General features: G+C 51.7%; 3 protein-coding genes and 1 long non-coding RNA gene across 4 annotated transcripts; 3 read left to right on the top strand and 1 right to left on the bottom strand.

Moving 5' to 3' along the window:
• Positions 1–1,334: 1,334 nt before the first annotated feature.
• BATF2 (basic leucine zipper ATF-like transcription factor 2) lies at positions 1,335–8,712 on the top strand. Its single transcript, XM_030570041.1, has 3 exons — positions 1,335–1,603; positions 3,634–3,735; positions 7,496–8,712. Exons 1-3 carry the CDS (start codon positions 1,496–1,498, stop codon positions 7,688–7,690), a joined length of 405 nt encoding a protein of 134 aa, XP_030425901.1. The 5' UTR covers positions 1,335–1,495; the 3' UTR covers positions 7,691–8,712.
• A 1,694-nt stretch (positions 8,713–10,406) lies between these two features.
• LOC115655177 lies at positions 10,407–27,980 on the top strand. The gene is made up of 3 exons (XR_004001344.1): positions 10,407–10,591; positions 27,549–27,553; positions 27,971–27,980. It is a non-coding gene; the product is annotated as an uncharacterized LOC115655177 (long non-coding RNA).
• An 888-nt stretch (positions 27,981–28,868) lies between these two features.
• GPHA2 (glycoprotein hormone subunit alpha 2) lies at positions 28,869–30,544 on the top strand. Its single transcript, XM_030570479.1, has 4 exons — positions 28,869–28,874; positions 28,985–29,096; positions 29,620–29,804; positions 30,443–30,544. Exons 1-4 carry the CDS (start codon positions 28,869–28,871, stop codon positions 30,542–30,544), a joined length of 405 nt encoding a protein of 134 aa, XP_030426339.1.
• A 4,104-nt stretch (positions 30,545–34,648) lies between these two features.
• Positions 34,649–55,454, bottom strand: PPP2R5B (protein phosphatase 2 regulatory subunit B'beta). The gene is made up of 13 exons (XM_030568413.1): positions 53,032–55,454; positions 46,257–46,453; positions 45,772–45,873; positions 45,323–45,415; positions 44,546–44,676; positions 43,687–43,746; positions 43,186–43,294; positions 40,112–40,165; positions 39,978–40,028; positions 39,483–39,602; positions 38,949–39,076; positions 38,451–38,552; positions 34,649–37,907 (listed from the first exon to the last, which is right to left on the bottom strand). Exons 1-13 carry the CDS (start codon positions 53,228–53,230, stop codon positions 37,760–37,762), a joined length of 1,494 nt encoding a protein of 497 aa, XP_030424273.1. The 5' UTR covers positions 53,231–55,454; the 3' UTR covers positions 34,649–37,759.
• Positions 55,455–59,216: the final 3,762 nt, after the last annotated feature.

Genomic DNA, 59,216 nt, shown 5'->3' with positions numbered 1-59,216 from the left:
AGCATCTGCTAAAATCTTGGACTCCTTCGTGGAGTGCTGGCCGCTGTCTAGTGCCGTTGCCAGGGAGTTCTGATTCCCAGTCCCCACTGCCATGAGTGGTGGGTGAAATTTCCCCTGGGGGAGGCTAGCTCCTTGCCCTGCCTCTTCCACCCATGACCACCCCCATACTCCACCCCAGCTCTGCTCCACCACCTCCCCCTTCCTGCTCATCCCCCCACCACATTCCTCCTCCATTTGGCCCCCACCACCAGCCACTCCCTGCGTCCCTCCTCTCATCCACACACCCCCTTTCCCTGAAGCCTCTGCTGCTTGCACTCTGCACATCCCTCCTCTCCTCCCCCCATGTGGACCCTCCCAACCCTCACCATATCCCTCCTTGCTTCCACCCCTCTCCCCTGCAAGGCCTCCCTGCCCAGCACTTGCTGTTGAGCAGAGGCGGGCCCACCACAGCCCACGCTTAGCCTCCCTGGCCTATTATACCCACTGCCTATGCCCACTGTTGTAACCACTGAACTGTCCCTCCCCCCACCACATACACCAGAACCAGCAAAGGAACCCAGGCGTCCTGCCTCCCAGACCTGTGTGTAATCAACTAGACCTCACTGTCACTTTTTACTGCTAAATAGTAACAATATATCTTGAAGGGAAAGTGTCTGCCATGGGACAGATCCTTTCTGGTGCAAATCCCACATAAGCCTTGGGCTTAGTGCAAATCAGTGCAGATCCTTCCATCTGAGGATATGCCCCAGAAGGATATTTAAAGCTCGAGGACTTGTCTTCTTTAGGGAAAAAGGTGGGGATTTTAGCAGGCCTATGCTCTCCTGTGGGAAAATTCTAGTGTGGACAAGGCAGGGGGAGTTTTCTTGCATGCATGCACACACACACACACACACACTCTCTCTCTCTCTCTAGCAGGGTGCAGTGTAATATCTATCTCGACTGGATAAACGCATATGAAAACTCCAAGCCACCTGGTCTGTGCTGGGATTTCACCCTGCCTTCCTTACCACAGGATATGAACCCTCCCTGCTTCTCCCCTAGCATGGCCCTGAGACCTGGGACTGGCTGCCAGGCCAGCAGGGTGGTGAGGAAGTTCTGAACAGACCTGGGGACAGGGGCAGGAATAAGGAACCAACTCCCTGCAGAAAAGTGAAAGCACTTAGGGAACTGGCCAGGGGACACAGCGTGCTCTGTCTCCAGCTAGATGGGAGGAAGTTCTTGGGCTTGCCCACAAAGCAGGAAATTCCAAACACGTGTCTTCCAGCTGAGCCAGACTTTTCTGAGCAAAGGGCTGGTTTAGGATAAATCGAAACTGAGCTGTGTTTATAAAGTCACGAATGGACTGAGTTCTTAGGAGATGACTGGCAGCCTGTGAGGGAGAGCTTGGCCAGGCCAGCAAAGCACAGCTTCTGTCGGGATGGTCCCAAGCTGCTAAGTGCTCCTCGGCCAGAGTACACACTTTTCCTTGGGGTCTGTCACTTCAAGAGCTGATCCCATGTATGTCTATAGCATGGAGCAGTTTGGGACTAACCCTCTGTCCCAGAGCAGCACTAGCTGCCTCTCTGAAGACTCGCAGGATGGGAATATACTAATGGTAGGAGCGGTAAGTACAGAGACAGCTGTATGAGAGAGAGATTGTGTGAGTGTGTGACAGAGAGAACTGTGTGAGTGTGACAGAACTCTCTGTGTGTGTGTGACATTGTGTATGTGAGACACAGAGAATGCTGTGTGTGTGTGACAGCATGTGTGTGGCAGAGAACTCTCTGTGGCTGTGATTGTGTATGTGGGACAGTATGTGTGAGAGAAGCGTGTGTGTGAGAGAGAGAGACGTGTGTGTGTGAGAGAGAGAACTGTGTGTATGACTGCATGTGTGAGAGAACTGCATGTGTGTGAGAAAGTGTGTGACAGAAAGAACTGTGCTTTTGTGTGTGACAGACTTGTATATATATGTAAGTGTATGTGTGACACTGTGTGAGACACAGAGCTGTGTTGTGTGACTGTGTGTGTGTGTGTAAGAGAGACAGAGAGATCTGTTTCAGATTTGTGTGTGTGACAGAAAGAACTGTGTGTGTGAGTGAGATCTGTATGTTTGAGTGACAGAGAATTGTTTGTGAGAGAGACAGAGAGACCGGTGTGAGACAAAGACCTGTGTGCTTGTGTGTGTGTGGAAGAAAACTGTGTGTGACAATGTCTGTGTTTGAGTGTGTGTGTGTGTGTGAGAGAGAGAGAGAGAACTGTGCATGTGTGCAAGAGCATATATGAGAAAGTATGACAGAAAGAACTGTGCTTGTGTGTGTGACAGAGAGACATATGTATATGTATGTGTGACAGTGTGTGTGATAGAGAACTGCGTGTTGTGTGACTGTGTGTATGAGACAGAGATCTCTGTGTGTGTATGAGACCTGTATGTGTGTTTGAGTGTGTGAGACAGAGAATTGTGTGTCAATGTGTGTGTGAGAGAGACAACAGTGTGAGACAGAGACCTGTAGTGTGAAAGAAAATAGTATGTGTGTGTTTGATGTGTGTGTCTGTGTGTGTGTGAGAGAGAGAACTGCATATGTGCAAGAGTGTGTGAGAGAAAGTGTTTGTGTGACAGAGACAACTATATGGGTAGGAGTGTGGTGTTTTTGTGTGTCACAGAGAGAGATTGTGTGTGTCTGAACATTTGACAGATATTTTGTGTGTGTGTAAGAGTTTGTGTGTGTGTGTCTGCCTGTGTGAAAGGGAGATTGTGTGACTGTGTATATGACAAAGACTGTGTCTGTGCCAGATTGTGTGTGTGAAAAGATGTGGAGAGACAGGCAGAGGGTCAGCTGTAGTTGTCCGTCACCCTAGAATAATCCTTTCATGCCCAGCATTGACTCCAGATTCCCCTCAGGAGTTGGGATCACAGTAGGGCTCTGAGACCTGCTGGGAGACTGACTGCCAGCCTGGGTGGGACTCTCCACAGTGCCTAGAACACCTAGGAGCCCCAACTCACAGACAGTCACTGGGCTTGTGCTCCTAAATCCCCTGGGGGCTTTCAAAAGCCACAGCCCTTGTGTGCATGAAGGAGTGTGCCCATGGCTGCCACAAGGCATAGGGGGACAGGGTCAGTCCTGATCAGATTCACCATTGAGCCATGACTGGTGTAGGTTCAAAACAGCCAGTTGCAATACCCATAGTCCTGTGTTTTCTATTGCCCCAGAACCCCAGTGCTTTGTTGTTGGCTTGGGTTCACTTGGGATGATAAAGAGAAGAGAAGAGACTCCCAAAAGTCCTGATCGCCCTCCATGGCTCTAACCACTAGACTCTACTCCCCTCCCTGAACCAAGAATAGAACCCAGGACCCCTGACACAGTCTCCTGTTCTAACCCACGGGATCCCACAATCCTGGAGTGCAAAGCCCTCTGTTTCCAGCCCCAGCACAGGCACAGTGTGGGTAGCAGCAGGGCAAACATCCTCCCTTCTCCTCTTACTCTTCCTGCTGATTGGCTTCATTTCACCCCACTGCTAGGAGGGGAGAAGGGGGGGTCAGCCCCAAGGACTCACCCAGCCCTCGGCTTCACTGCTAGTGCCCTCTGTGCTGGGGAGCCCCCTCAGCTGAAGCCCAGCCAACTCATCTCATGCCTCACTGGTTGATTTGTCTCCCAGAATTCTTTGGAAGAAAAGAAGCTGAAAAGGCGTCAAAAGAATCGTGCAGCTGCTCAGAGGAGCCGACAGAAGCACACAGAGAAGGCGGACGAGCTCCATCAGGTCAGTGGAGGGGGGCTAAGAGTGACAAGACAGGATGAAATATAGGGGTGCTGATGCGGGACCCCACAAAGGGAAGGCTCCCCTGTTAGCAACTTAACAAGAACTGATGGTGGGAGTCAAGGAGGTCACAGGTGTGAGGACCACTGCCCTCTGGTGGAGGTGATCAAAACTGCGTAACTACATGTGTCCTAAGGCCTATACTTCTACTGGTGAGCAGGGATTCTCCATCAGCACAAGTGGCAAGGCCCTGAGGTGGGATTCCTTAGTGAGACATGCTGGAACCACAGCCTTGGAGGAGGGAAGGTCTCTCTTTCTAGCCCCAGAGCAAACGCTGGCTCTTTAAGACCCAAGCATGGGATGATAGGGTGAGGTGCCATCCCGACTGTCCGGAGCCAAGGTTGGGAGACAGGACGAGGAGCTTGCATCTTGCAGCACCAGAAAGTTGGGGTTTTGTGAACCAAAAATAGCCACATGCATTAAGTGTGGCCCCTGGACCCCTCTCAGTTTGCTGGCATGGTGCCTACTGTGTAGTCAGTGCAGGCCCATGATCACAGCAGGAGACTGGGAGTCACAGAATATCAGGGTTAGAAGGGACCTCAGGAGGTCATCTAGTCCAACCCCCTGCTCAAAGCAGGAACAATCCCCAGATTTTTACCCCAGTTCCCCAAATGGCCCCCTCAAGGATTGAACTCACAATCCTGGGTTTAGCAGGCCAATGCTCAAACCACTGAGCTATCCCTCCCCCTGAGTCAGGACTCCTGGGTTCTGTTCTTTGCTCTGGGAGGCGAATGCGCTTTAGTGACTAGAGCCAAGGGAACACTGGGACTCATGCCCCCTGGGCTGAACTGCCACCTTCATGGAAGTGATTCTGAGCCCTCTCCCTGCTCTAGCCCATTAGACCTCCCCATCCTCTTCCAGAGCTGGGCTAAAATCCAGGAATCCTGGCTCTCAGTCCTGCGTGTTAGTCCTTACGTCACTGTATGCTCATTCCGTACATTATCTGTATTACGGCAGCATCCATAGACTGTAACCCCCCTTATGCCAGGTGCTGCACAGACACCCAGTGAGAGACGGTCTTTGCCCTGAAGAGCTGACAGTTTAGATAGACAAAGGGTGGGAGGGGAAAGAGGCGTAAAGTGGGGAAAGGACTTACACAGACTCACCCAGCAGGTCAGTGGCAGAGCTGGGATCAAGTTAGGAATAAGCTGCTCTGGTTTGTGCTATGCAGGAGGTCAGACTAAATCATGATGGTCCCTTGTGGCCTTAAAGTCTATGAACTCAGGTGACCTGACTCCCAGACCATGCATACCCATTAGACTCCCACTGTCTCTCACTAGTCTGTTCCATTGCATTTGTGAGCTGCAGAATGTCTAGCCCTCCGTTCTCTATTACATCCCCATAGCAAGGTACACAGGGGGCCTTCCAAACCATTCCCTTTGCATGCAGTTGGTTGGGGAGACGCTGTGTCTAGCAAGGACACAAGGCTATGCCCAGCTGATCTATCACAGGGAAAGTGATAGCAAAGCGCTCAGTGATCTGGACTCTGGTAGGGAGCCAGTGAGAGACAGGAGACCTTGCACAGAGCAGGAACATAGGATGTGCCAGGCTGGCCCAGTAGCCTGTCTCTGACAGTGCCCAGCAGCAGATGCGTCAGAGGAAGGTGTAAGATTCCCATAAAAGCAGATATGCACTACTCCGGCCCCCACACTAGGCCTCATCCTGGTCTCTACTAGTCAGAGCTTTGCAGAAGCCCAAAGTTTAATAGCCCTTCCACAATTTTTACCAACATTAACTCCAGCTATTCCTGTTCTCCATACCTGCCTCCACACTACTTTTTCTGAGCCTTGCTAATCTCTTGGCACCAGTGCCTTGCTGTGGCAGAGAGTGCCGCGGGCTAAATGCTATGTTGTATGAGTGAGATTCTCCTTTGATTAGTTGTGAATTTCCCCTCTTTCAATTTCTTTGAACAGCCCCTTGTTCTCATGGTATGAGACAAGGAGAACAGAAGCTCTGATCTCCCTTCTCTAGGCCAGTCAGTATTTTAGAGACTTCAATCATTTCCCCCCTCCTTTGTCTCCTTGAAATCCATCCCAGTTTTTTCAGAGAGTGTTTCCAGACCTGTGACCCCCCTGCTTATTCTGCAATACCCTTTTGGAGATGGAGTGACCAGCAGTACACACAGAATCTAGCTCAGATACCTGTCTGCACCTGATTACCCTAGTCACTGAGCATCACACTGGCCTTAGTGCATTTTTATTCTCCACGCTCTGGTGAGGCAGGGCAGTGCTATTACCCTCATTGCATAGATGGGGAAAGTGAGGCACATAGAGACTAAGGGACTTGCCTAAGGCCATAGAGGAAATCTGTGGCAGTGCAGAGAATTGAACCTAGGTCTCCCGACTGACTCTGACCACTAGGCCCACCTTCCTTTGCTATCTAGTATTCCAGAAGAGGCTGCACCACTGATGTACAGAATGGCACTAGAACATTTTCCTTATTATTCTTCATCCCAGGGCCTTTTTGGCCCCTCATCAACCCCCACACCTCACCTTCAATGCGATCAAGGTGCCTAAAAATCCTCAAGCACCATCCATGCGAGGGGAAGACTGTGGATTTAAAGGCAGTGCTGAAGGCAATGCTAATGCAGCCGCGGGGCATACTGTGATGAATGTGCAGGCACAGCAGCGTCCCCTGCTGAATAGAATCAGAACTGTTCAGCCAGGTGTCCTAGATCCAGCACAGCCAAGAGCAGATGGAGGGCAGGGGAAATCAGGGCTCTAACTTTGCACCAGCATGATTATGTTATTGGCCATGGATTATCTACAATTCCTAGGGCTGAATTCATTTCCCTCTACATGTCCCTATAGAAGCAGATGTGGGGGTAACTAGGGGCAGAATTTGTCTCATGAGAGGCAGTGACCAGTCTATTAACCCAGCACCCACGTCCTGCTGTATGGGCATTGATGTGAAAGCACCAGCAGAGCCTGTGCCCCTCTGTTTGGAGTCAGCAGCATAGCCATTGTTGCTGTTTGCTATTCTGTGACTGTGCCTGCCACCACATCAACCACTAGGGGGCACTGGTGTTCTGCACAGAAATGGCTAAAAATAATAGAGCTGATCTTCCTAACCATTAAGGCGATTAGGCCAGAGAGGTCACAGATTCCATGACTTTCAGAGACCTCTGTGACATTTTCCATTTCAGCCCTGAGGGGATGGGCTGGAGCTGTCAGCCAGCAGGGGCCCTGGAGCTCTGAGCTGCATAGGGACCCAGAGCTCTGATCCCAGAGCTCTCAGCTGTGGTAGGGGGTCCCTGGAGCTCCCAGCCGCCACAGGCGGCTCCCTGCACTCCAAGCCACGGCAGTGGTGCATGCTGGACCCCTCCACCCTTCTGCAGAAGGGGTCAGGCTCTCTTCCCCAGGCGGCTTGGGCTTCAGACCTCCCCCCATCAGCCCTATTTTATTACAGTTATTTTTAGTACCAGTCAGGGACAGATCACAGGCTTTTGTGAATTTTTGTTTATTGCCTGTGACCTGTCCCTGACTGGTACTAAAAATAACAGTGACAAAATCTTAATCTTACTAATAATCAAGTAGTAAGAATGAGAACAGAACCCAGGAGTCCTGACTCCCAGGACCCCTCCACCTCTAACCCATTAGACTCTGCTCCCTCACCCTACTGAACCTGGCCCCCTATAGATCCATTCTGCAAGGTGGCCTGAATTTTAGTTTAACCCTTTCTTTCTGTGCTCCCTTCACCCCAGCAACACGAGCAGCTGGAGCAGAATAACACAGCCCTGAAGAAGGAGATCGAGGCCCTGAAGGAGGAGGTGAAGTACTGGAATCAAATGCTCAAGGACCACGAATCCACCTGCCCAGACATGCTGACTCCCTCCTTGCCAACACAGACCCCCATTCTGCACTGGCTGGCACAGGGGCAGGACCGGGGGATACAGTGACCCTGGCTACTCCTTGGGAGTCCTAAGCTAAGGAGGGCTGATAAACTGTGAGAGAAGAGCTGCTGCAGTGGGTCAGACCCATGGACCCGTCCAGCCGGGTATCTCTCCCTCCCTGCTGCCCTGGCTCAGGCCCACAGTCCATGTAGTTCCATCTTTGACATTAGCCAGAAGCAGATGCTTGAAAGGACAGCACCAAATGTAATCTGGGAGATGGGCTGGTGAGTGGATGCAGCTTTGCTTCCTTCCAGGCAGTAGATCTCTCCACAACAATCAAACCGTCTTCCTCAGGTCATGGTTAGAGGGGGAATTCCTAACCAATCCATGAGGTAACCCAGAATGGGATCATGCACAGACAGAACCCAGCACAATATGGGGAGGAGAAGACCCTGTCGGATGCTGTCTAACACTAAAGCCAAAACAGACCGGTGACAATGTGAGGAGACTAATAAAATTCACACTGCCAACACCTGACCTTGCTCTATCCAGCCTGGTCTCCCCACCCTGCTATGCTGACCTGGGGACACCAATCAGCTAGGATTCCCTAGCGTTAGGCCCTATCCATTGAGTCCTCAGTGCAGCCCTGGTGCATTATGGTGTCCAGGCTTTTTCCCTAGCCTGAAGTACAAGGTGAATTTCACCCTAAGGAGCCATTACCAAGCTGCTGTCTGGGCAACAGTTTGTACTGAAATGGACTGTTATTTTCCTGGGTTCTTTGCTAACTGGGTGCCATGTTTAATGAGACAATGGTGAACTTCTGACATTTCTGTGTAACAGAGACACTGTGTTTCTGCAGGAGAGTCTATTGGCTTGGAGTTTCTGTCTGCACAGGTGTGAACCTTTAATTAAACTGGGCTTATTCTCTTGTATGAGGGAGTGCAGTTTTTGAGGCAGAGGCTCACTTATTAGATTGGTATATTACGAGCCAGGCCCCCATTATGGTGTACACATTAGCCATATAATCAGATTCCAGGAATGTCACTCTCACAGTAAGGCCAGAAGGGACCACACTGACTATCTAGTCTGACCTCTGGCACAGTGCAGGCCACAGAACCTCCCCCACCCACTCCTGTGGTAGACCCATAACCTCTGGCTGAGTTACTGAAATTCTCAAATCATGATTTAAAGACTTCAAGGTACAGAGACTCCACCCTTGACACTAGCTTAAACCTGCCTGTGAGAGATGCCCTGGACTGCAGAGTAAGGCAAAACCTCCCCAGACTCTCTGAAGACTATGATAGCTGTATAATGTGTGTGAAACAATGGAAACAGCTACAAGCAGGGTTAAGGGCTCTTTTTGTTCAGCATGGCACCAGGTTGAGTGAGTCATGATGGGCTCTGCCATGTGGTACCATCCAGATTTTAACAAGTGTCCCCTTGTGATGCTGTGGAGACAGGGCCCTGCACCCCCCGCTTCCTGCAATTCACCATGACTCTCAGCCAGCCAACAAAACAGAAGGTTTATTAGACGACAGGAACACAGTCTAAAACAGAGCTTGTAGGTACAGAAAACAGGACCCCTCAGTCATGTCCATCTTGTGGGGTGGGGAGCCAAGACCCAGGTTCTGGGCCCCCCCCTCTACCCAGCCAGCTCCAAATTGAAACTCCCTCCAGCCCCTTCTCTGGCCTTTGTCTTTTTCCCTGGGCAAGGAGGCCACTTGTTTTCTTTGTTCTCCAACACCTTCAGTTGGCACCTTGCAGGGGAGAGGCCCAGGCCATCAGTTGCCAGGAGACAGGGTGTTGGCCATTCTCTGTGAAGATGGCATCACACTGGCTCTCTAGGGCTCTGCAACAATCACACACCCTTATCCCACCACCTAGATACTTAAGAAATACATAGGGGAAACTTGGGCTTCCACACAGTATTCAGAAAACATTAAGAACATTCCCACTTCATCACAGATGCACAGCTACAATAAGGCACGTATCTATGCCATGGCAGGAGTCCTAGACCGTTGGTCGAGTTACTTCTGAGATCACCATCCTTACTCTACAGCTCTGCTGCATCAACAATTTTCACTGGTTGTATGAGTGAGACTGTACAGATGCTGGATTACTTGGTTCAGCTACCACAGTTCTTCAAAACTACCCCCACCGCAACCCCACTCACACAGCCCCAGCACATATGCTTCACTCACCACTGACACACCAAGACAAGCAGGGCCAGTGCAAGGATATTAGGTGAAACTTCCACCTTGCCCCCCACCCGCCCCCCCCAGCTGCATCAACTGAAAATGAAAAAAATGAAATTTTATTCCTATCAGTTCTTTTTGTTGTTCATTATTAAAAGTAAAGGATAGAGAATACATGTCACTTACTATGAGTCACTATTTGAATTTCATCAACTGTTTGATGTAAAGATTGATTAAAAGATCAAGATGACTTTTCCTTAAAATTAAGCAATGTTGATTGTAATTGGAAATACACCCTTTTTAGTCATGTATACTTCCTTCCTTCATATCAAAATTACTGTATTTTATTCTACCTTTAGAATATCCAATTGTTATTCATAACATTTATAAAATTAGAATGGCGGATATTCCGTCATACAACCGACAAAATCAACATGACAAATTTCAACAACCTACACACGCATATTGGCACCTGATAAACATACACACTCAAATACTTAACATACACACACAATTGGCACAAAGTATTAGCGAAATGATGCAGCAGCAGTTGCCAGAGTCTTAGATCTGAAACAACTCAACAACAACAATAGTTAGCCTCGGTTGACAACCTCCGAAAACTAGTAAACTTAGCATTATAAACAGCCTGTCAGAACGGGGAATGGCTGCACGTAACGAGAAAATCAACATAATTGCCACTTTGTACGGTAGTGAAGCAGTACGCTTGTGCCTGCAACGCAGAGCTGGCGAAGGCTATAGCTGTAACGTACGAGTTTCCCCTATGTATTTCTAAGTATGTAGGTGGTGGGATAAGGGTGTGTGATTGTACGTACGAGAGAAGAACAACAAGTTAAAATGCAAGTTCAACAACATTTCTCTTTTCTTTATTCATTCGTTTTCCAGCAATAGTGTCAAAAAATTTTGGGGGGCACCACTTTTTGCCACCCCCAAATCTTAGCGCCCTCAGCCATTGCCTAGTTATTACACCGGCCCTGAAGACAAGCCTTCCAGGACTGCCGCTGTGAAACCTAGAACGTCTGTTGAGTCAGAACACAGCAAAGCAGCTCCAAGCCTGGCTGAGAGTGTTTTTTGCTTAGCATATCACCAGGTTCAATCATCCCTTGGCCGTGGGAGAACTGGATGGGATGCTGGAACCCAAAGGTTCTGTGGCAGTTGAAGTGTGGCAGCTGATCAGAGAAGATGGGGAAGACAAATGGGGTTGTGCATCCAGCCAGGGGGCAGCTCCGTACGTAAACTTTGGAGAACATGTACAAACAGCAACATTGCTCGCTACCCCACAGTGGATAGAAACCAAGGGCTCCCAAAATACTACCTTCCTACATGGCTTTACTGCTGCTGCTCTCTATTCCCTGTTCACAAATACATGCCACTTTGTGCTGCGTTAGCATGTCTGCTGCTGCAATGTTCAGTGAACTAGTAGACAGGCATACTGGGGAAAGCCTGCCAGCCACAGGTAGTGAAATAATCTGATTCCAAGCCCTACAGAACTGGGCACAGTCCCATGTTACTGATATAGGGTGGCACCATTACCCAGGCCACGCTAAGCTTTGCTCACGCACACAATGCCACAAAAGAAAGCTACTCTCACTAGCCACAGAGAGGCTAAAGAAAGGAGAACACTAAGGAAAAATGCCACAGGTACAACAGCATGGGCTTATAGCTACTAGTTAGTACCACGGTAGCATGTAGGGCCAAAAACAAGATCAGGGCCCAACTAGGGTGTGTACATTAGTTGGGCTCAGATAGAGATCGGAGCCCCATTATGGTGTGTGCATGATTAGTATTAAGATAATACCTAGGAGCCCCAGCCTAGATCAGGACCCATGGTAATACGTGCATTAGTAGCAGTACAGGTTTCAGAGTGGTAGCCCTGTTAGTCTGTCTCAGCAAAAAGAACCAGGAGTACTTGTGGCACCAGAGACTAATTCCACTAATTACAGTAACATCTATCGAGCCCAATCTGCTTCAGAAGATAAACTCACCTCTACTAATGGGGGTCAGGTGGTCATCGTCCCTGAGGGCAGGTTATCCTCTAAATGAAGGGCTCCTTGCATCTTCCTGGGAAGCAGCTAATGCTGGCCAGTGTCAGAGATAAGATGCTAGGCTAGATGGGGCAACAGGTCTGTACCTCCTGCAGTGTGTCCAGCACCAGCTAAAAAACATATCCAGGAGTGCCCTGCCTGGATGGAGCTTCCCAAGGGAAATTAACTAGAGCTAGTTAGGATCCAGAATCCCCCTTCTGAAGAAGATTCTGACATTGCAAATGTTTCATTCTGAATCTAAAAGCTGAATTTTGAAAGTTTCCTGAGAAACAAAAAGATTCCAACACATGTTGAATCATTTTGTTTCAAGAAGGCAAAACTGGGTCATTTCAATAAGTGTTTAGTCGAAACTTTTATATAATAGTAAAATTCACTTTACTACTGGTTATAATTCTATATGTTCTATTTAATATTTTAACATAAAGTCTAAAGAAAATGAATCAAAAGAAGTAAAAATAAAACACTTATGACACTGATGGAAATTTCTCACTTTGTTTCAGTGTTAAAACAAAACTTTCTGGTTTTGACAATTTTTCTTCAAAAACAGAAAACTGTTTGGTTGAAAATTTTTCAACCAGCTCCAAAAGTTACCCTCACATACTGAAATACCAAGGGGAAAGTCTCACACAGCCCACTAGCTTCTATCAATACCAACTCCTTTGTGCCTGAAATGCTGCCTTTTGTTTCATCCACTACCTTCAAACCACCCTAGGATGAGATCTCTGCCAACCCTATACCCCTCCCATACTTACCTGCTGCTGGGAGACTGTAAACCACAGAAAGCCATCATTGTACCCTGTCCATTCACTGCCCGGATTTGATTTCAATTTCTGCTTCCCGTGCGGCCAGTTTGCTTAAACAGAAAGAAATTTCCACCCAATATTTGCTGAGTCTCTGTGGGGCTGAGGTCTCCCTAGGTTCTTAGCTGGCCTGGTGGATTTATCCTAGTAGGGGATCACTGAGATTTGGGACCATACATCCTGAAAGGCAAGTAAAGTTAAATGGATGAAACTAGGTGTAACAGAGAGGCCTATTGGTGGTTCATTACTCTGTCAGCAACTGGGTCAGGGCTGACATACACACTACACCCAGCACGAAGTTGTTATGTTGTAGACCCAAAAGGTGGCATGTAATATATAACTGGAACACTAATAGCCCCTGTAACCATCCTTCCTGTCAGGGTCAGGGTGTCCCCTTTTGGTGGCATCAGGGAGTTGGTATGTGCAGCTGCCAGATAGAATGGCTGATGGACAATCACCCAGATACCAGTTCAGGTCTCCAGAATGGACTCATCAGCTGGTAGCCCCCCACCCCAACCTCCTGGCTAGGGTGCACAGCAGAGTCTAGAGCTCTGGTCCTGTGGGTGACCCTTCCACCAGGCTCTCCCCAGGGTCTTCCATCTCCTGGGGCCATGGGTTGCCTTTTCTTCCCTGCTGCCAGCAACAGGCTCAGCTGTGGGCTCTGCTCCCTGGGAGGGACATATGCCTTCTTCCCTGATCCAGCCATAACTGAGCGAGTGCAGGGCCCTATTCTTATCATTTCTGTCCACTCCCACACTTCCTGCAAGGGAGGTGGGCATGGCAAGGTTGGCAACACCCACCAGAAAGCATTAACTCCCTCTGTGCTGGAGGGAACCCACTTTGCCTCACTACACTCCCTGATCATTAATATTATTGTGTGATGTATGTACAAGTGGGTACAAGGAGTTATGGATATGTGCTAGAATTATGTTCTTAAAATGTGTTTGGCAAGCACGGCATAAGCCCAGTCTGCCTTGGACAATGGGATGTGTATTTGCTTGTCTGACAAGCCTGGTCATCAGGCAGAGACAGTGAAGATGTATTTACATAAGTGGTAAACAAAGCCGTCAAGCTAACAGGAGAAGGAGGTACCAACTCATCTCTCATCAGCAGGGGAGGAATCAGAATGAAGTCTTCCCCAGAGTGCACGGCATCTCTTCCGAGCAGGAGGAAAGGAACTTTATCTGAGAATACATTTCAACGGTTTACTGGGCTGTAAAGACAAGGGGTCTGAACCTCAAGTGCTAAGCAATTGAATCAACTAATTATTATAAAATTACTGTATTATAAAAGTGTATTGAGTACGTTGGATTGAAATTTACTCACTTAGCAGATGGGTTTAACAAATATTTATTAAGGCAAAACACCCGGCAAGCAGTGACCAATTACACATAAGTGGGAAGCTTATCAGGACAATCTTATTACAGTTGCCATTAGCACCTAACAATACAGCTTCAACCTCCCTTTGTTACACAAACTTATTTATAACTTGGTTATTTTTTATACATTTGTATTAGTTAATTTTGATATTAACTTTCCTCCCCTGGTTTAAATTATTGGTTTAAACCTTTTTTCTAACTTTTTATTTCTCTTTTTTTTTGTTTGACAAACGTGGTTGCTTTGCATTTTTTAACAGAGGTGCGCACCACTAAACATAATTACTTTACAATTTGTTACACATACATAATTCTACTAATGCTTACACTGTTAAACATTATTAACACACACTTCAAATTCACAGCAGGCTTTTGTTGAGCCTAAATATGCCTTTGCTTCCAACAGAGTAAGGTCGTCTGTGAAAGCCTGTGACACACTGGTGATTAATGTCATTCTGCATTAACACGCTAAGGAATGATGGATGGTCACTGATATTACACTTTAAAATCTGTGACCAAACATGGGGAGAAACAGGTTCTGTGCCAGACAGAAGGGAAGGCAGCAATTTATTCTTCCCAGTATAAAGGAAGCAGTATGGAATCCCAACAATAGGAGCCCCATTTACACACAAATCAGCAAGGGGATGGGAAGCCCTCAGAAAGGGGAGAACAGCAAGAAACCTTCTGGCTCTTGAAATCCAGGCAATGAACTTTGGGACGATATTGGGGGACACAAAAAGACATTTGAGTTGAATCCTTCAAATAATGGACAAGGGGCTAGAGTTCTTGAAATCCTAGAACATTGGATCCTTCAATCAGGCGGGTGGAAGTCTCTGGGAACAAAGTATAGGTGAGAAACCTGTTTAGGCAAAAACTGAACCTTGCTGAAGTTAAGTTTTAGTCTTAGAAGTATATTTGTACTTCTATTTGCTTGTAACCATTTCGGTCGTCAATCCTGACACTTGGTATCGCTTAAACCCGTGACTGTTTAATAACCTTGTTTTAATTTTACTCTAAGTCAATTGGGTGTTAGATTGAAATGAGCATTTGTCAAACCCCAGTTATATTAAAGAGACAACAGCCTGCAGCTCATTAAAGGAGCAACATACATAAGTTCTGTGTGTGTTCCAGGAGAGGGCTGGACAGATACAGTTTAGGGGAAATTTGGATCTAGGGGCGTGTGTGTTGGGGCCACTCTGCAAACAGTAACTGGGCAGTGGAAGCCAGGGTGTGACCTAGATGCTTGTAAGGCTGGCTGCTGGGGGTCCAGCTTGTGAGCCACAGCAGCGCAGCATTTAAGGCACTCAGAGTTGCAGGGCTAGCAGTGACAAAACCCCTCCCTGGCCTGGTTTGAACCCCAGAATGTCACAGTAGGGTCTGTCATATTAGCATTCCAATCCCAGCTCCAGGAAAGGGGGGAATCTGATGGTTTGAGCAGGAGGTGAGCTCGGAGTCAAGACTCCTGCATTCCATGCCCAGCCCTAGGAAGGAAGTGGGATCTAGCGAGTTAGAGCAGCAGGGGCTGGGAGTGCACACTTGGGTTTAATCCCAGCTTTGGGAGGGGAGCCGGGTCTGGTGGGTTGAGCAGCAGTTGCACATAGGCTAGCACCTAATTGGCACATCCATTCTGAAAGGAAGTGTGGCCAATTAGACGAGACTAGGGTCTGCCATATTAAGGTATGCACAGCTAGGGGCATGTCTCCTAGCCTAGGTAAACAGAAACATGCTAGCTCTGTTTGAGCACAAACCCACCTGACCCCTGTGTCTGAACTGGGGTTGGTAGCTTGTGCCACCATATCCATGCTGCTGTTTTTAGTGAGCTATGGTGGCTGTGTCTACTTGGCCTAGGAGGCTTGATCCCAGCTGCAGTAGGGCCACCCCCTTAACACCAGAGTTCTAGCCGCAATGCTGCCTGAATTGACTCTGGAGGAAGAGCCACAGGCTTGGTCATTAATCTGCTAGGGCCATTCCTATTTTTCAAGCTGCTTAAGCAAAGAAGCACCGGTGCCTCTGCTTTATTTTCTGGCCTGTAACTAATCAGTCTAGGGATTTGAAAGTGGGGACAGTGGCAAGAGACCTCTGCTGTCAAGCATTCTGCAGAGGGAGCTAAATGTCTGACAGACAGGAGAGCTGTGTGGTATCCACAGCATCTGGCCCACATTTTTACCTTGAACAGAGAAATCAAAGCATCCAGAGGCTGCAGTCAACATCATGCTAACAGGAAACAAGGCCCTGGCAACAGGAAGTCTGACAACGTAGCCCCCACCTCCTCTCTCACCCCTTTCTGGCAATCTGGAATCTGCAGACATCTTGAGAGGGTTTGTGAGGAACATGACAGCTTGGCAGGAGACCCTGAGCAAGGCTGGGTTGAGAGGAAGAAGGGTGGTTAATGCACTGACCCAGGAGATATGGGTTTAATTCCCATCTCTTGTCCTGTTTGACTTGCAGGCAAGTCACTTCTATCTTTATGGCTTGCGGATCCCTTCCAATAAAGTGAGAACCATCTTTCTTTGCCTATTTAGAGTGTGAGCTCATCAGGGCAGGGGCTGTCTCTCACTGTGTCTGTGCAGTACCCAGCACTGTGGGAGGCCCCCAATCTGGGTCAAGTAATACAGATATTATTATATCAGATGACATAGAAGGGCTACCTGTGCTGGCCACTTACCACCCCCTGTATCACACAACACCAGGTTCTACTGTCTTGCAGCCAGGACCAGGCAAGGTTCATATGCACCAAAGGCAGGAATCAAAACAGCCCACAAGTCTGGAACTTCGTTGCCTTTAGAATTCCTCCTGCTGCAAGGAAGATGCTGCTGACCACCGTTCATCAGCCTCCTGAGATCAGTATCAAATGCTTGATTGCCATCCAGGGCAAGGGAGGGAGGGCTTTGCTTGGCCCAGGATAAGGGTGGGGGAGGTCAAATGTTTTCACCATGGCACCTGAGCCCAGCTAGTAAGTTAATGGGGCTGTAGATCTGTAGGCAGCAACAGCTGTGGTGCAGCCATAAGCAATGTAAGGCTGGCAAAGCAGCCATTGGGGAGAGCAGCTGGTTAGACCAGAGGGCAGGAAACCCTTTGTTATAAGGAGGCCCTGAAACTTATGGCCTGAAGAGAAGGGAGGGACAGACACTCAGCTGGGATCCACCCATTGTATTAATCCACCCTGGTGCTGACTGCATGGCCCCTGCCTGCCCCAAGTGCTAGCAGGGGCCCAGAGCTTAGATGTGAAGCCTCTCTGTGAGCCCAGGAGGGGGCTGGGATCTTGCTGAGTTGCAGGAGTGGTACACAGGCCCATGGAAATCTGCCCTTATGTGTCATGGGGAACTGTGAGGGGTAAAGGGAATTGTTCCCCACTGTGGCAACACACATCCCACAATGGCTGCTGGGCTGGGGATGGGACACCAGAAGAGGAGAAAGTCCCCCGTTCTCAGGTCCACAAGTGGAAGGTGGGGCAGCTCCCTCTGCCTGTCCCAGAGCAGGGGGATGCTGGGAGCAGGCAGTGTTGATCTGGGGCACGACCCTGGCTGGTCCCCAGCATGCACGTCTCCCTGCTCCAGAGCCCCAGCATGGAGCTTGGGGGGGCAGGACCCTCACTCCTTGTCCCTCTGCCTAGGCAGCACTGGGTCCAGCCCCACATGCTGATCCAGGCCCAAGCGCTATTGACCCACAGGGCAGGGGCTGTACCAGGCCTGGGGCCCTATGTAACCAAGCCCCACGCAAGAGGGGTTTGTGATGTCACTGCCCCCTGGGATGGCTGAGCCCCCTGCCAGGGCACTCTGCAGCACTCTGGCAGCATGTGGGCAGGCCTGAGCTGATCATGGCCCACAGCAGCTGGCTCCTGTGGCTCTTCCTATGCTGCGTGGCAGGGCAGGCCGCCCCAGGGGAGCAGAGGGAGCCCATAGCTGAGGCTCTGGGCTACAGGAGGACACAGCCTATGCCCAATCTGCAGGACCAGCTTGTGGCACTGGGGCAGAGGGCTGTGCTGTGGCTGGTGAGCACTGTGGGGCTGTATGGCCTGACCAGCCTGCTGGATGACTTTCCTGACAAGCAGAAGAATGAGGTGAGGGCCCAACAGGCAGGCTTAGCTCAGTCCTATCCAGCATCGACATGTCTAGAGGCCCCATCAGAGATCTGGCCCCATTATGGTGTGCATATTATTAATAATACTATGGCACAGCCTGGGGGCCCCAACCACTATCTTGCCCTGTTATGATATGTGTATTATTAGTAGTATTACTTCACATCTTGTCTTGGATTGTAAGTCCTTTGGGGCCTTGTGTCACGGAGTCCCCAGGCGATGCTCTGGAACTGCTCCCCACAAAGCTAGTCAGGACTTTGGGGAGCCTCCTCTCCCGAAGCTCACATGGCTTCACCTTCCTGGGTCTGACCTTGGAGCATTCAGCATATGCCCCTCCATGCACTTCCCACAGCTAGTCTGTCCAGGCGGGGTCCTGGGGAAGCCAGAGGGCCCTGTACCCCCCCACACTTCGCAGTCAGACATGACTCTTAGCCAGCCAGTAAAACAGAGGTTTATTAGATGACAGGAATACAGTCTAAAACAGAGCTTGTAGGTACAGAGAACGGGACCCCTCAGCCAGGTCCATTCTGGGGTCCAGCGAGCCAGACAACCCCGTCTGCCCTCATTTCCAGTCCCCAGCCAGCTCCAAACTGAAACCCCCTCCAGCCCCTCCTTTCTGGCCTTTCTCTCTTTCCCGGGCCAGGAGGTCACCTGATCTCTTTGTTCTCCCACACCTTTAGCATCCTCTTGCAGGGGGGGAAGGGCCCGAGCCATTAGTTGTCAGGAGACAGAGTGTCGGCCAGAACCTGAGATACCCACAGAGTATTCAGAGGAAACATTAAGAACATTCCCACTTCATCACATCTTGCACTATGGGGGCCTAGCTGGGCTCCTAGGCAATACAACAATACATACAAGAAATAGTAATCTAGGGATGGGAATAATAGATGCTAAGGAAATATCTTCCCACCTTTAATGCACTATTACCCTGTGGAACTCATTGCCACAAGATACTGTTGAGGCAGTTTCAGAGTTCCTAAAAAGGATCGAATACTTATAGGGATAAGGCCAATATACTGAGTTATAACAGTGAGAACTGAATACAATAAAATAAGGGTTTAAAAGGGGTTGGAGCCCCCTGCTTTAAGGCATAATCAACGTCTCACAAGGTAGGAGGTAAAAGACTAGATTTTAATGCTAGAAGGGACCATTGGATCTAGTCTGATCTCCTGTATATCACAGGCCAGAGAATTTCACCCAGTTACCTCTGTATTGAGCCCAATCTTTGATAATCTTCTCCCTTTTAAGCCTTATCTGAAACATCAATGTTTCCAAAAGTCATCAGATTTAATAATAATTCCTGGCTCTTCTCTAGTGCTTTTCATCAGCAGGTCTCAGTGTTTTACAAAGGAGGTCAGTATCACTATCCCCATTTTACTGATGGGGAAACTGAGGCACAGGGGGAAGTGACTTGCACGGGATCACCCAGCAGGCCAGAGGTTGAGCCAGGAATAGAAGCCAGTTCTCCCATGTCCCAGACCAGTGCTTAAGCCACGAGGCCGCACTGAAAAAGAAGCATTGGGGATTTTTTATTTGCCTTTTTGGTTTACTAGCTTAATGTGTTATAGGTTTGCTCTGCAGTGATGACAGCTAGAAACTTGCTCTTTAAAAAACAAAACAAACGAAAGCTGCGATTCTCAGCGGCACACGCACACTGGGGCTTGATGGAAAAACAGGAAATCTTGTAAGAGTAAAATTGCAATCATTGGCATCCCTGCGAAGTAACTTTCTCACCAGTAGAGGGAGCTCCTGGGCTCACACTAATGCTGCCTGTTTCACTGCAGGACGATGGCTCTCCAGGCTACTGTAACCCTCCCCACCCGGGCTCCTCCCTTGACTTGTCTCTGAAATGCCTGGATCAAGCAGAGCAGGACTTGGTGAAGCTGCTGGTTGAGTTGTGGAGGTGCAGAGATGCTCTGGGCTGGCTCCCAGAGGGGACACATGGGAAGAAGCTCTCGGACGGTTACCCCAGCAAGAGAGAGGTGGTGATCTATGAAGTGGCGGAGTGCTCCGACTAGGCAGAGCCTGGATCCACACGGGCCGAGAGCGCTGCAGGAATAAAGGGTTCCAGAAGTATAGTCTCCCCCCTCCAACTCTCACTCTTCATTTAGAGCCAAGGGCCAGTACAAAGATAAGATATCAACCTAGGGAGATGCACTAACCTCTGGAGTGTACATCTTCCCAGAGATGGGACTAGAACCCAACAGTCCTGCCTCCCAGCCAGCTCTGCACTACCCCCTAGAGAGACCCCACTCTCGTCCTAGAACTGGGACTAGAACCCAGGGGTCCTGACTCCCACACCTCTGTACTATCTACCGTCCTTTCCAAAGCTAGGAAATAGAACCCAAGAGTCCTGGTTCCCAGCCCTGCCTGTCCCCTCCCCCAAGCTCTGGGTGGTCAGTGCCCTTTAGGGGTTACAGCAACTAGGCAGGGTGCCCGAACTCCTGGGTTCCAGTCCCAGCTCTGGGAAGCAGAGTTCTATACTGGTTAGAGCAGGTGGGGCTGGGAGCCATATCACAAGGGCCATCACAACTAAATCTCTGATTTAGAGTCTTAGCTGTGGCCCGCCAGAAACTAATGAGGAGAGGGGATCTCAGATGGGAGTGACTCCAGGGCAGTGCTGAGCTATCACGAACGATGCTTTCTCTCCTCCCCAGCCTAGTCAAGGCTAAATCCTGCTGCAATTTCCAATGGTCTCTGCATTTGCATTGGGCGAAGCCACTCCAGATTGACAGCAGAAGCAGAATCTGTGCCAGGCCCTGGAGAATTCACTATCACGTAATGCTAGCTGGGCAGGGCAGGGGCCTGTGACTTGTCAGCACCATAGAGCCCCACTCCTGGTGTGTGGAGGAGCCAAGGGGCCACTGCACAGGCTTTCTGGGGCCCTAAGGTATTTGAGCTACAACCTTCCAGCCAGTGAGACCAGCCTGCGTGAGGTCCTCTCTGACCTTAGGCCCAAAGCACTTTTCACACTGAGGGTAGGGGGCTGTATTTCCAGAGCACCTGACACCTGTCCAACACATCAGAGCTTGACTCTATTGACTTGTGCCTGAGTCCCACCAGGTGAGAGGAGAACTGGGCTTGGTAGGGCATCCACCAGCCACTGTACTTAGCAGTGAGTCAGGGGCAAGGTTAGGAATAGAACCCAGGAGTCCTGACTCCCTCCCACTTCCCCCCACTCTAGCCACTAAACCACATCCCCTTTCCAGAAACAGGAACAGAACCAGGAGTCCTAGCTGCCTGCCCCCACCTCTGCTCCCTTCTCTAGCCACCAGACACCCCCTTGTCGCCTACCCCCCTCCCCCCCCGCTGCCGTTACACTGCTCTCAATGAGATCAGAATCCAGCCCGGCAGCTATTTGGAGACAAGTCACCCTAGCTACAGCTTTTATGATGGAAAAATAAAGCCAGCCCCAAACTCTGACCAGTCCCCCACTGATTCTTTAATCTAAGCCCCCTGCTCAACATTTCTCAGTTAACTCATTTTCCTTCCCCCTACGTGCACAGACAGATACTTGCAGGAACAAGACTCAGCTTGAAGGGCCTTTGTCTTTCAACACAGGCAGCTACTGAGCTAATATCAGCTTCCTCCAGACTGTCATTGAGGCAAGGCGGCTGCCTGCCTGCTCATGTCCCCCTCTCCCCTCCAACTCCTCCCTTCTCTGAGGGGGTCAGCAGTAGGGCACTTCCACATGGGAGCACCCCAGCAGCACAGCTGGCCCCACCATATAACATCAGATGTGCTCTATTCTGATCTCAGCTCTTCCAGGATCATGCAGAATCACCCAATGGGGTCAGGGCTGGATTCTGATCTCAGCTCCTCCAAGATCAATTTGGAGTCACTCCCAAATGCATCGGGGTCAGGGCCTGATTCTGATCTCAGTTACACTATGTACATTCATAGTCATCCTCACTAGCTTCACTGGAGGCAGAGCAGATTCTGCCTTGGTATTAACTTATTCTGATGCTTATCCAGCAAATAAAAGGCAGCCCCACCCTTGATCCAAGCTTCCTCACTGCTTCCATGGACTCTGGGGTGTTCCAATCCAGAACAGAACTTGGCTACTTGGACCTTTCTTTCCTGCAAACCACAATGCACTTCTCTTACTACAAACTTCCCAAGACCTCCCCTTTAAAAACTACACCCCACAGATGCAACATAGAGCAATTGACCAAACAAAGAGCAAGGATGGGTCAGTTGTTAGGGCCCCTTACCTGGGTTATGCGTCGACCAGGGTTCAAGTCCCTTGTTCTGTCTCCTGTTCCCTGTGTGATCTTGGGCAAACTAGCCTCTGTGCCTCAGTTTCCCCCTCTCTAGTGCCCTGCCTCACAGGGGTGTGTGGGGATAAATCCATTCAAGACCAGCAGGTGCCTAGACACTACAGCTGCAGTTCTCAAACTTGTGTACTGGTGACCCCTTTACATAGCAAGCCACTGAGTGCAACCCTCCCTTAAAGATATAAAAAAGTGTTTTTAATTTATAACACCATTATAAATGCTGGAGGCAAAGCAGGGTTTGGGGTGGAGGCTGACAGCTTGTGACCCCCTCCCACCCCCCGTAATAACCTCATGACCCCCTGAGGGGTCCTGACCCCCAGTTTGGGAACTCCTGCACTACAGTGATTGGGAGAGTGTGCAGATGAGTACATAGGAGAGACAAAAAAGCAAAGGGATATTGACGTGTGCTTGGCTCCTTGAATGGACTAAAGATGAGCAGGCAGTTGGTATTTCCACAGACTGAGAGTAATACAGAAATAGCCCGATTAAATATGTATTGTAACGACTCTTTTTGCATGATCATTTCCCATAAGTTTGATGAGGCCCTGGGACCGGTGCATGCAGACGCACACATCTATGGCTTTGCTTACAGAACGAATTGTAAGTTCAGGGATGCTAAAGACGGCTTGATACAGGATACAGTTACTTTTCTGCAGTGATTTTGTGCTTTCTTCCCTGGGACCAAGGGTCAAATCCTGACCTCTGCCAAAGTAGAATCTGGCCAGTGCCAGATGTGACCCATGCTGCACTTGGAAATAGCTGACGGAGGATCTGCTTACTGCGCTGCAAACCAGCTGGCAAGGGTGAGATTTTTCCAAAGAGCCCAGGGCAAGGTTTCTAAGGCCTCAGCATCCACAACTGGGCCTGTAGCACAGCAAACTTCTGGAAATCAGGCCCAATTGGCGGTCCTGAGCCCTTGGGAAACATAAGCAAAGAACAGCTCAAAGTGAGGAGCTGTTTACAGTCCAGAATGGTGAGGCAGGACTGTGGTGTCAGAGGTGTCTCAACTGAAATTCGACATGAAGCCATGGTCCTTGTTGGCCTCAGAGATCCCGTGGCACTTCCCCCAGCCAGGGCATGAACCTTGGCTACCCAACCCAGCTCCAGTGTTTTGCCTCCTTAACTAACCCTTCATTGTTTCAAAATCCTTAATTTCCTCCCCTAAACTCTTGCCTGTCAAACAGCTGCCCTGCCCAAAGACGGATGGATTAAGCTGAAACGCACGAGCAGAAATGCTGCTAGCCGATGATCTCCTCACAAAGATCCCAACTCAGTCATGCCAGCTTTTCAAAGCCCTCTTTATCCAGGGAAGTCTGACAGCTCAGCCCTTCTGGCCAAATTCCACTTTCTTTACGCAGCATTAAGCTTTCTGAGCCAATCCTCTATTTAGAAAAACCTTGGCCCCAAAACTCAATCCAACAATGGCAGGTTTATATATTGAACTTAATCCAATGCCTAAAATATGTCTGGGTGATATAAATAGTTGCTGGTAAAGAACTGGAGCTTTCTCCCTGCTCTCTTCCAACATGTTAAGTCACAATCCCCTTTAGTTTAATTCAGCTCTCCTGGAATTAAAGATTTAATTGGCTTGGAGGGGAGAGGTGTTAAGAGCCCTCAGTGCTTTAGGGCTGTGCAGAGCTCTGCTAATCGAGTTAGTGTCTGGTTTAGTGACCCCATCAGTATAGAGGCCAGGGAGAATCACATTCTCCAAAGACGCTTATGCCCCATTTTCAAAATGACTCCTCAGAGCCCAAGTCACTTTTGAAAATGGGGCATAGGCAGTTTGGAAAATTTGATCTTTGAGATTTTAAAAGTCAGGATCCTAAATCCATAAACCCCTAGATGAAGACAGGCCAGTGCTATTTATACAGCAGGAAGGATGGTCTTGTAGCTAAGGGGCTGGCCTAAGCCACAGGTGAGCTGGGTTTGATTCTTGTCTCTGCCACTAACGCCTTAGGCAAGTCACTTGCCTACTCTGTGCCTCAGTTTTCACCTAAAAAGCAAGGCTAATTCGCCTTCTTTTATCTACGTAGACTGTGACCTCTCTGGGGCAGGGATGGGCTCTCACTGGCTGCCTACCTGGCACAAGGGAAGGCCCGATCTTGGGCAGGGGTGTGTACGGCACCCAGCACAATGGGGCCCCCCAGTCTTGGTCAGGGTCTGTGCAGTGTCTGGCCCAAGGGAATGTCCTGATCCTGGCCAGGGTCTCTAACAATCTTGCCCTACCATGCATAGCAAATAAAAACCCCAAACAAAACCACCCAAGTTGTTGTTTTGGTTTGAAAAAGAATCTTTAAAACAAATCCCCTCTCCCAGAGATCTCCCCCACCCGCATTGGTCAACTTCTGCCATTTCCAGCCTGGGTTCAATTGCCTGGTACCCCCACAGCTGGATTGAACCTCCTCCAGAGCAGACACAGGGATCCCTTTGTTCTATAGGAGCAGCTTTGTTCGTTTGGGAAGGATCCCCCTTCCTCACCCGCCTGGGTGGCAGGTTTTCATTCAGCTTTCAGAAGCAAGATCAAACCTGTCAATAAAGATTAGGCAAAAGCAGCTGTTTTCCTAGACGATAAGGCCAGAAGGGACACTGGGATCATCTGGTCTGATCTCCCGTACAGCACTGGCCACAAGACATCCCTGCATTAACTCCCGTGTGAACCACAGCAGACCTGCTAGAAATACCGACAATTTTGAAATCAAGATTGGATGAGATGGCGAATCCACAACCCTTCCTTTGGGAGGTGGTGAATTCCCCCTCACTGTTAAACATTTGTACCCTGCTTCCAGTCTGAATTTGCCTGTCTTTATCTTCCAGCCACTGGATCTTGCTACACCTTCATCGGTTGGAATCCATTGCTCTGAGAACGGACTCACCATTTCACCTTGGGCTAGTCACTTCCCCAGCTTTGTGCCTCAGTTTCCCCATCATTAATGTGACCCACCCCAGAGCAGATCCCGAAAGGTTAATTCTTGTTTCTAGGGTACTAAAGGAGGAAGTGACGTCACCCAAGGGCTGCAGCAGAGCCAGGAATAAACCCAGGTGGCCCGAGTTCCAGCCCAGCACACTAGCCATTGTACAACACTGTCTCCTTGCCCTTGCTTTTCCTAGAAGGTGCCAGGGTCTCTGCAGAGCTGGCATCATCCCATATCCAGCAAGAGACAGCTCAGTGATGGATGGAGAAGAGCAGGGTTTTTGAGGGTTAAAGCACGGGGCTAGGGCTCAGGAGATCTAGGTTCTGGCTCTGCCATAGACTCCCTGGGTGACCCTGAATTTCTCTGGGCCTCAGTTTCCCCACCTGGAACATGAGGATGATAATTCTCCTTTATCTTATTTATTTAGATTATAATTATCCCTTTAATCACAGATGGGGAAACTGAGGCCCAAAGAGGGGTGGTCATCCACCCGAGGTCACCCAGTAAGTCTATTGCAGAGCTGGGTTCTAGGAGCCAGTGATTAATTAATACACCCAGGCATTCCGAGACGAACCACTGGACGAGGACAAGCCATTGTTCTTCGCTCGGCTGCCAGTGGAGCCAGCGCTGTGACCTGGAGTGACCCGGCACCAGTCCGTAGAAATTGTTGTTAGCAAGAAATGGACACATTTTGCAAAGGCAACACAATTATCTCCCTAATGCACCGGTAGTCGGATGCGCGCCGGGGCTCCTGAGCTGGAAGGCTGCCTGCAGGAAGACATCATTGCAGAAGCACAGTTTGCTTGGTCTGAGGGGGCGCTTGCCATTCATTAGTTCTTTGGATCACAGCATCTAGTACATCAGATCAGATGCAAGACCCACGTCCTCAACACTCATTAAAAGTCCCCTAACTTGGTCTATTAAATAGCTGCTGCAGCTCACTGGTGGGTGTATAAGTCTTTCCCCCCCCCCCGCCCCCAGGCAGATGCATCTCACTGGGAGGTAAAATGGGGTGTATACATAGTTTGCACTGTGCTCAGAGATCTGTCGGAATGGAAGATGCTGTCAAATATAAGATCCATCAACTGCTACAATTGTGTGATATTGAATACCAAAACATGAAGCAATAAAGCACATTGTAGCCTTGCCTCTGGGGACATAGAGGGGTCAGACTTTGGGGACTGCCTAGACCATGCCACTAAATCCATTTCAAACATGTCATTTCAGGAGGATCAAAACAAGACGTACAAATCTAGCAACACCCCTGGTGTCTCTAGACAGAATGTACAGCTGTGCTGGCTAGAGGTCCAGGCCTTTCCTTCTACAAGGGCAGGCCTGGAGTTCACAGATAATCCCCACTGGCTGTTAGCAATATAGGGCTTATGACACATGCTTGAGTCTTCAATTCTATTCAGCAGAGGGCAGTGGCACTCTCTGTTAATGCACATGCGCACGCATTCTCTACACTAACAAACTATTTGTTGCGCTGCCCCCGAATTGATGGCTCTAAGGGGAAGGGAGTTAATTGTAACCACAAGTGGTCTATTTTTACCCAGCTCCAAAACCCCTTTTAAGCCAGCACTAAGAAGGGCTTGGCCTAAGAAGCTGATGGAAGTTGATGGGGTGGGATCTCTGAAAAAGCAAGTGGCTCTGGAAATCCAGAGAGCAATTTATGTGTCTTAGCTGGGAGGGCTGGTGGGGGCGGGGCAGAGGGCGGAGATGGGAAAAGTAAGAGACCTGAAGGGGCAGGCTGAGGTGTGGAGATGCAAATACCCGAGCTAGATATAACACCTGGGAGGGCTTGCAGCAGGATACCATGACTCGGGAGCTGCCCAACAGGACCCTGGTGCGAGAGAGAGCGGCTAACACCCTCCACTGCGGACTACCTGCCAGCCACACACAGATGGTAGGATACACTCCTGGCTGGGGGGAATTGAAGGGGCCATAACAGCTGGGGTCTGAGCTGCACTGAAGGCAGAGCAGGTTCCCAGGTCCTTTCGGCAGGAGGAGCTTGTAGGTGAAGAGAGAATAATCGTTAGAGGGAATCATCCCAGGCTCACAAGCTTGTGCTAGCCAACTTCCCTCCCAGAGCTGGAACTAGACCCCAGGATGCCCAGCCCACTGCTTTAATCACTAGAGTTTGTGGTAGAACCTAGGAGTCCTGACACCCAGTCCCTGCATACTAGTCAATGCCCCTTTGATCTCTGCTCTTTTGATTCACAGGAGAAGTTGAGCTGAACGAACTTGCTATAGCAAAAAGGAAAATCTCATTTACTGTATTTGCTGTTCCAGTTTTACTCCAGGTAGAACTGTACAGGGCTGGAATGCCAGGAAGTGGGCACAAGCAAACAACATGCACTTTAAAAGGACTAAACAGATTACTTGATGAGGGACTCTATCTCAGGAAGCTGTGGCTCTGAAAAAGATTTGGGGGGTGGAGAATCAGCTGACTGGGAGCTCCCAGTGTAATGCTGTGGCCAAAAGGGCTCATGTGATCCTTGGAGTCATAGAGTGGGGAATCTTGAATAGAAGTAGAGAGGTTAGTTTGTCTCTCTAGTTGGCACTAGCGTGGCCAGAACACCTTGTCCCATTCTGGCGTCCACAGTTCACGAAGGATGTGGATAAAGTGCAGAGGGTTTAGAGAGGAGCCACAAGAAGGATTAAAGGGTTAGAAAACCTGGGTGACAGCGAGAGACTCCAGGAGCTCAATCTATCTAGCTCAGGGGTAGGCAACCTATGGCACAGGTGCCGAAGGCAGTACGCGAGCTGATTTTCAGTGGCACTCACACTGCCCGGGCCCTGGCCACCGGTCCAGGGGGCTCTGTATTTTAATTTAATTTTAAAAGAAGCTTCTTAAATATTTTAAAAACTTTATTTACTTTACATACAACAATAGTTTAGTTATATATTATAGACTTATAGAAAGAGACTTTCTAAAAACGTTAAAATGTATTACTGGCACGTGAAACCTTAAATCTGAGTGAATAAATGAAGACTCGGCACACCACATCTGAAAGGTTGCCAATCCCTGATCTAGCTTATCAAAGAGAAGGTGAAAGGGTGACCTGATCACAGTCTAGCAGTACTGACATGGAGAACAAATATTGAATAATGGGCTCCTGAGTCTAGCAGGGAAAGAGTTGAAATAAGGCACACATTTTCATCAGTGAGGATAAGTAACTATTGGAATAACTTCTCCAGGCCAGTGGTGGATTTTCTATCATGGACCATTTTAAATCAAGGTTGGGTGTTCCACTGCTCTAGGAACGATTTTGGGGAAGTTCTCTGGCCTGTGATCTACAGGGAGTCAGGACAGATGATCACAATGGTCCCTTCTAGCCTTGGAATCTATGAACCTGTCTGTGTGGGGAGGGGGGATAGGGACAGCCCAGACTCTGAAGCTTGGTCTATGGCCTTTGTCTCAGCACATTCTGGTCTCTTCTGTTCCCAAAGGCTAGAGCCCTTCCACTCAAGAAGAATCCCCATTAGCAGTATAGGAGCTCGGACACACAGCTCAAAGGTTCAGATTCCAGCCAGCAGAGGATGGCTGTGCACACATGCATGCAGCGCACACACTATTCTAATCAGAGCAGCCCTTTCGCTCCCCACTTCCTACTGCCCTGGCTCTGTACCTTGAGCCTGTGCCATTCCCGTTGCAGAGCCCATGTACCATGCCATCCTGTCGTGCTGCCATCATCTCCCTGCTGCTGATCCTGACGGCTTCTCCATGCTGGAGCTACAAGGCCATCGGGCCTGGCTGCCATCTGCACCGTAAGGACAGAGGAGGGGGGAAATGGAGCAGTGCCAGGGCTGAAGATAGCACTGGGGAGCCAGGATCTCCGTAACTCTGGGTCTGATGCTGACCCCCTCTCTGGGGACTCATGAAATTGCTGCATTTTACAGTCTGGGAAAGTGACACACAGCAAGGGGAAATGACTTGGCCCTGAGGTCAAGCACAGTCTGTGACAGAACCAGGAATAAAGCCCAGGAGTCTCAGCTCCTAGCCCCTCTGCTCTAACCACTATAGTTCCCTGCCCCCCTACAGTTGACTTTCGCACACCTGTACTTTACAGGGATGCTCATGGCTATAAATCCACTTGAGTGTTCAGTGCAGGGGATGGGTCTTTTGGATCCTAAAGTCGCCAGTTCAAATCTGAAGCAAGTAGGGTCCTTCCTGCTCCGTGACTCTGGTGTGGAATGAGTTGGTTGGCTCTCAGCTCAGCCCCTAGCTCATCAGCACAGAGGTTGAGGGCTGGCTGGACCATGAAGACTGAACTCCCCCTTCTCCCCACAGCATTTGATGTAACCATCAAGAGCGACCGCCGTGGGACCTGCCGTGGGACCCATGTGGTCCAGGCCTGTGTGGGCTACTGCGAATCCAGCGCCTTCCCCTCCAAGTACTCTGTCCTGATGGCCAGCAGCTTCAAACACAACGTCACCTCTGTGTCTCAGTGCTGCACCATCAGCAAGATGCAGAAGGTGAGTGGGGCTGGGGGATATGCCCTAGATCCTGCCCCACAATGTGGGCCCAGGCCTGGTATGAGTCTTCCCACAAACTCAGCCAGACTGGGGCACATGGGACTCCTGGGTTCATGCAAGAGCTGGGATGATCAATAGAAGCAAGAGAGAGGGGGATCCTTTAGCGGACACACAGGTATTGGGGAATCCAGTAGCTCCCCAATGATTCCCCAGGTCTCAGAGACAGCAGCTGGGATTGAAGCACATAGCGGAAAGCTGGATGGACACAGCAGGGCTGATTCTCAGCTACTTTGAGGATTTGGTGCACGCTACAGCCACATGAGTGATGTGACTGGCACAGGTGCAGTGCACCCTGGTTCGGCACAGCGCTCACGAGAGGGGATCTTCAGCGTTGGCTGGAATCTCAGGGCTACTCTGTGGCCCTTTCAGAATCCATCCCTGCCAGCCAGCATGGAGTTAAAAGAGCTCTTCTCCTAGGAAGGGACATGGCCAGAATGCACCATTCTCTGGCTAGTCTCTGCCCCCAAGGGATCATGGGAAGTGGCACCTGCTCTAACTTGCACCAGGGCCTGGAATTCAGGGAGAGCATCGGGGGTTGGCACCAGTCCCTCTCTCACCCTCCCATCCCCCCGCCACAGATCAAAGTCCGCCTGCATTGCGGGGCCATCCACCACGAAGAGATAGAGATCTTCACTGCCAAGAGCTGCCAGTGTGACATGTGCCGGCTCTCCCGATACTGACTGGGCTGGTGAAGCCCTCTCCTGCGACACCCACAGGCTGGGCTTGTCTAGAACTGTGCATAATAACGTGTGTCAGCAGGGGCTACTGCCGTCCATACCAAGCTTGCTTTGCCACCACCAAGGGGCACCACAGCTGCTCCCAGCTTTACCAAGAGCTTCAATTTGCCAGATTGCTGCTGCTGTAGGTTTGTCTTTGCAAACAGATACCATTAGCAGACAACCCCCAACTGGACAAACCACAGAGCCAGCCTCCCCAACCCAAGCAGGGCTGTAAATGGGGTGCTGCCTGTAGGCTGGGCCTAGTCAGAAAAACTCATGGGCTCCTTTCCCTCTGCTGTGCTGCCAAGAAGCCAATATCTGATCTCAGGTTAATGTACCTGGCTAGAGCATAAAATATGTTCCTTCCTGACCGACCCCTAGAGAAGAGTTCAGCTCATGCCTTGGACCCTGAGAGTTGATCGTCACTCTCAGGAAAGATCCCTGCAAGGACATGCCTGAATCCTGACCCCATAACAAAGGGAACCCTTTAAGGCCCCTTTATTTACCAAGCAGAGCATCCTAGTACTGAACCTGACCTAGGCCTCCTAGGGAGTCTATGGAAGGAAAGTACATCCCCATTGCTCATTTTTATATGGGAGTGCCAGAGGCAGCGCTAAAGACATAAGTCCACCCTGCACACATCTCACCTCACCCACACCAGCTAGAGCTGGAGCAATAGCTACCAGAGGCTGTAGTGGGGTAGCCAGAGGGCTATGTTTTATACGCGGGCAATATGGGATCTAGTTGTTCTGACCTGCTGTGTGACTATGTGCACGTTCGTTCTTCTTACTGTGCTTCGGTTTCTTCTCCCATCATTTGCCTATTTAGATTGTGAGCTCTTTAAGGCCAGAACTCTCTTTCACTGTGTCTGTGCACTACGTGGCCTGTTGGGGGCCCTGATCTTGGTCAAGGTCTCTAGCTGTGACTCTAATATGAATAGTAATGCTACACTGGGGCTAAGGGTACCTGTGCTTCCACTCTCTGAGTGCTACTGTATGTGAGCTATTAAAATAAATGATCCTGTTGAAGAAACTTTAGCTTGCCCAGCAGTTTCTGTGCCAAACAAACTTTTCCAGTTGGGCTGCTTAAAGGTGTCAGTCCCAGCTGCTAAAATTAAGCAGCACTTTAAAATAATCCCAGTCATCTTGGATCTCCTACAGTCCTGGTGGCCAGGAGTTCTGCTGGCTGCAAGAAGCAGCATCTCTCCTTAGTTCTCACTTCATAGGCGTTCAATCCTTAGATGGTTCTATCCCTGATTCTGGGAGAGGAGTGGGGTCTGGTGGGTCAGAGCAAGTGAAGAGGGGAGCCAGAACTCATGGGTTCTATTATAGTCTCAACATGTGACTATTGTCACTCAGTGCCTCAGTTTCCCCCTCTTTAAAACAGGGATAGCAACCTTCACTGCACTGGTGGACAGGCTAACACCATCAAAGGAGGGAAGGGGACTCTGGGCTGGGGTGGCCCCTTAGTCTTCTCCTGTTTATAGCCTCTTGCTGAGCTGATGTCCTGGACCCACAGTCTGGTTGTGCAAAGGGCTCCATCTCCCAGCCAGGTGTGTAGATGGTTCAGAAGTCTGATCTGTAGCCCCCACCCCACTCCAAATGGGCTCACGCCATTGTATTCCCAAGCCAGGAACCACTTGGCCTTTACAGCAAACTCCCCTCTGCACCCTGGGAGGGAGTGAGGGCATAGGGGTGTGGCAGAGGGGAAGTAAACATGGGAGCAAGGACAGGGGGCAGAGACCTGTGTGGGGCTGATTTCTGTGTCAAGGAACCAGATTCCAGCTAGAAACTTTATTCGGATTAGAGTACACTGGTGGGAGGATAGAAGGAGACCTGACCCCCCCAAGGCTCTGTTGCTCCCACTCACCCCTGGCTGCTATCAGTCCAGGCCACTCCTGCAGAAGCAGCAACAAACCACAGGGGGCATGATCGATGGAGGTCCCTGCAGGTCAGGGAGTGGCTGGCAGCTGCTGCCCTGCTGGGGCATCCAGGCTAGGAAGGATTCAAGGCCTTCAGTGCTGGTCCATAGTAGGGGACCTGCTGCCTCACTGGTCCGTAGAGGGCAGGTGCTCTTGCTGACTGGTAGACAGACACACTTGCAGGGGCAACTCATTGGCTGCCCAATGAAAAAGGCAACATCCCCTCTGGAAGCCTGCTGGCCAATTAGAAGTGGTCTGCCTGCTGAAGATGTATTTGTGGCTTGAATCTCAATACCATGCCTCCATTTTCCCAGCATCCCCCACGGGCAGAGTTCCACAGGTACCCCACCTCTGCTGCCCTAGCATCCTCCTGGAGGGGGCCTCCTAATGGCATCACCCCTGAGCCAAGGCACTGGCTGAGGGTTTGGTTCACCAATTCCCCTGCCCCTCATAGCACATGGGTGAAAATGCACCCCTCTCCTCCCCCAGCTGCCAGCATTAGTGCCTGCAGGAAGACATGCAATGGGTTGATGCTGGAGTAGATGTTCCAGCAGCAGCTAGAGGTGCAGAGCTGCTGAGAGGGTTCCCTGTGGGGCAGCACAGGATGGGATTCTTCAGCCTCCTCCAACATACAACTGCCTGGGGAGTGATGTATTTAATGCAAAGATCCCTGCCCGTGGATGGGGGTGGGGGAAGAGCAAAAGGGACTGAGTTAGAAGCAGACCATATAAATCAGCACTTCCCAAAGTTTTGCTGACAGAAGTGCATTTTAACAAAGTATTTCCTGCCAGGACCCCAGCCTGCATGGAGAGGACCATTTTGAAGAGCAAAAGAGTTATTATCCGCACCGTGACCAAGACCATGCACCCCGTTCATGCCAGGTCACGCTGCATAGAGGCAGCCATTTTGCTCTACAAAAATGGCAGACTCTGCAGTGTGATTTCATCCATATGGAGCAGGTAAGGTCACACTGTGTGGAGGCTACCAGGCTATAGAGCAAAATGGCATCCTCCCTGCATCATGACCTCTCACACACGGATCACATTGTGCAGAGCTAAATAGCATCCTTTGTCTACTAGGGACTGCCCCAACCCACTCTGCTGATTGCATGATTGTTTGGGAACTGCTGATATACAGGCTCTTCAGTGGGGTGATTGCTGTTGCCCTCTTCTGAAGCAAGTCAGAGCTGTGCCCTGGAGTGTGCCCTGTGCCCACACAGCCTAGTGGGGCAGGATAACAGCCCTGCTAGTGGAACAGCAAATGGAGATTGCTATTGGCTCAGGCATTAGAGTCCTTGCATCCCCCAGCCTGAGTATCTGACCCATCCAAGTGTGATTGGGATTAGACCCTGCTGGAAATGCTACGAACCCCCTATTACAGATGTGGAAACACCACACACACAACTAGGATTTGAAGCCAGGGCCCCAGGGTCTCACCACAGGGCTGTACCCACAAGGCCAGTCCTTCCGAGGCTGTAGGGAGCAAATAGTGCTGGTTTTTATTCTTGCTGGGGGACAGCTGGCACCTATTCATTACTGGGTGCTCATCACTAGGACACTGGTATCCCTCTTTGCTTCTTGGCAGGGGGTAACAGGACAGCACAGCCCCAGGGCACAGAGAGCATGGCTGGCCTTCTTGCTTTCATCCCCTGCAGAAGAATTTAAGAGCAAGCTCTGAACTCTACAGGTCTGCCCCTCCCCAAACAGAGGGGACCACTAGCATCCTCTACCCATTAAACTCCATATCCTGCTATACAGATTCCCCCATCACAGCCCAGTCACCAATTTTGAAGGCTTGGGGGAGGGGAGGGCTGGTTACCAGGAGTCCAGAGTTCTATGGCCAATTTTGGGTGGGGAAAGCCTAGTGCTCTTCCCACCCTGCTTTTCAACTCTTCTATCTCTCTCTTTGCCCAACGACTTTGCCCTCATCTACTACAGCCCAGCAATTAACTCTGCCACAGGCTGTGGTGAGTGCATTTTACATACCAAGAGAACAACCCAGTAATCTGCAACCTGCCCAAGGTCACAGAACAAATCAGTGACTATGAAAAGAACCCAGGTGTCCTGACTCCCAGCCCCCACCTACATGCCCCTTCTCCCACCTTCACAGCCTAACATTTTGTGAATGGAATCTGCACAGCCCAGTGACATGAAAGTATCTCTTTATTGAATACAGACTTATCCAGCAAACAAAAAAATAAGGGGGAACGGGAAGAGGAAGAGGGAAGGCAGCTTTAAACCAAATTATTTTAAATATAGTCATTTAACTTCTTGTTTTTTACTCAATCCTTCCCCCCGAATTCCTCCTCCCTCAAAAATAACCCCTGGTGTCCATTCCAAACCCCAATTCCTCTCATGGTAGCTATGTCGCCGCTGTATCTAAGAGACAACAATTGTGCACCCGGTTACTACAGTCACCATATGGCGTGAGTTGCTACAAATAAATTAAGGTTTAAATTAAAAATATCCTACTACTGCCACCAATAAAATAATAATTAAAAAATAAAACCCCCAGGGAAGTGTAAAATATTTTAAGTCATGCCTGGTATTGAGGGCACGATGTGAAACCCGGGATGCTTTTTGGCCAGCGCCGGCACTCGAAGATGGGAAGAAAATTAAGACCATGGAGATGCAAGAGCATGGGCTCAGCATGACTAGAAATGGAGCATTTTTCAACCCCCATACCCCAAGATGGTTAAGTCTATTCAACACCCCCTTCAAATGGCACAGTCTATTCAGGCCCTTCCTTCCCACCCATGAGATACACTGCCATGCACCCAGCCAAATGGTATGGTTCATTCAATGCGAGACAGAGCAGTAAACTGCTCCCCCACCCCCCAACAATGGCAGGTTCCATTCAGCTCACCCCCTTTAATATAATAGAAACTATGCACTCATACCTTTCCCAGAGCTGGAATGCCAAGTCCAACCTCCCTCACCCTTTGACTGTACAGTCTATTTCCCCCCTCCTCCTCCCAATTGCTAGAGTTGGAACAGTCAAGTTTAACTTCCCCAACCCAGCAATGCTAATCTATACAATTCCCCCCTGCTCCCAGAATGGAACAGTCCTAAATCCCTCTCCTCTCCTGAGATAGCACAGCCTATTCAGCCCTTCCAAATGGTACAGACTATTCAACACCCTTCTCCCCCTTCCGTATGGTGGTACCTATGCAGACCCCTCTCTCGCCTCAAATATGCAACAATTCATTCCAGATGGTACAATGCACTCAAAGACCATATCATATAGTAATCTCCAGCCTCACCCCTTTATTTCCCCAGATGGTACAGTCTATTAAGGCTCCAAGCTGGAAAAGGGGTTGTTTCAACTTGATCATTCCCTAAGAGGAAGAAGCCAAACGGACCATACCATCTAAACAGGGAGGGGGTATACAGACTCTACCATCTGGGGGAAATGTTGTAGGACAGAGTGCACCATCTGAAGGGGGGAGATCTTGTGAATAGATTTTCAAACAGAAATTGAAAAGGGAGGAAGCAAACTTTTAAAGTGACAGTTGCAGCTGACAGCTGCTGGGCGGAGGGGTCATGGTGAGAAGGAATGTACTCGTAAGAGCTGAACCAAGAGGATTGCAGGGAAGAGGCAGGGGAGACTGGTATTAACCTTGCAGAGCTATAAAGCTGCTCTCTTTCTTGCCTTTCTGCACCATCACCCATCTCCAGGGAGGGGTAACTCCCCCCTCACATACCCATGGACCCCAGGTCCAGTTCCCGAGCTGCTTCCCTCTCCATCCCTTAGCAGTGTCCAAAAAATTAAAAAATTAAAAAATCAGATAGTGGCTGACAACAGGCCCTCCCCTCCTGCCTCCCCACTAACAATCCCTTCTGTCCTCTGAGCTGTCACATCCATGGCTGCTGGTCCTGTACCTGAGGGCACTACACAGCCTCCTCCAACATCTCTGCTATGGGGGCATTCATGTTAGGGGAGATACATTTGACTGCTGGAGCAGCAGTGGAGTGTAGGGGGAGAAAACAGGATCCCACAGAAGCCTGGATTCCATCGTGGTGTGTGTGTGGGGGAGGGTACGACGGGGAGTCTCCCCAAAGTATGTTCGTGCAGGGGAGTCAGGATTGTGCACAGATATGGGGGGGCATCTCCCCCATGCTGTTTGTGCAGAAGACTGAGATGAGGGTGGAGATAAGGGAAGGATTGTGGGGTGTGCTGATGTATGGGATCAGGATTGTGGGGTGCCCCACTATTGGGGGGAGATCTCCCCCAAGCTGTTTCTGTAGGGGAGTGAAGTGGGGTGCACTGATGAATAGGGGGAGCTCAGAGAGTGCACCACTAAGCTAATTGCCAAATTTTGGGGAGCAGGCTCCAGGGCTGCAGTAATGAGCCAAGGGGATAGATGGAGGAGGATCAATGCAAGGCTCAGCTGATCTCTTTTTCAGAGTCCTTCTCATCATAGCAGCTCAGTCTCACCACATCCAGGCTCACCATTCGTACTAGCATAACACATACCTCGCAGAGGGGGAGGGGGGCAGAAACTGAACTCCTGGCCTCTCATAAGGGGCTCTACTCCCCCCCCCTTACATTAGGAGCCTAGTTTGAAACATGAGGGTCTATTGCTTTAAGAAACACAGGGACCCCCTATCCGGCCCCTACAGCAGAGCCAGCCACAACCCACTGCAGTGTGGTAGGGGGGCTGGAGGTTCAGCTTGCACTGGGGACAGCTAAGTTGGGTCCTCCATCTAACCCCTTTTTATATCCCGTATGCCAAACAGAGGTGGCTCCCTGGACCAGAACAGCTGAGACAGGCTTATTGCCAAGGCAGGAATCACCAGCAACTCACCCTGCCCCCAGCAGCCCTGGGGACCCCTTCACCACAGGTCCTGTGCCCCTGCAGCCTATTGCATCCCTATCCTGCTCCTACCCCAAGACATAGCCTGGCCCAGCCCCTTTGGCAAGGGGATGAGGCTGGACCCCGCACCCCCAAGGAATGGGGGGCATTGGGGCTACCTCTAAAAACATGCCCCTGTGCCAGCTAGGACCCACAGAGGTCATGTGGGGTAATGTGTTAAGTGTACACCATGGAGATGTGATGGGGAGAAGTGCCAGCCCAAGTGGGGTGCAATTGCCAAGGAAGGGGTGCCCGCCTCCAGTCCTGTTTTGAATCCGTGTCCCTGGTGGGATGGGATGGTGATGGCTGGAGGGCCGTGGGCTCCTGCAGCATGGAGGGGCTGGCTCTGATTTGGCACAGGCTGGGCAGGGGAGAGGCTGGCGGCTGGCTGGGCACCTCTCTAACTCTTGTTGCCACTCTGCAAGCCCAGGCTGTGCTGGAGATTGATCCGGTTCATTTGCGCCTCCTCCAGACCCTGCAGCTTCTTCAGCTGAAGCTCGTCCAGCTGCTTCCAGAGCTCCTGGCGCTCTTTTTCCTTCTTCAGTTCCCTGCAGAGATGGGGTGGCAGAGTGAGGGGGAAGGCAGCATGCAACTTGGCCCCTCGCCAATAACCCAAGGCAGTACCTGTGGTCAAACACCCTCACAGGGGCTCTGGAGAAGCCATTGGGAAACCCAGGCCAAGATGGTCTCAGCTGCCCCAGGGCATTGTGGGGGATGGAGCATGTCCCCGGGAAACCCAAGCCAAGATGAGGTAAGCACCACCCGAGGGCACTGTGCAGGGACAATAGCTCGGCAGCATCCTCTGGCCTCCCACTTCTGCACACCACTGGGGGCGCTTACTCCAAACTGGCTGGGGGCTCCTCACTCCCCAGCTCCCAGCCCAACCCTGTGCAAGGGCTAAGCGACAAGTATGGCCTATGGAATGCCAAGCCACAGGTCACATGACTGGACAGCAGTGCCCACCTCTCCCAGAATCCCCTAGGAACTCCTGCATGGAGGGGGCTGGCCCTAAGCACATGAGGGGAGGAGACTGGCATCCACTCCAACATCTGGATGCCCCATATCCCCTCCAACACCTGGCCCTCACTCACTGCTGCTTCTCCACCTTGTAGGAGGCCGTGAGTTCATCAAAGAGTTTCCCATTCATCTCCATGAAGGTCTTGAGCACGTTGTAGACCAGGGAGACTATTGTCCTGTGGGCACAGGGGAGGGAGGAGAGGTGAGACCCTGACTGGCTTCAGCTGCCAGCCCTATGTTGGATTCCCTGCCTCAGGGAACCCACCCACCTCTGCCCATAATACATCCTGGCACTTGCCACAATGCTCACCGCCCACAGCCCTGCAAAACATCATGGGGTTTGCCAAGATGCCCACCCCACAGCCCCCTGCCCAGGCTCCTCACCCCAGTTCCCCAATGCACTTGAGACACCCCCACCACCCCGTGCTCCTTACATAGCAAGGGAGGGGTTGTGGGGAACAGCGAGACCCTAGGAGGAGAGACTCCCCAGAGGGGAGGGATCCCCCGTCTCTGGAGCTCTGCAGGGGCTAAAGGGAGCAGGCAGCTGAGACACATCCCTCACACACACTCACTGGTTCCAGTGCTCCTTGGAGACCCGGTAGAGGGTGCCGAAGATGGCAGGCAACACCGTGTGGCAATTATCTTCAATCAGACTCAGGATATATTCGTTGTTCCAGAAGTACAGAGCCCGCTCTGCCACCTGGAGACAAGGGAGACAGGCTGAGTCCTGGGGGCTGCTCAGCCCTGCACCCTCTCACCCTCACTCACCTCCTCTGCCACCTGGGGTCAGTGCTGGGAGCTGTCCTTTGGGAGTCTGATCCCCATCAGCACGGGTCTTGACTGCACCCCAGGCCTGAGGAAACCAGGGGTCCCTCAGCACCAACAACCCTGGCCAGAGGAGTGAGCCCTGACCCCCTCAGTCCCCAAACTGGGGTGGGGGACCCAGGATTCAGGACCAGCCCAGACTCAGGGAACCCCAGCTTGGCTGAGTCCGGACCCCTCCCCAGCCCCTAATTGGGGGCAGTGACCCTTAGTGCCCTAGAGCCCTGATGGGGGAAACCCAATTCACGAGGGGTCTAGGCCCTGCCCCCCCAGCCTGCACACACCTGGAAGTGGGGGCTGGAGATGCAGCGTGCGATTTGTTTGAAGAGCGGCTCCTGCACCTTGACAAACTGTGAGGGCTCAATCACATCCAGGATCTCCTCAATCTCCCCCAGGAACATCACCTGCCAGGGGTGGGGAGAGGCAGAGCTCCCCTTGTTAGCTACAGGGCTAGGAAAGGCACCCTCAATACCCTACCCAGGTCACACCCCAGCTTGTGTGCTCCCTGATCCCCACAGACCATGTCTCCCCACACCCAACAAATGTTTCCTGAACAATGGCCACCCCCTGTGCCTGCCCCCAAATCCCCCAATACCCAGTCTTTACTCCATCCAGTGCCCTCCAGTGCTATCCAGTCTTTCACCCCCCTCATCCCTTTAGGATCCTATGCAGTGCACAGATGCCCCCCCACCAAGACTCCTCCCCACAACCCTAGCCTCCATTTCCCCATGTCAGCTTGTTCCCCAGCTAGCAGACCCCCCGTCCAGCCCCAGCCCCACCTCTTTCTGAGTGCAGGTCTTCGGCCAGTATTTCAGCAGTCCCCGGATCACCTGAGGGAAGGGGGACATGGGAGGGTTAGAGGGGAGAGCCACTGGGCCCTGGATCCCATCCCCCACCATGGGGCTGCACTTACATGCTCCGTCAGGGTGGCATCTTTCTCCAGGAATTGCACCACGCAGTACGCCAGCTGCAAGGGGAAGTGGGGCAGCATCAGAGACAGGGATCCCCCTACACTGGTCCCCACCCCCTAGATTCCTCCCTAGCCCATTGAGCTCAAATCCCATCAGCAGGCAGTGGAAGCATCTGAGACAGGGCTTCTCCCACCACCTAGATACCTTCCTAGAACCCAGAGGGCAGGGCCGGCTTTCGGCCAATTCAACCAATCCCCCCGAATCGGGCCCTGCGCCTAAGAGGGCTCCACACCCAAGCCCTGCCGGTGCACTGTACCAGGGTGGCCCAGCTTCCCCAGGGGGCAATTTAAAGGGCCTGGGGCTCCCAGCAGGGACTGGAGCATCAGGCCCTTTAAATTGCCACCAGAGCCCCACTCCTGGAGACTTGGGGGCTATTTAAAAAGTCTGGGGCTCTCCTTGCTTCTACTGCCCCAACCCTTTAAATAGCCCCTGGAGCCCTGCCACTTCCCCAGGGCTCCCGCAGCTATTTAAAGGGCTCAAGTGGTAGAACCAGGGGAGCCCCAGGCCCTTTAAATAACCCCCAGAGCCTTGGAGTAGTGGGGGGCTCCAGCTGCCTCTGCTGCCCCGGTCCTTTAAATAGCCCCTGGAGCCCTGCCACTTCCTCAGGGCTCCCACGGCTATTCAAAGGGCTGGGGTGGTGGAAGCAGGGGAGCCCCAGACTTTTTAAATAGCCCCCAAGGGTTATAAATAGCCCTTTAAATAGCCCCCAAGCCCTGGGCTGCTGCTGCTGCTACCTTGGTGGAGGAGGAGGAGGGGGCACTTACAATACAGGGTAGGCTGTACCCCCTGGCCCCACATCCCTGCCCGCAGCCAGTCCCTACTGCACCCCCTGCCCTGCCTGTACCAGCCCCACACCCCCTGCCCTGTCTCCAGCCAACCCCTGCCTCACCCCCTTGCCTGAAGCCAGCCAGTCCCACACTCCTCTGTCTCCAGGCCTGCCAACCCCTGCCGCACTCCCCTGAGGCCCTGCCTGAAGCCAGCCAGCCCACTCCACCCCACATCTCTCTGCCTGCAGCCAGCCCGTCAGCAGCCAGTCCCACACCCCCTGCCCTACCTGCAGCCAGCCCCGCCTCCAGCCAGCCCCTACCTCCAGTCAGCCCCTACCCTGCCTCCAGCCAGCCCCATGTTCACTAGTGCCCTGCAGTTTCCAGGGTAGTAACCCTGCACACTTGCTGCAATGAGAGGGGCAGTGAGCAGCTGTGACCCACACATGTGCATACCCTAGGGTGACCAGACAGCAAGTGTGAAAAATTGGAACATGGTGGGGAGTAGCAGGATCCTATATAAGAAAAAGACCGGCAAATCAGGACTGTCCCTATAAAATTGGGACATCTGGTCACCCTAGCACACCCCCAGGGAGTGTTGGGGACCCATACACGTGAAACGGAGCTCATTTCTAGTTCAGGCCCATCTTTTTAAAAAGAACTTTAGGTAGGGTTAACATACATCTGTATTTTCCTGGACATGTCCAGCTTTTTGGTTCTTAAATCACCATCTGGGAGGAATTTTTAAAAATATGGATGTATGGTAATCCTATTGGTACAAAAAATACATACTGTGCCACATCTGTTAAATCAGAACTTTTTACAGGGAACCGGCTGCTAAGAAATGAAAGGCTTTTTTTTACATCGGTTTTTTTTTTAGTCATCCCTGCTGGGGCCCTGCCAGGGCCCCGCTGAAAATGTTCGAATTGGGCCCCGCACTTCCTAAAGCCAGCCTTGCCAGGAGGTCCACACCCCTTGCCCATCCCATGTGCAGCACCAGAACCAGAAATCCCTCCCAACCTACAGATTTCCCTCCCCCCCTCCCCCAAGAGGTCAGATTCTCATCAGCAGGGTCCATAACTAAGGCTATTCCAAATTCACAGCCATGAAAAACACATCACGCACCATGAAATCTTATCTTTTGTTTGCTTTTACCTCGTACTATATAGATTTCATGAGGAAGACCAGTGTTTCTCAAATTGGGGGTCCTGACCCAAAAGGGGTTGAGGGGACTGCAAAATTATTAAGGGGGGGGGGGACATGGTATTGGCACCCTTACTTCTCCACTGCCTTCAGAGCTGGGTGGCCAGAGAGCAGTGGCTCTTGGCCAGGCACCCAGCTCTGAAGGCAGTGCCCCGCCAGCAGCAGTGCAGAAGTAAGGGTGACAATACCATACCATGACACCCTTATTTCTGTGCTGCTGCCTTCAGAGTTGGGCAGCCGGAGAGGAGCAGCTGCTGACAGAGGGCCCAGTTCTGCAGGCAGCAGCGCAGAGGTAAGGGTGGCAATACCATACCTGGCATCCCTACTTCTGTGCTGCTGATGAGAGCTGGGATCTGAGCCAGCAGCCACCATTCTCCAGCTGCCCACTCTGAAGGCAGCGCTGCCACCAGCAGTAGCACAGAAGTAAGAGTAGCAGTACCATAACCTTCCCTCCCCCCCAAATAATCTTACGACCCCCCCCCCCCACAACTCCTTTTTGTGTCAGGACCCCTACAATTACAACACTGTGAAATTTCAGATTTAAATAGCTATCAGGAAATTTATGATTTTTTAAATCCTATGACCATGAAATTGACCAAAATGGACCATGATTTTGATAGGGCCCTATCTACAATTGACACTGTCCCAGCTTTGGCCAACAGTGCTGCTATGACAAAAGGCAGCCACAAGGGGGCAGTAGTGAGGCAACTTCCACCTGCAGGGTGGGTGGAGAGGGCAGGAGAAATCAAATCTCAGAGGGGCTAAAGGCAGCGCTGACCTGGCAGAACAGCACAGGGGTCCCCCACACTGCTGCTGCGCTAAGGCATGGCCACTGAGGCCACTCTTCAATCTCCCAGATGAAAGCCAGACCCTCTTTCAGGGGAGAAGACCAGTATCCCATTCCCAGTCCCCTTCCCTGGGGATCACTTATTCCCTGCACAATTTCAGAAGCAGACTCCTGCAGCTCACACCCCTAGAGGTGACCCCTTATCTCACTGGAGGTGAAAGGCCAGAGTTCAGGGCCACTCCTAGAAGGAGGTGGCACTTACCTGGGCATGGAAGATGGAGAGGGATTTGACTGAGTGCAGCGGGATCAGCACCCGCACCAGAAAGTGCTTGTGCTCCGTCTTCAGGGGCAGGGCGAAGCCATTGATGATGCTGCACGTTAAAGGAAGGACGGACAGGTGGTGACACAAACACACACACACACACACACACACACACACACAACTGGGGGAACGGAGATCAGGATCCAGCAGCTGACGGGGGGCTGGAGCTGTGCTGGCTCCATCTGGGAGTGGGATGGGATAAGCTGTGGGGTGTGGTAGGATGGGGGACAGGGAGCCCTAGATTCCAGCACCCTCGGGGGGGGGGGGGGGGGGGGTACAAGGTGCCCTGGTGGGTACTCTATGGTTACTGGTGGGGGATGCCCTGGGGAGGGCTGAATCCTTATGGGGCACCTTCTATTGACTCTCAGAAAACAGAACATGGGCCTGTAGGACTGGGTGTAGTCCCCACCTTGCCTACCTGCCCCCAGGTGCAACCGTTACCTGCCCAGGATTTCCAGTAGCTCCGCCACACCATTGAAATGCTCCGTCTCGTAGATAAACCTGGGGGGAGGGAAGGTGAGAGAGGCAAGAGATGAAAATGCCTCCAATGCCTCTTTACTAACCCTCAACTCCCCACTGGACTGTGCTCCCCTTGGACCCCCATACATTTGTGTGTGTGGGAGGAGCCAGTCCTGCCCAGCAGCGCGGTAGGGAGGAAACAGGTGTTGTGAACTCTGAAGGGAATGGAGAGTGGGGGAGGTCTAGGGGAGGCTGCTGTGGGTAGGCTAATACTTCCCCCATGGCTTCAGCACCAGCTTCAGTCCAGAGCAAATGGAGAACACTCCCAGAAAGCCTGGGCAGCCCACTGCTCCCTGATGGGCACTCCAAGGCACAGTAACCCTCTACTGGTCACCCCGACCCCATGGTCAAATTTAGGGGGTGATTTCCCCAGCCTCACCCCACATACTGGGCATATGAGACAGAGCCCCTTCAGGGCACATCATCCCCCATAAGGCAGGGAGAGACCTGGGTAAGTGGTGGAATTCAGGGCCCTGCCCCATCTCTGAGACCAAGGGACACAACTCAAGCACCTGCCAACCAGAACGGGATTGGGGGGCTTTCTGCTTTGGAGACATACTTCCAGGAAGTCCCAACCTCCTGCCCCATAAAGAGGCATGCCAGGGAATCCCAACCCTGCCCACAAATCATCATCCCCAGGAAGTCCCACTCTCTCCAGGAGGAACTTCCTGGAAAGCCATGGCAACCCATGCTCCTTGGTTAGGTCAGGGTGCCTGGCTTGAGACTGGCTGGAAGGAGACCTCTGCCCCATAGCAGGCTCCACGCTGCCTGGGGGGCTCACCGGAGGAAGATGTTGTTGCACTGCTTGCGGATGTAGGCACGCAGCCCCAGGAACTTGCCATAGACCCGGTGCAGGATAGTCTTGAGGTACTCACGCTCCCGAGGGTCCTCACTGTCAAACAGCTCCAGCAGCTGGGGGGCAGCAGAGAGGGTCACACTGATGATCTTGCAGCCTGCCTCCTCGCCAACCGTCATCCCGACACCCAGCCTGAATATCCCCTGGGGGAGTTTGCTCTCCCCCCACCCCCCAAAACCCTCATATCCCACAAATGACCCATTCTCCCCCACCCCAGACACTAGGTGCAATGACTAGTTTGTCCTCACCAGGTGCAGGACCGACCCAGATCCCAGAACTGCTCTAAGCATGTCCATCCATCCGTGCTCTCGGATGCCTGCCTGCTTCCCCAGCCTAGGATCGGCTGCAATGGGTGAAGCGCCCTCCCCCCAGGCACCCACCTCAGGGGGTATGGCTCCCAATGGGTGTGTCCAGTCCCGAGAGTGTGTCTGCTGCCAGCCAACATGCCCCAACATGATGGAGGTTTGGAGCCCAGTCCGGCCAAGAGCCAACAAACTTGCTGCACCCCAGTTAGGAGTCAGTCCAAGAGCCCCGTTGAATGTAGATCGAGAGAGGGGAATCAAAGCAGCCACTACCCCCACCCCACTGACTCCTCATGATGCAACAGACCCCAACAGCAGCAGCCCCTCATGATCTTCCACTTCCCCAATATTCCTCAGGCCCCCTTCCCCCAATCCAGCTACTTTCCCAAGCACCACTCACCATCAGCACGAATTTCTGGTCGACGTAGCGCTTGGCCACAGAGGGCTGGAAGTCAGGGCTTTCCAGGAAGCGAAGGAAGAACTCGTAGACGAGCTGAGTGAGAGAATTGAGACCACTGCTGGATGCATGGTGGCTCCCTACCACAGACAGTATTTTCATGCTAGCACTTTGAGACCCAACTCTGTGGCATAGCCCTGCTCCACCGCCCATAAGTACGCATCCTCCTTAAGAATGGCAGGGAGTTCCGCCCAGGTGCAGAGCTAGAAGTCATGCCCCTCTCCCAACCCCTGCCCTGCAGCCAACTGGATTGGAGTACTGCCAACTCTGGGCAGGAGTCCCAACTGTGACTATATTCTGCTGCCTCTCTGAGCAATGGGATCAAATCCCATAGCTCTCAGCGGCACCGGACCCCTGCCCTCCCGCTACACGCTCTCTGAGGGGTATCTCACCTGGAGATGGGGCCAGGAGGGCTCCAGGTTGGGTTCATCCTCTTCAGGGTCAAACTCAGGGTTCTCAGTGGGTGGGAGTGTCCGGAAGATGTTGACTGAGATCTGGCACGATTAGAAGTGTGGGGAGGGTCAGTTGGGCCTGAGGAACCTCCCATACACTATCCCCAGCCCTTGCACCCCAATCCAGCCCCCATTCTCCATTGAGTCAGTCCCACCAAGAATGCTCAAAGAGGCAATGGAAAAAGGCACAGAACCCAGGAATCCTGGCTCCCAGTCCTGCCCATGCTCTAACCTACTAGATCCCTCTACCCTCCCAGAGCTGGGAACACAACCCAGGAAACCTGGCTCCCAGCCCCATCCCTGCTCTAACCCACTAGATTCTGATCCCCAGAGCTGGGTTCTGTTCCCAGGACTCCTGGCTCCCAGACCCCACTCTAGCCCATCAGACCACATTTCCCTCCTGGCACCCTGCCCTGCTTCCTCACCATCTTGATGATCTCAGGGTAGACGGGCTCGATGAGGACGCCACGGTTGGTGGCCACACACTCCACCAGCTCGTTGAGCGCTGCCCGCTTGATCTCCTTGCCCTTGAGGTCGGCCACGCAGTCCAGAAAGTCGAAAAGCACGCAGCACTGCTGGAGCTTCTTGCACAGCAGCTCGTGCAGCTCCGCCACCGCCACATCTGGAGAAAGGGAGCATCAGCACCAAGGACACCTCCCCGCCGCAAAGTGGTACAAACCCACACATGGATTGGAGGTTTAGCCCTGATGATGAACCCCCCATGGGAAAAGTGGTACAATCCCACATGGACTTCCACTTAGTCTGACACTGACCCCCACCCCCCACAAAGTGATACAATCCCATGTGGGTCTGGTGGCTTGGCCCCAACACCACATCTCCTCACTGGACAGTGGTACAATCGACTGTGGGCTGGGGGTTCAGAACCAAGCATGCACCCCTAGTGTAAAGGGGTACAATCCCACATGGACTGCATCCTCCACAGCATAAAATGGTACATTCCCACATGGCTGGGGTGCAACACTGAGCATGCCACCAGCATGAAGTGGTATGATTCCCACAGGGGAGGGGGTTCAGCACTGCCACATCCAGGGAAAGGGGAATCAGCACTGAGCAAACATCAGCTCCCAGCACGAAGTGGTTCAATCCTAGGTGGATGGGTGAGGGGACTTAGCCCCAAGTAATCCTGGGAGAACAGCCAAAGAGAAGGTAAACCCCAAGCCAATTCACTGTGCTGGGGGGGTTGCAGAGAATCACCACAGTCCCTGCTCTAGGGAGCTCTCCCCAGGGGTGTCTCCCTGTCAGCAAATCCCTTTGGCATGAAAGGTCCATTCACATCAAGCTGATCCCTTCCCATATTACGCTACAGCAGGGACAGTCTTTGCTCTGTGTCTGTACAGCATCTAACGCAACGGGGCCATGGTCCATGACTAGGGTTCCTAGGCGCTACTGCAATGCAAATAATTAACAATCCAAGGCCTGGTTAATGCCAATGAAGAAGTTCCACACTGGGTTTTGTGGTGATTCAGGGTCACAGATTCTAAGGCCAGAAAGGATGAACCTCAAAAGTGCCTTGTATTGAACGAAGATATTGATATAATAAGCATCACAGAAATGTGGTGAACTGGTGATAATCAATGGGACACTGCAGTAACCGGGAAATATCCAGGAATTACAGTAGGTTGTGCTGGGGGCAGAGTGGCACTATATGTGATAGACATATAGTAAATACCTTAAATTAATCAAACTGTCCCACAGAATCTCTAGGGATAAAAATGTCATGCTTGAATAATAAGAGTATAGCAGTAGGTCTATACTACTGACACTTCCCCCCCTCCCCCGGACCAGGATGGTGAAATTCTCAGGGAGATTAGAGAGGCAACAAAAATCGAAAACTCAGTAACGAGGGAGAGGGAGGGGTTTCAACTATCCCCATACTGACTGGGAACACGTCACCTCAGAATGGGATGCACACACCATTTCTAGCCACCATTAGTGACTTTCTTGGAGGAGCTGTGACACGAGGCACACCTACACAGCAGTTCAGAGTGTGCTCCCCAGCTCAGGTAGACAGAACTTGAAGTAGCAAGATAGCAGTGCAACAGCAGTGGCAGCCTGGACTAGCCAAGCGAGTACAATACTGCCCGACTCCCTGAGCACGTACTAGGGCAGCCAGTCCAAGCCACTGCAGCCATGCTGCTATTTTTAGGCTCCTGCTCAAGCAGAACTAGCCCACGTATGTCTACCTGAGCTAGGATTTATACCCGTGTGAACCCACAGATTAAACCAGGGATTCCTTCTTGGATGCTCAAAGTGCCTTGAAAAGCAAATCAGTTCAGATTCCTGCTGAGGGAGACAGGGTAATAATCCCAGCTCTTCTCTAGCACTTTTCACCCATAGATGTCAAAGCACTTTACAAAGGGGGTCAGCATCATTATCTCCATTTTACAGATGGGGAGACTGAGACACAGAGCAGGGAAGGGACTCGTCCAAAGTCACCCAGGAGGCCAGTGGTAAAGCCAGGAATAGAACCCAAGCATCCTGAGTGCCAGTCCAGTATTCTGTGTAGCATCCTCATTATGAAATCAGATAATCCAACAGACCAAGAACCAGAATAATTATGGGTATGACGATAGCACTGCAGAGACCCAATCCCTCCAAGATCAGGGGCCTGTCATGCTGGGCACTGAATAGACACTTTCAGGAGACAGTCCCTGCCCTAAAGGCCTCACTCAAAAAGTACAGGATGGGAGGGAGAAACTGAGGCACAGAGAGGGGAAGCGACTTGCTTATGGTCAGTGGCAGAGCCAGAAATAGAACCCCAGAGTCCTAGCGCTCTAGCCACTAGACCCCACTCAACCTGCCCCTACAGCCCCTCAGACCTGGTGTGCAGCAGGGAGCACCAAAACAGCCAAGGACAACCCTGCAGTACAACTGCTAGGCTTGTATCTGGTTTTCTTAACGCAACCCAATGGATTTTCTTTGGGGGCCAGCAGGGAAAGTCGCTCCAGTGCACCTCCCTCAATGTTCAGATTACAGCCCTCCCAGCCACTGGCTCAGCCTAGAGTCTCCCTAAAAATAGTGGGGCAGACATGGGGTGGGGAAATCTAGCAGAGCGCCGGTAAACTCTGAACAGATGATCTCGGATTCCACACCCCTTATTTTCCACACATCAGAGTCCCTCCCCAGCCCCACATCTAGATTTCACTCTGAACTCAAGATGCTACTCAGCCCCGAAAGCTCTCTGGGGAGATGGCACTGGCATCAGCTTTGATCAGCAAGAACAGGCAGCTCCCACCCCCACCCCAGCAAGTGGCCACCAAGCTGGGACTGGCACAGCCCCTGCCTGTGACCCCCTCAGTATTCCAGCAACTCCTGGAAGCACAGCTAGAGCACATGAGGCTGGGATAAGAGTGGGAAAACCTGACGGCAGGGTCCGGGTTAGGCAGGTGGGATACTGGAAGGCACTGCTGCAAGACTGGCCTTTTGCCCCCATGGACCTGGGTGTGAATATAGCCACTGGCCACTCATGACAAGCACTGGGCCAGGGAAGGTGCATCTGGGGCAGGAAAGACGAACACGGAGTTTGACATAGTAGAGGGTGCTGCAGGGTGAGACTGAGACGCATCAGCAGCAAAGCCAAGGGCGCCCGTGGGTCAGGACTGAGGAGCAGCAGAGAGTTGGCTCAGCGAGCCCACTCCTGGTGCTTTCCTCAGGGAGGCCATCGGGTAGCAAGCCCCACAGGACCCATCTCCACGGCAGCAGAGATCTGAGACGAAGCAACAGCATCCAGAGCCCTGGGAAATGGGGCAGGGGAGGGGGAGGAGCATAAGGCCAGATGTGGGAGAGGAGGAAAGCGGATGCCCATATTCCTCCCAGGGCTGTCTTCCAAGGCAGGCAATTTCCTGCCTCCAGGTGGAGACAGCAGCACAGGAGGCAGCCCCAGCCAGAGATGCAGCTGGGACACGGTCCCCTGAAGCCAAGAGAGAACTTGGCTCCCCAGGACCCATGATCTAGCCCCAGCAGAGGCCTCTGCTCCCCCAGACACAAGCAAGGCAGCGTCCTGTCCCTAAAGTGCCCAGCGTTCACCTCCCTCCCTGCCTGCCAGGCAGCTCTGGTGCCTCATGTTCCATTCTAGGCAGGGAGAGAAACAGGAGACCCAATAAAACAGGCCTACAGAAATTCACCTGCACCTCCAGGCTGGATATAGATGGAGCACATCTCCCCTACCTCCAAATTCTGCCACCAGTGTCTCCTTGCCCTTGAGCTCTGCCCCCACCCCACAGAAAGATACCAGGGGCACAGCTGGCATGGGGGGGGTAAGGATTGACAGGTGAGATCTTTAAGACAGACACTGGGGGATGCTGAACACTGGAGCAGGGGAGTTTCTAAGGGAAGGGAGGCTGAGTTCACCACCAGGATCTCAGCCACTGAAGGTGCAGACAGATGGGTGGCACAAACTCCCCTGACCTCCTAGCTTAGAACTAGACGGAGACTTGACAAATTCACTCCAGGCAGAGGCCACCAAGCAGTCTGCAGTGGAGATGGTGGCCCCTGGAGGGGAAAGGCCTCATGTCCCATTCCCCACCCGAGCCAGCCAGTTCCCCTACCCTGAGGCCAGACCTGAGCCAGGGCCCCCTAGAGGGGAAGGCCATTCAGTCTCACCCTCTTCCGGGTCTCACCTAAGCCCCCAGTAACAGCCCCATGCAGCTAGCAGCACCAGCCTCCAGGCAACTCTGAACAGAGAGACGCCTACAGGGCAGGGATCACAGCGTGGGGGTGAGGACACGATCTATGGAAGACCCAAGGGATCCCCCAACTCAGGCAGCAGTCGTGCGGGAAGCCAAATCCCACACTGCGTTTTTAAATCTCTGGAGCTTAAAGAGCTTCTCGCTATTGCAGAGCTGAGCTCACACATGCATGGAGCTCTGCTGGGGTCCCTCTATCCCGACCCACAGCCCATCTGCTACCCTAGCCCAGTGCTTCTTAGCAGATGTGGAGCTTGCCAAGCCAATCTGCGGCAAAGCCCTCAGCCACCATCCAATCTAGTCGGAGGGCTATTGCCAGCGAGTTGTGACACTGTCTGTCTTTGGCCACAGCGTGGGGGATCCTCTCGCTGGCCCCAGGTGCGAAGGCTGGCTGCACACTGACCCCAGCCTGCTTGAAGTTGTCTCAGAAGGGCCCACAAGCATCATGGCAAATCAAACCCGGGTACACGCATGGCCAGGTCAGTTATACCAGACTGGTGTCTGAAGTCAACTGCAAACCATTCTTCACGCTGACTTGCAACCCCACTTCTGTTACAGCTCTGAGCTCCCACATACATAACCCCACCCCCTCAGCCACTGAGAAAGCCAGTGCGTATCTGTATCTGGGAAGGTTCCCAGGGAGACACTCAGCATCAATTTGGCTGCTGGCTCCAAAAGGCACTTAGAGAAACCAAGCAAACACCCAGCATTCTACTGAAGGGGGAGGGGGTCTAGCAGGGTGGGGGTTGGGAGCTGAGAGTCAGGCTTCTATTCCCAGCTCTGAGACAGGAGTGGGGTCCATTGGTCAGAGCTGCTGTGTGTGGCGGGGTGGAAGTTAGGCAGAGTTCTATCCCCAGCTCAGGAAGTGAAGTCTAGATACTAGGCCAGACTAGATGGGCCCATGGGCCCGATGCAGCATGACAGCTTGTACACATGACAAGCACTAGACAACCAGGGAGCAGTTGCCCCTACAAGTGGTGGCCCCTATGGGACACCTCCCTGCCCAAGGTGGGCCTGCCCCCAACTAAGGGCCTGAATGATGGTGCGAGACTCCAAAAGATCCTCCCTCCATCCCTAGCTTCCATACCAGGGCTCCTCCCAAGTCTGACTCCCCTATAGGACGCTAAGGCAATTGAGACTGTCTAGTAGGCCAGGGCCTGGAGATTCCCAAAGTAGTAAGGATGGGGAAGGTTTGAACTAAGGACATGGAGGGCTCCAGGAGCTGACAGTGCTGTTAGGGGAGGCATTAGCAGGGCATCAGCATCACACCCCTGCCATTGCAGACTGGAAACTAACAGGCTAGGACCAGTCCAGCTCAGCCCTGCTCTGTGTCCCAAGGGCACTGGCTGTGCAGTGCAGCCACATGTCCTGCTTGGAGCCCAGCTGGGACTTGGCAAATTCATCTCATGCTGCGGGCAACCATATGGGCATCAGAGGTCAGTGATGTCCCAGTAACTCAGCCTGGATGGGAACTGGTGCCAACATCCCATTCCCTGCCCCCTGAACAGCCAGTCCCCCGCCCTGTGGTTGGTTCTAAGCCAGTCCTCATGGGGCTGCCTCATTTCCCAGGGGCCTGTTGGGTCATGCAAGGTGGCTGAGTCACTGGGCCAAGAAGAGCTAAGGCAAGAAGGAGGGGTGTGGTGACTAAGAGGTTCCAGCCACTTCCCTGTTTGCAGGAGCGGGCAGTGAACACATGGCAGCAGAGCCAAGCTCAGACCGGAACCAGCATTGCCAAGTAACCCCATCACAACAAGCCCCGAAATACCACAGAGCCCTACGACAATAAACCAGGCCCAGAGCTCCCATGTGACCCACCAACAAAACCAGCACAACCCTCCGACAAACCTGGCTTAGCTACACTAAAGGACCTACAGCACAGTTAGCAGCAGTCCCCAGGATTCCCAGGAGACCCTACGATTACAAAGCCCAGCACTCACAGGCAACCCTACAAAAACAAAGCCAGGTTTGATGCTCTCAAGAAGACTGTACCATAACAAACCCAGTACAGATAGCACCAGGACACCCAGAAAACCCTACATTAACAACGCCCACGATCAGATAGCCCCAGAGCACCCAGGTGACCCCTGTACAGGGTGACACTGGGGATGGGGCGCTGTTTGGAATCACCAAGGGCAGGATAACACTAAGGCACTCAAAGCCCAGGTCTGGCTGTGCATGACAAGCGGGGGTGGCAAGGGAACACAGGGCAGACAGAAATGACAGTCTCAGCTCACACTGAACGTTCCCTGACCTACTGTATGGGTCAAGCCCCTGTGCAAATATCAATGTAATCCCTCAAGCAGATAAGGCAGAAATCCCCATTTCTCAGAGATAGGGAAACTGAGGCACAAGCAGCACTTGTCCAGAGCTGAAGAGAATCTAGGACTCCTGACTCCCAACCCCCTGCTCCAACAACAAGATCCCACTCCTCTCCCAGGGCTGGGACAGAACCCAGGAGTCCCACTCCCAGCCCCACTAGTTGTGCGACACTCACCTTTCAGCAAGGGCAGGGGTGTCAGCTCCTGTTGGTTGCTCTGGTACCGGAATTGGGATGAGCTGTGAGAGCGGCGCTGACGGGAGCGGCGCAAGGAGCGCCGGGAGAAACCGTCCACTTTATCAGGAGGGGGGACGGGCGACATCCCTGGGGATGAGGGGCTGGTGGGGGTGCCAGCAGGGGGCAGCTTGGTCTCCATGTTCGCAGGTGGGGGCAGCTTTCAGAGCTACTTGGCTCCTCTCCTCCAACAGACAGGGCCACTCTGGCTAAGCCAAGAGGATGCTGGGTAAAGCAGTGTCCGTTAGCACTCTGGAGAGGTGTCCAACATGGCAGGAATATAAACTACTCGCATCCTCAGCATGCGCCCCATGGCAAGAGGGCAGCACGTATCCAACACAGCTCCCCTTCGCGCCCCAGGGCGGGGTGTGGGTGAACGTCCAGTTTCCGATTTCCAAGAGGATTCCAGGCCTGGAGCCTTACTTTAAGCCCACAGGTACATTCAAAGTTTCAGACCTGACGAGACACCTGCTTTGGCATGAATCTTTGCAGGAGGTATTCTCCCCCACACACAAACACCTGTCCCCCACTTGGCTACAATGGCAGGGGTGGGTGATCGCCTATTTATTCCAGGGGCAGCCTGATGCAGAGGACAAGTTCGGCTGACATTCAGGCAGTTCCTCAAGTATGGGTTAAGGTAAGTTCCTGGTGCATTTGGAAAGCAAAGAGTTTTTACTCTGAATTCCAAGTTTCTCTTCCCCACGTGTCTCCAAGGGAGAATGAATCAGGCAGCCCAGTTCAGACACCTCTCCCCTTAGTAGTGACCCTGACGAATCAGAAGCCAACAAGGATTTGAAACCAGCTCCCTTCAAACTTTGGTGACTGTAGGATAAATTTTAGGGGGCAATTCTAGCAGCAAAACCCCTATCCCTTTTTGCAAACCCCTAAGTATTAGTGCATTCAACGCCAACCAGATTGTGCTCTCTCTGATTTAAGACTGGATTTTAAAAGACACATTTGTAAACCATCTCTTCCAAAACTAGACACTTCCCTAAGTTCATTTGCTCTCAGCTTCCTCAACCCCAAACCAAAGCAATGATGCAACACGAACCCCTGAATTTAGCAGCAAGGTAGTAAATTGCACACACCAATCTGACCTGCCATCCCCATCCAAGCAGCAAAAACTTTACAAAGGGGGAAGTTGCTAAAATGACACAGACTGCAGTTCCCCAACCTGCTGTCACTATGGGGAACAGAAATTTAAATGCTTTTTACAGCACTGTGCCTACAGCTGCCCAGCTTGGTTTACAAACTAAATGGAAGACTTTATCCTTTAAAAAAAAAATCAAACCCATGCACCAAATAAATAATAGACACACACACACACTCTATCTTCCATTCACTGACAAAGCTTATGGCTTAAGTATGCAGTAAGTAGCTCAATCCCCTCTGACCTTTACCTAGGCAGTTTCTGTCCCTTTCGAGAGAGAGGCAAGCCACAATATTTAAGCCAAAACGTAACAGATCTAGGATTTCACACACATACACCCGAAAATGTAACCCTGCTATAAAAAACTGGAAGGAGATTCCGGTCTCTCTCTGATGTGGCTAGGATCCGAGGGTCGGAAAGGAAGGAAGAAATTTGTGTCTTGGGAGGGGAAAAAGGAGGGTCACCAGTCATATAATCATCTCCAACAGGGTCTCCTGCGATAGGTTTCGGGAGCACAGGGGGGAGACAGCCACCGATGCAGCGGATGGGTCATTCTGTACCAAGTTGCATCCCCCAACCTACGGCCAGTTGCACTGAAAGCAAGAGCTCTCTGGGGGGGGGGGAGACTGGGGGTCACTCCCACACCTGCTCCCCTCTCTGCTGCCTCCCTCAGGTGGCAGGGTCAGGGCTCTGGAGAGACGCTGGACTCATCTTACCATGACTCCCTCCCCAACACTCTGCCCTGCTGGGAAGCTCGTAAACAGCCAAGCAAATTAAATAAATAGCCCCCGTTGCGAAGCCTGCCCTCGTTGCAATGCAGAGACCGAGGCCTCCTCCCTTCTTGTCCCCACTCCCACCCTCCCCAGTGCCAAGCGCAACCGGGCCTTGCAAAAACAACCCGAGGCCCCCGCCCCGCAACGCAGTGGGGAAGCTAAGGAGAGGCGCGCGGCTCGTCTCCTCTTCCTGGGGGCTGCCCCGCCGGGGATGCCTGCAGCCTCATGGACCAGCTCCCGCGCCTCTCAGCAGTTCGGCCTGTGCGGATCCAGGGAGCAGCTGATGACTTGGGGCCGAGGTCAGGGGCTCGGATGCAGCAGCTGCCCAGCTCGGTGCATCGGATCCCGTCCCAGGCAGCGCCAACCCCCTGGTCCCGCAAGACCCCCACTCCCCAAGCAGCAGCCTCCCCTGCTTCTCTTTGATGCTGCACAGTTCATTAGGCTGACATTAAGTAACCTCTCCGGGCCACGTGACGCCCTTTCGGCCAACCCATTGGTCCCTTAAAAATAGAACCTGCGTCATTGCTGTAGGATGATGTCACCCTCAGCTGCCATTGGCTGGGCTGAGAGCAGGAGTCGGCCCAGTTTTAAAGGCACAGCGCGCTCCCGGCTGGACTGGGAGGAGCTCAGCAAGTAGTGCTCAGTTGCACCAGGGGTTGCTCCTACGGCTCACGCCTTTTGCACCTCCACGAGGAATTGCCCACATTGGTGCACCAGGGTGTTGCTCAAGTGACATGACTGCAGCTTCCACTGGGGCCCATTTGCACAGGAGGCAGTAGGGGCTGTGCAGCTTCACTGGGAACTGCTCACACGTTTGTACTAGGGGTCGCTCGGTTATTGCAGGAATTGCTTGCCCTGTTGCAGGAGGAATTGTTCACACGTGCCAGCAGAGCTTCTTACGTAGTTGTAGTGTGACTTGCACCGCAGGCGGCTCACATTATTGCATGGGGACATTCCCCGAACAGAGTGTGTGCAAGGTTTCTGATAGCTTCAAGTCAGGCATGTAAGGAGGTTTTGGCCTTGCAGTCGGAGAGCGCCCATCCCCAGCGCTGGGAACATTAGCGTTCATCATTTGAATCTGACATGATTACAACCTGATTTCCTCTGTGCTACTTCAGACAGGGGCTTTCAAAATAAATGACAAGGGAGATTGGACACTTGAGATGGCATAAAGGGGTCTCACTCGCAGCTGGTGAGGCTGAACAACTGCATCTCCTGTGGGTGTCCACCCACCAAACCCAAGAAATCCTACACTACCATCTTCAGAACAAACCAGAAATCATCCAGGGCAAAATTGCACCTCAAAGGCAGGAGGGAGGAAGGGGGATTTTTTAGCCCGTTAAAGCAGGAGGGCCTAGGGTTTCTAGTCCTGGCACTGGGAGGGGAGAGTGGGCTAGTGGGCTAGAGCAGGGAGTGCGAGTTGATTGAAATCCGGCTCCACTACCACAACAAACAGTAGGATCAGAGGCGATCTATATTCCTGGCTTTGCCACTGCCTCAGTTTCTTCCCTCTGTAGGAGGAGGATAATAGCACTTGCAGGAGACTGGCAAACCTTTACTAATGAATTTTCATTGTGTGCTTTGAGGTCCTCTCCTAAGAGCACCTAGCTCTGGCAGAGTGCTATGTACTCTATTCCTTTGTAGTGGTTATGATACACCGTGAGTGTTCAGAAACATTTATTAGTGGAACCATGGTTAACAATGCCTCCCTTCCCATTGTTTATTTGCATAAATACTACAACCCCAGAACTTTGGAGTTCAGCCCAAATCCCCTCAAAAATAAGCCACCTAATTGTCAGGGGCCATGTTATTGATACTTGCAGGAGTATGCCACACTAAATAGTTAAATCAGCATGCTGCCCCTTTGCAGCATGGGAGTTGTAGGCAGAGGGTGCATGACAGGGACTCTAGCCTATCATGATGCTTCTCCTTCTTACTCTGTAGCCCAGCCCTAAGCTCCTAGATCTGTAATGGCTGCCTCTAGTGATGTACTGGATGGGCCAGGCCTGCTCTTAAAGGGGCCTATGAAGGTTTAGCGATGGGTCCCGCTCTAGCAGGGAATGAAAAATGCAGTTCTACACAGCTGTTGCCATGCAGGTGGCTGCTGGTTTGCACTGGGGAGGTTTGCCCTGCACTGTATTGCACACAAATGAGCTGTGCTAAACTTGGTTGAATTACATTGCACTGCTGTGCAACACACCAAAGAGAACTGCATTAAAGCTGGTGTGACAGCACAGAACTGCGTTGCATTCAGCTGAATTGCACTGCAGTGTCTCAATCTGGAGTGCAGTTAATTTCACTGGAATTCACACAGGGCCAAATTCTCCTCTGGATGACTCCGTACAATCTCAATGATATCACTGCATCCGTTCCATAGAAGCTTTTTGTAACAATGCACTGGCCTTTAAGGCCAGAGGGGATAGTTTGGGAGGCCATATACCCTGATTCCATGTGTCTGGGGACAGCAGATGAAGGTTGGAAAAATAATGGAAGTGACCATTAGGAAAGAGGAAATTGGTCCCAGGGAGCAATTAGTGTCTGGGAGGGTGTGACAGGTTCCCCAGGTGCAACCTGGATCTGGGGTACCCTGGCATACCAACCTAGGCTCCCTCTCACAGTGTGATGCTGTGACTAGCTAAAAACCTCTCCAAGTACTGCACTTACACAGCCATCCACAGGTAGGGACACGCCCAGCTGAGTTATATGAATGCTTCTGCTAGCCGCTTATAAACTAACAACTGAGAGGCTCCAGTCAATTCCCCCAGCCTAGAACCCCAGGGCTGTACTGTATTGCCCTGGTCAGAAGCCTGACCGGTGTAAGTTTATTACCCAGTCTGCCCCTCCCTCAATGTGGAGAGGACATGCACCAGCTTTTGTTCACTGAGCAGATTTCCCAAGCACTTCAACCAAAACACACCGTTTAAGGTAAAATATAAAACAGATTGATTAACTACAAAAAGACAGATTTTACATGATTATAAGTAGTAAGCGTAGAGATCAAAGTTGGTTACTTAAGAAATAAAAGTAAAATCACAACCTGAGCTCTATAAACTAGACAGGATTTGAATCAAGCAGTGTCTCACCCTGATGGTCTAGTTCCTTAATACACAAGCTGGGGTTCTCCTTTCCAGCCTGGAACCACCTCCCCAGTTCAGTCTTTGTTCTCCAGACATGTTTCCAGGTGTTACGTTGTAGGGGAAATGAGGCCAAGTGATGATGTCACTTCCCCTTTTTTTATAGTTTCTGTACCTGAAAGACTGATTGGGGGTTCAACAGGTCAAGACTTTTAAAATGATACCTTACAAGGCATACTTTGTGCAAAAAATATAATAATCATATCACCCTGGTAAATATGGGGGTGCCAGGGTATTGCTTTGGGGTACAGAGTGTCACAAAGGGGGAAGGTAATGGACCATCCCAAACCATTACTCCTTGAAGGGCCTAGGACCAGAAGCTTTGAGGAGTGGGCACAGCAAAACTCCACCCTCTCCCATCCAGGACAAACAAGGTTTGGAGTTTAGATCCCTCTGGGGAGGATCAAGAAACTGAACAGTGATTGGCCAGATGACTCAAGAGGACGCTCCAAGCCCAGGAAAGGCGGGATTTGCTCAGATGGAGAGGAAAAGCTCAGGTGGGACACAGTCCCGGTCGGGAGGGCTTGTGAAACCCCTGAATCTGAGAGCAGGCCAGGCAGACCAGGACTGAAATCGCCCAGTCTCAAGAAGGAGGGCTGGGAAGCCCTGAACTTAAAGAGGGTAGCTGGTTAATTTGAATTAATTAGCCCTAAGAAAGGGGGAATATTATTCTTAAAGACTCTGGGTATATCTGGATTATTCTCTGTACATATAGGGAAACTGAGGCAGGGAGCTTGGAAAGCTGTCCTAGGCCACAAGGGGCTGCTATAGGACAGCATCAATGTATAGCTTTGAACCTGTGAGCTACCAGGCACCCTCAACTACTCAGCTTCCCAAAGGTTCAAGCCCTAAATGAGAAGAGCATTTTGGCTCTGTGTTATAGAGTCATAGACTATCAGGGTTGGAAGGGACCTCAGGAGGTCATTTAGTCCAACCCCCTGCTCAAAGCAGGACCAATCCCCGGGCAGATTTTTGTCCCAGATCCCTAAATGGCCCCCTCAAGGATTGAACTCATAATGATGCAGTTGCATTGAAGCAGAAAGCACTCTGCTACATTTCATTTCACGGCTA

This window comes from Gopherus evgoodei, chromosome 7, assembly GCF_007399415.2.
Source record: "Gopherus evgoodei ecotype Sinaloan lineage chromosome 7, rGopEvg1_v1.p, whole genome shotgun sequence".
Classification (NCBI taxonomy): domain Eukaryota; kingdom Metazoa; phylum Chordata; order Testudines; family Testudinidae; genus Gopherus; species Gopherus evgoodei.
Note: the sequence above shows the minus strand (reverse complement) of the source record. Positions and strands in the feature narration are given on the sequence as shown.

Bases quoted from the DNA above. Each gene is read 5' to 3' on its own strand.
- BATF2 (XM_030570041.1), top strand. From the start codon at position 1,496: ATGTATGTCTATAGCATGGAGCAGTTTGGGACTAACCCTCTGTCCCAG. The intron at 1,604-3,633 runs GTAAGTACAGAG...TTTGTCTCCCAG, and splicing joins ATATACTAATGGTAGGAGCG to AATTCTTTGGAAGAAAAGAA. The intron at 3,736-7,495 runs GTCAGTGGAGGG...CCTTCACCCCAG, and splicing joins AGGCGGACGAGCTCCATCAG to CAACACGAGCAGCTGGAGCA.
- GPHA2 (XM_030570479.1), top strand. The intron at 29,097-29,619 runs GTAAGGACAGAG...TTCTCCCCACAG, and splicing joins GCCTGGCTGCCATCTGCACC to CATTTGATGTAACCATCAAG. The intron at 29,805-30,442 runs GTGAGTGGGGCT...CCCCCGCCACAG, and splicing joins CCATCAGCAAGATGCAGAAG to ATCAAAGTCCGCCTGCATTG.
- PPP2R5B (XM_030568413.1), bottom strand. From the start codon at position 53,230: ATGGAGACCAAGCTGCCCCCTGCTGGCACCCCCACCAGCCCCTCATCC. The intron at 43,747-44,545 runs GTGAGCCCCCCA...CCCTCCCCCCAG, and splicing joins TGCAACAACATCTTCCTCCG to GTTTATCTACGAGACGGAGC. The intron at 40,029-40,111 runs GTAAGTGCAGCC...CCCTTCCCTCAG, and splicing joins ATGCCACCCTGACGGAGCAT to GTGATCCGGGGACTGCTGAA.